The following is a 72,089-nucleotide window of genomic DNA, read 5'->3' on the forward strand; positions in this document are numbered from 1 at the left end:
ACCTCAATTCTATTATTTACAACAAATTTTACATATTATCACAGAAAACATAGAGTCCCTATACTACCATTCTACAGCATTCTTTCTTTTTACAACCAATAACAATCACACAAATCCTAAACTTACTTCATTATATCAATAACAGCGTATATGTATATAGATACCTTGTATTAAACAATTATTTTTAACTGTCTTTTAACAATCGGCATTTCCATAGAAACCAACTGCACTCCTGTTCCTGTCGAGTTGTGCATTTATTCATTCGAGACAGGCTTCAATCATGATTTTTCAAAAAGAATCAAACGAAGCTACATCATGCTTTACGTTAAACTATATATAGATGATGTCAAAAAACTAAATAAATAAAGGTTTGGTGGCGACTATCTTGATCGCAAATATTTTATCGAACTTGAAATAAAAGATGCTACAGAGACAGTGTAGTCTGCTCTTTATCTTGACCTTCACCTAGAAATAGTTCGAAACTTATATTTATTGACGTTGGTTATTCTGTAACTGAAAAAGTTCAGTATATACCAGTACCATCTTTATAGTCGAAGATCAAATCGAAGTTTCCTAACATTGGTATCATCCTTTCTGTACTGAATTAAAGTGGAAACTTAACGTAAAATTTGTCAATGTGAAAGATGTTTCGAAAAATTACAGCTATACAAAGTCAAATATAACGTGAAATAAAAAACGTATTTTTTGTCTAATAATTCTATCTTAAGAATCAGAACCAGTAGTACTGTTAATAGCATTAATTTAACATACTAAATTATACAATAATAAATTCAAACCCAGTCTCTCCAATCGATATAGAAATTGAAAGTGCACTGTACAATATATGACGGAGGATTGTGAAGACTTTATAATAAGATCCAAAGAAACCTTACATTCGGTATAATACAATTATGAATCGTCAATTCTTTTGTATTAAAATTATTATTATATTGAATGGTTACAATATAGGAGGTCTTGATTTTTTTTCTTTTGAATCTGAAAGGATTGGTTTAAAGGTCTACATTATTTCATTTTTTTATTTTTGTGTGACTATTTGATTTGAGCAATTTTATTATTAACTTGTGCTATGTTTTAAGTGTACTAAGCTTTTAACTTACATAATATGTCTTCTATGGCATCTTACTGTGCACTATTTGTTTAAAACTGTGTTTTGTTCATGACTTTTGTATGTGTGTATTTTATTTTGTTATTGAGTCGATTTGAAAAGCTCACTAGAGGTTGTGTTTATGTTTTGGATATCGACTCTAACTAAATCTTCAAAATTTGAATGTTGAATCTTGATGACAAGTTAAATGTTAGAAAAAAATACTTATTTATATAGCATTTTCTGAATTTAACATCCGATAGGTAACAGATTATTCTAATATCTGCTTTTCATACCGTAAAAACATTTGACTCGAATAATGGGACAATCGTGGTTCTAAAGCGCTATTTTTGTGTGCAGTTCATGGTTGTATTATTCTGTGGTGAGAATGTGGAAATGTACTTTTGTATTGTTTATTTGTGTATTTCTCTTTCCCGAATGATCCATTTGTACTGTACTCCTGTCATATTATATTGTCCTTGAAGTGTTATATTTAATATTGCCAATAAAGCGCGAGGTTTAGCTAGCAACAAAACCAGGTTCAACTCACCATTTTTTTCTTAAAATTTTTTGTACCAAGTCAGGAAAATGGCAGTTGTTATCTTATAGTTCGTTTCTGTGTGTTGCATTGTAGTTTGTTTTTTGTTGCACTTCAGTGTTTCTGTTGTTTCTTTTTTTCCCTCATTACATATATTTGTCCCTCAGTTTTAGTTTGTGACCCGGATTTGTATTATCTCAATCGATTTATGACTTCGAACAGCGGTATTCTACTGTTGCCGTTATTCATATAATGTCACAGTAATTCAGTACTTTTTGTTTGAATCATTGTGATTTTGCTAGTGTCCTAGTTTCTTAATAAAATACAAAAAAAGCAGTGATTTCAATCGATTGATTGATTTTTGCTTCACGGTAAATGACAAATAGTGCATGCATATTCAGGGCGAGATCTTATTAACAGTAACTCGATTAGACAGGTTCTGCAAAGGGGTTTGCTTGTAAGAAAGAAAGATAGATATAGGATTTGGACTATCACCGGCAAATAAAATGATGCCACGTTACAAGTCACCTACTGATCCCTCAAAGAGTTTTTGCAAAAATTACGTAACGTGCAGAAATCATAACAATCTAAACAATGCACTGGTTATGAAGGAGTTCCAAATTTGAAACCACCTAACTACATCATTCAGAGGTGCAAAAGTCTTATTTTATTAAAAAAACAAAACTAAAACCTATATTTTGAAAACTTGTACAACTCAAAGAAATATGTATGTAGTGTTTTGAAGAAGCAAAATATATCAAAGGGGGGGGGGGGGGGGGGGGGGCAGTTAAAAACTCAGACAAAACAAAACCAGGTCATAATACTAAAAAGGTAATATGTCAAATAATAAGACAGGATTATTTGATAACATTTTTACTTTTGTGTTTCCTTTGTTTACAAGTAAGTACATTCAGTTCATAAACATTATGTATGTGTTACTAGTCTAACATGATCTACAAAAACAGTTATAATAAAACGTCCAATCAAATATGCTATACTAAATGTATATGATATGACTCTGTAAGGAAGTTGCATGGCACTCAAAATATATTGATACGAATATAAATATACAAAGTGTATAGATTGTCAAACCAAGTTAGTTCATACATGGGAAGAGTAGTATACGCAATCACAAATAATTTCAAAGCATTACATATTACCATCGAAGAAAACTTCATACTCCAAACAAGAATTCCAAACATGTCTACACGTTACTTATAGACGGGTTGGTAGTGAAAACGAACCGGCAACCAAACCACACATAAACAAGAATAAAGGTAATAAAATTAACGATACCAATTTTCTTGCACCAGATGCGCATTTCGACAATACATGTCTCTTCAGTGATGCTCGTGGCCAAAATATTTGAAATCCAAAGCTTATATAAAAGAGGAAGAGCTATAATCTAAAAGGTCAAAAAAGTATAGCCAAATCCGTGAAAGGAATCAGAGCTTTGCATGAGGGAGATACATTCCTTAATTTATAATAATTTCTAATACTTTGTAGCAGCAAATTTTAATAACACAAAAAATCCGTATGTTCATGCCAGTACCGAAGTACTGGCTACTGGGCTGGTGATACCCTCGGGGACTGATAGTCAAGTTGAGAATTAATTTGCAAAAGAAGATTCAATAAAAAAAAAATCTGGGGGTCTACAACATGAGTAAACAAGTCTACATGCAACTTGCAACGAGTAAAAAATGAAACTTTTTAGAAAGTAAACGGGTCGACATACGATAGATTAATTGGGAAAGAAATATGATAGAAATAAGTTAAAAACATACGATTCGTATGTTTGAATCCAGTACTTACCGAAGCATTATAAAAGTATTCCTTTTCACTAAAATGATATCCTTTAACACACACACACACACAAGATGAAATGAATGAGTTAATTTTGTTTTATAAATGGGTAGATGGAAGTAATATGACTATGATAATTACTAGAACGTAATTTTTATGAAAGGTTCAAATGGAGATGTGTAGTCGTCAATGTGATTATGTATTGAGACAAGAAACAAAACATATGAATACTACACTACAGGGGCTTCAAATTCACTGAAATCCTTTTTTTTTAGAGGATACTATGGGTAAAAATAGGAAAATAATCATTTCTATTATTTCTAAATATGAAAGACATTTTAATTCCATATTGCAATTGAAAAGTCCCAAATAACTAGGATTACATGATAAAAGCATTCTGTCCGAGTGCAGATTGATAAAGCATTAGTGAAAGTTTCAATGAATTCCATTTCCATTTTTTATGTGAAATTTTGATATCTTCACAAAATAAGTTTTTATAACAGCAGACGTCTTTCAATAGATTTGAAACATTCTCTCAGATATTTTTTTTCAATGCTCTTCAGCTTGATAAAAATCTTTTTTGCCATTTTGATTCTGGTGCCACTGATGAATCTCAAGTGGACATACTTAGTTACATGTATAAGCCATCTATATATGCTGAGTTTTTGGATGCGTTGCAGTCGACAAATGATGATAGACTGTTGGACTGAATACGACGATTGATTATAAAGGTATATAATAATGTTCCTGAATGATTTTAATACTATTAACGGCATTTTAATGAATAAGGCACTGCAGTTCATTGAAATCATATGACATATATACATAGTAACTTTACAATGAAAGACATATGTAGATTTTTTGTAAAAGGCCAAGTCGAATTCTTTCAATGTAATATCAAAATAAAGCTCAGTTTCATGCAAGGATCACATAGAAGCAAAGACAAGATAGCATATACATTTTTGATTGTTAAATTATTTCTGATTAATCAGGGTGTGTATACTGATGAGAATGCAGTCCTAACTTTATTGTTTTGCAAGTTAATTTAAAAAACGATTGCATTTAGCAGTAGCTCAAATGAACAGAAGAATATAAATTATTTTGTTATTAAGTTCCTCGTCTAAAGTAGGATGAAGTAGCTGTTACAAATATTTGACGCTGGTAAATTATCAAAAAATGCTATCAAAGCATATGTATTGCCTCTTAACGGTTTAATTAATTTGCGAAAACAATGAAAAAGAACAAATATATAAATTGAAATCTCTGTACTTGACCTTAATATTTGCATGCCCCGTCTGCCCGTATGTTAGAGCTTAAAGGTGGGCGTGAATCATAAAGGGACGGTGCATATAAAAATATACTGAGTGTTCCACATACACAGGCAGTTGTAAAAATGTATAGAAACAAACGGTCCATCACCATGGCAATATACTTCCAGTCACGTGCTTCCTAAAAAGTAAAACAATATTAATGGTATTATTTATAGAAACTTGTGCTAAAAAAACATAGTCTTATCAATGCCAAAAATAGCGGCTCATTTTAAGATCTTGTCATTAATAATGACATCACTAATGTTAATGTGTTATCTGGGTTTTTTTTCGTATTGACTCACCCTGGCTTTTAAATGTTTAGGTTTTAGTTTTCATGGTAATGAAAATTGAGGAAGATCTTCGGACGCACGAAATCTATTATAGATTGTGTATATTAGATTTAGTAGCACTAGGTCGATACCGCTGATGGTGGGCTTTTAGTCACCTACGGTACCTTCAGTACAGTATTCAGTGCGTTGGTACAGACATGTTTTGTTACAAATACTTATTCAAAATACACCTTTCATAAATCGTTAAATAACTAAGAAACTAAGGTTTCAACTCGTGAGTGTTCCTAATGAAGATGCACATGCGCTTTATGAAGTGTATACTAGTATCTCATTTGGAATTTAAAAAAATGATTTTGTGTCTTTAACATAGACATACTGCGGATTGAGAAAACAGCTTGATACCGCATAAGTACATTGGCTTATCTGAAGCATGGATCTTTGACCGTGGTTTTCTAATGTCATATATATTTTATTTTATTTTAATTTAAATAATTTGGTGTTGATGGCGTTGTTAGTACATTTTTTCTGTTTTAACTCGGAGCGATTTTCTTAAGCAATAACAGGCATAACCGCCCGGTGACGAAACTATGTCGACTTCTGTATATTTTTTGTATTGTTGATTTACTGTCTCTTTGGGGTACATGTATTTCACAACGACCCTTTTTTATTTAAAGTGACTAATGAATTGAAAAATGAAGTTGGGCAACTGGAATTCGCACAAAAATTCAGGTAGCTAAAACAGCATATATCGTTTCTGCACATACATGTATGTTAGTCGGATGGTTTCATAAATGTAAATTGTATTTCCCTTGAAATTTATGTTTCCGATCAGTTTACTTACAGAATTCTCCTGATCTTCCGTCTTCAGGTGATCAGCTATTGAAATAACTCCTTCAAAAGCCTCTTTGATTTCTTTTGGATACTGTTTTAGTTCCTTGTTAGGACGAATATTTTCATATGTACTTTCTGAAGCTTGCGAAGCGGAAAGTATATCCCTGACATCACGCATTTCTATACCGTTACAAGTTCTTAAAGGCACTCTTTTACGCATATGTTCCATATCCGGTCTGCGCATTAATAAAACTCTTGGTAAAATTTCCGTAAACACACGTCTTACCCATGGACTCATTGTATGTGTTGCTGGTCGACGGAAATGGATTCCTAATGTATAAACAGTTAAAAATATAGACATAGTCACTACTATCATAGTAAAAAGTAAATATTTGCCTATTAGAGGTATTACAAATGAAGTTGGAGGATTGATGTCTGAAAGTAGCAAGAAAAACACAGTCAACGCCAGCAATATTGATATTGATAACGTGATCTTTTCTCCACTGTCTGACGGAAGATAAAATACCAAGACGGTTAAACATGATATAGACACACATGGCATGATTAAATTGAGCGAGTAAAATAAAGTACGTCTTCGAAGAGTAATATTAAATAAAAGATAAGGATACGGTGCGTTCGGACAACATGGATACAACTTTTCCTTTCGCTTAGCAGTTACATTTATAATATCCCATTCAACATTTTGATGGTAATCATGAATATCTACTCCTCCGATAATCAACTTTTCTTTTGGTTTATTTGGTGCAGTTTGTAGTATTATTGATTGAGCATCACACACATGTTGTAAGTCAAGCTCCTGTCCATCATATGTCCACGATGAGAATTTCATGAAACATTCCTGCATATCAAAGGGGAAATATTCCACGTCGATCGGACAGGAACTCTTATAGATGACAGGAGGTTCCCAGATTATCATTCCATCGAAATATACTTTGGCTTTGGTTAGCAAAGTAATAACAAAATCACCATCAGCACTGTAAGTAAAAATGTTGAAATATCATAAAGGCATTAAAAACAAACTTGCTATTTATTATGCACATTGTTCACCTTGTATTGATCTATTATATCTATTACTTTAGTATTAATATTTAAGTTAAAAATAACTTACTCCATTGCTTATTTATAATTTGGATATAAGTTAACTATATAAAAATAAGAAGATGTGGTATTATTGCCAAAGAAAAAAGTAAACTCTCAACAAAAGACAATTAACATAATAACATAAATAGACTCTCTCGTTTTGCTGTCTCTTTGACACACTCCCCATGTTCATTCTCAATGTTATCTCTCACAAGCATAAGATCCTAAATGTAAAATACTAGGTCCGTTTTTGTCATATACAATGTAGCTCTTCAACAGTTCCGGTTCTTATACATTCTTGGCTATCCATAATTTGACCGGTTGATGGTTATAAAAAGCGCTTCGGACGCATGAAATCTATAAAGTTATGTTTGTATTTATTTACAATGAACCTTGTTTGTCACTTTGGGAAAATCAAAACACAAGTCAAAAATTTCGAGTACCAATCAACATACCTGGGATTTAATAACTTTAAGATTCGCCTGTACGTTGCCATCTGAGTATATGTTTAAAGATTCAGATGATATGGTCACTACATGTATGTTACAAAAATTGCTAGTGTATACGAGATAAAACATCGACAAATCTTTGAAATTAGTTTCTATTGATTTAATAATAATATCATTATAATAAATACTTGTTATAAAGAACGATATCTGGACGCCAGAGATGGTCAGATGGCATATGCGTCATTTTAATTCCTTGGTATTCCTTGGGATCCCATTGTAATCGAGGATCTGTCCATTCCTGAAAATTAAAGATTTATAAACATCAACATGAGTGTGTGCTATATCTGTTTCGTTAAAGGCCCTCGCAACAACTCTTTCATGGGTCAATAGGTGGTTTGAATAAAATTCATGTCCCTATCCAATATACCCTTGTTTTGTTCAATAGATATCCAGAAGTTCTCAACATTCATCCCAGTCGATACATATTACATACCCTACTTTTTTTATTTATTGTTTATGTGTTCTTGTCCTGTATATCCATGACATATTTGCCACTGGATGCAAAGCGTACAACAACCAATCAACCAATTATTTTCAGGTTTTTGTTAGATCAATATACTCATGCAGGGTTTCCTTCCCGGAGCACATACGTTCTTGGTATCATTATTTCGTTTACCATATTGTTTTGTTGTCAATTTTGTTTGTTTTTTTCGATTGAGTTATTTTTTTCATTACCACCTAGGTTTTGTTCTCCTTATGTCAAGGTTTCTCCTACTGTTTCAAGTTACCATTCCAGTTGTTACCTAAAGCCTACTTGAGGATGTTAATTTCAGAAACACGTGTAACATGATTAAAATAAGTACATGTGGTAAATAAAAGATACTATCGCACAGTTATTTCTTGTTAAAAGCTATATACAGGTTATATGACGCAAGATGAATTATTTTTAAGACATGCACTACATTCGTATTTATAATATGAACAATGTATTTTAAGGGTACAGTTGGTACATTTGTATGTGTAGGTTACAAGTTCAGATTTGTTACTTTTAATCAAGTAGCATATGTAAATCATGCTTTAAGCCTACATCATATTTTCAAAGAAGATAAACAAAAGTAATAGAGATAGAGCGCAAGTACTGACACGTTTCCCGCTGTAATTGAGCGATAAACATTTTTCATCCCTTTGAATGGAAGAACAAAAGGATCACTTGCAGACTCATAAAGAAATAATGATAGAAAAAGTACTTGAATTATGGGTATTGGTATTGTAGAATAGCAACACATATAAGAAGTAATAAATCCGTATCAAAGAACGCTCTCAGTAATGAAATTAAAAAACGAATGCGAACTATTTCACATGACATTTAACCAAAAAAAACCACTTACTGTTATAACGTTAAATTATTTAAATCACTAAAGTTTTCTATACCCTCAGTCGAAGGTTACATAAGCCGTACTTTGCACAAATTTTCGTTTTGTATGCTCTTCAAAAGAGAGGCTAAAGATACCAAAGGGACGTTCAACTTCGTATTTGATTTGCCTTTCAACTGCTTCGATTCGAGTGCAACTGATGTACACAACGCTCGTATCAAATTGTAGGTATCTGGCTGCTCGTGGATCTATCTACCGGACTAAGTAAACTCTATTGACAAAGTTTTCTTGCATAAAAATATTTTTAATTACGATGACAAATTTGAAACAGTTCATTTCAAATATTAAATTGAAGACCCGATTAAATATATCCACACGCTACAACAAAATAATCTTTTGACGTTTGGATATCGACCCGCCATAACAACCAACGAGGGAACTAGTTAAAGGAATTAAGCAAGCAAGTACCTGTCTAAGCCATACACTTGTAGTCATTATCTGGTTCTTCTCATCCTACAATAAAAATATTGTAATATTTGTTTAATAAAATTAAAACACATGTATACCCAGAGTGGTTAATGGCATCAATTACAAATAACACCAACATTAAATATTAATAATATTAAGGCATTATCAGATATATATATATATAGTAAAAAGGGTGACACTAGTAATTTTTGGGGCTTTTTATAGCTTTTGTTCGTTGTGAGCCATGGCTCCATGTTGTAAGCCGTACTTTTACCTATACAAAGTGTGACTTGGATGAAGAGTTGTCTCATTGGCGCTTCTTCTTATATATTTAATAATACTTAAACATGTGTGGTGTCCATCCTCCTAAATGTGAACGACATTTCAATAAATGAAACCAAAAGCTGCTTAAAATTACACGATGATAATATTAATTGCAATCTGTCCTTTTTCAATGACTCTGTCCATTCTAGATAAATATTATTTATTTCTTTTCAAACTGTTTAAGAAAAAAATACACAGGGTGAGATTCAATGGGTTTTAGCTTCAACCTTGTTTTTATATTTATATGTTTACAAATTCTATTTCTATTTATTTTCTATGTGAACTCTTCTACATCTTCCCCTCTCTTTTTCCACGAAGTGCATTTCTTGTGCTTTACTTATTTTATTTTATTTTTTTAATTTTCAAAATTCAAAACAAATATATTTGTCAATTTTATATTTTGTCTTAATTTTACTGAAAAGGAGAATTTTGCGGTTTTCACAGTTTGTAGTTTAAATTTTTCAAAGACTATATATTCATCATATCTGTATTTCAGTTTAAAAAAATACAATCAATAATTCTTTTCTTTTTGATAATATTTTGTATTTTATTTATGTCTATTTTATTTGTGTTAATTATTTTTCTACTTATGATAAGCATGGAAATTGTACCGTTTATGCTGATCAATTCAGATAATAGGAAGAATCGTAAAATAAAGGGATATTTTTATTAGTTCTAATTGTTGTTGCTTAGCATTTCAATGATTGCGCTAAAATAAAAACATATATGGGATACTGGGCTAGTTCTGCTATTGTAGCTATATTGACAGATTGTTTACAAAGTCCAGTTATTCTACCAAATTTTTAAATGAGTTTTCTTTACTTGGCTAATATTAATCATTGCAAAAAAGATTAAACTTACTTTGCTCAGCTATCAGCTTTTATCATATGTTCCTTAAAATCTAAATATCATTATCATATTTCTATCAATTTAAGAGTTAAATATGAGAATTGGGTTAACAAGGGATTCAAAAAATTTCAATTTACAGCAAAGATGATACCACTTATTTTATCAAATGTCAGTGAAGGAGAATGCACTCATAAGCTGTGACAATCAATAAAAATAAAACGATCAATACCAGATATAATTGAACGAATACTTCTTGTATTCAACGTACGTATTCACATGAATAACTAAGAGAAAAGAGATATTTGGGGGGGGGGGGGGGGTTAATGCTTTTGGAGAAGATATGGTTTTTGGTAAACAAAAAACTTAAGCCTGGCAATAGTCATCGAATTATTAATTTGCAGTTCTAACATTTGCGACAAAATTAACGCCAACAATCACAATAACGCTATACAATGTTTAAATTGACTTCCGAACGTCTTGTATTCGACAGTAATACTTTTGTTAATTAGATAAATGGGTTTGAGTCATCATATCTGTCTCCGAAGGAAATGTAAAAAAAAAAACAATACATGCTTTTGATTTACAAATTTCTCCTACTTGGAAATAACCCTTATGTTATATGAATAGCTAATATAACTCTCTACTTGTTTTTCAGATAAATACATTATCGACAGGAGGTTATAAGCTTTAACAACAACGTTTTTACTTTGGGTGTAAGATAGTCATGGCAACAGTTTCTAAAAAAAAAAATCGGAAAGCATTGTACTGATTGACGTCTTCTTTTCGCCAATTGTCTTGTATAGCCCTTCTTTTAGTAAATAAGTTGTTTACGTATACATTGCCATCTTATTTAAATACTAAGTGGCCTGTCGTTGTTGGTTGTATGGTAAAGTCCCGAGCAATAATGTGAGATGAGGTATGCTTACAATAGTTACCAAACAAAGGTACCAGGATTATAATGTACGCGAGACGCGCGTTTCGTCTACATAAAGACTCATCAGTGACGCTCAGATCAAAATAGTTATAAAGCCAAACAAGTACAAAGTTGAAGAGTATTGAGGATCCGAAATTCCAAAAAGTTGTGCCAAATACAAACGAGACCAAACTCATCGAGAGACCAAATGACATAAAAGTTAACAACTAAAGGTCACCGTACGGCCTTCAACATGAGCTAATTTCATACCACATAGTCACGTTTACAAGGGCCAGAAATGACAAATGTAAAACAATTCAAACAAGAGAACTAACGGCCTGATTTAAGTCCAAAAACAAATGCTAGTATGATATACAGCACCAATTGACAAGCGCTGAATCACAAGCTTCTGACTTGGGACAGGCACACACAGAATGTTGAACTATTCTACGTACATCAACCCCTTCCCTAACCTGGGACAGTTGTGTAACAGTACAATTTACGTACATGTATAAAAACAGGGGAAAGGATGGTTAAAATACCAAGATCAATGCGTTTTCCAAATTTTTAATTTCCCTATTTTGTCAATTTTAACATGATAAGAACATTAAAGATGATGATGAACTTTAAAACACAAACGAAAATATCCGACTAAGATAAAAAGCCAAGGTAAAAGCAGGATGTTTAATCTCATCTTTGTTGTTTTGTTCCTCCACTACTTATGGTATTATAGATTGAAGCATTTTTACCATCAATTTCGTCGGTGATGTCTATATTTTTTCCCTTAAAAGCAGGTTAATGTTCTGTAGCAATACAGTACAATATGAAGCTTTGGCGATAATAAACTAAGTTTGTTATTAAATGACGGACGTGTCTGGATTTTAGCTTCCTTTGCAATAAAGAATCGTGACAATTATGTTCCATAAACGCTCATATCACACATCTGCATAGAAAACTACATATAGTTATTCTACCATACAGAATAAATTTGGTTAACAAACATTAATTTATTTGTATTGCTCCGTTTTACTAAAATGTATGATCACATCCAAAACAGTATGTTATAACAGAAGCATTTTAAAGACAAGTTGCAATTTAGTATAATAAATTAACATAATAACTTCAAGATATTGTTTCATGTCAAGGCGACAAAATATGTGAAATTGTACTTTTAAGGTTAAGCGCATCAAACTAACGCAGTTTCAAAAGTGTTAAATTCCAATGATATTTGCTTCTTCTGTAAATTATTAGATTTTTAATCGCGATGATATTTGCCTTTTCTTCGTGAGATTTGAATTGCGATGATATTTGTTTTTTCTTCGTCAGATTTAAATTGCGATAATATTTGCTTCTTTATTCCTTTGGTTTTTCAATTGCCATGATAATATTTGCTTCTTTCTTCATTAGATTTTACATTGTTACATATTGTGTAATTGTATTGGTGATATGTATACACTGAAGTGAGAATATGTTTGTTTAGGACATTTAAAGCAGCAATATAGAACAATAGAATAAAGAAAAACTTCTACTCCAAGGATTTATTGTATTTTAGATATCAAAGGGAAAAAAGTGCTTTAGATATTTTTGTACTGCTTCATTGTGGTATAAGGTTGTTGGCAAAAATAAATATAATTACTAAGACTATTGTTAGATCTTCATATCGTTAATTTTCGGTCATAAACATTTTCTAATGAAAGCGTTGCAGGCTTACATCTTTCTTGTTTTTTCTAGCTCTACATATGACTGAGTTAGTACTTCATTTATTGTGAGGTCAAGTTATGGATATTGGGATGTGGAAGAAATAAATTCATTATTAAATAATGAAATACATTCACTTTGTTCCAGGTACAAAAAGCATGCTATGCTGAATTGGATTGTAAATTTCCGTCCATTCATTGTGTGATATGATCTCCTCAAAATTGGAATAAGTGGTATTAATCAGGAGGTGACACGGGAGTGTTGACTTCTCAAATCAGGCTTTTTTATAATTTGTTCTCACCTCCCACTTTTTTTCCCAGATCCCATTTTTTATCTCCTATATCCCAAATCTCCGTTTTTTAACAACTACATTGTATATCTCACATGTTCACTTTTTTAATACCTATATCAAACAATCCGAAAGCGTGTCACCCCCTCATACATGTCTATCGTTTTCCTTTTACACATTTGAATTTACCGTTTAATTTTTAATCGATTTTGAGGGGAGGTACTTATGGCTTTGGATGTATAAAGACACAGCCGCGTTATGACCTCCTGAATAGGCTTGTAATGCACAAAACAAATATACTGGGCGTTAGGCAAACAACAATCAATCGATCGTTGCCCCTCTTGTGAAAGCAATTTAAAAAATGTTATAACCGGGTCGATTAAGGGTTTACAAAATGTTTGCGTCATTAATCTATCAAGTTGAACAAAACTATTTTGACTGCGACTAAATGTCTACATTTGAGTTTTGTGCGCTTGCTGGACCTTTTATTTCAAGACACAACGGAGAATGAAGACATCAAGATTGCACAGTATGATCTAATACATATTTTACATAGATCCTCACGGTTTTTGTTATATTTAGGACATTTATACCTGCTTTGTGTTCTGATGATGTTTAATCAACGCACAAAATGTATGCGTCTGCATATTGAGTATATATCTCCCTGTTGATACAATTGTTAAGGGCATATATTTCATATCATGATTTCCTTCTTGGGAGTAGCTGCTCACAAGGAAGCTATTAAACCAATAGGTCCAAGTGGTGAGGTTGAATTCACCCACTGGTATTTGTTTGGACGCTATCACGAGTTGGTTAACGGTAATATGGAACATGCATATTTCTAACACCAAGTCAACCTATGATGTTTGATACAAGTGTAGCATGAGATAGGGATATACGTCATTTAGACAGCAACTCAACGACAAAGGCAATCAATAACATCCCGAGAGCAACAACTGTCTTCAACAATGTGTTTTTTTTTAAATCTGCAAAGTCTAAATTGTCTCCGGTTTATTTTTCAAAGTGAAAGTATTGTGTGCAGGTTTTTGAGACCATACAATTCTCTTAAACAGTCCGCAATGGTATTAAATTTATTTTCATTAGAATTAATTTTAAATTGGCATACGATGCCTTGAGTAGGGGCGTATATAATATGTTTGCCTGAGTGTCTAAGGGAGGGAAGGCAACACAATGGGGTGGAAAAAGAGTGAAATATTCAATCCCTAATGTTCACTAAAGTTATATCTTTTTAACAAATTATGTGTGATGCGATATGATTGCCAACTACTTGCTTCTTTTCTATTGTAAATCGACTATAAATCAAACGCAGTGGCTGCCTATGATAAATGTTCGACTGATGATAAGTTATATACAGAATCCATCAAGCAAGATATCATTTTTTTTCATTCTGCTGTTCGTAACCATATCGATGTAGTATAATGAGCTTCTTGTATATTATTCATGCACAATGTTAGATCTATGGAACCGTCCTTCATTATACATACATATGACCTATTAATCTAACGTCAATATTTTCAATATGAATTGAATATTTCTGATTAATTTTCCATTTTTCTTTGACATATTATCTGAGTCAACGATCTGCAAATTTATTTATAAATCATATTTGCATCTTTTAGGTTTTGAAGATTGAGACAGCCGGCTTACTGTTTTCCCTGTAAATTTGTACATTGGAATGGGTACCAACAGATAATTTGGAGAAATACGCTAAAATCTATCCTTGTTAGCTATAAAATATATTAATTAACGATAGTTTTTTTAGTTAAATTACAGTAAACTGTTCTTAATTTTGTTTCCAATACGATTGGTTTCTTGAAACCGGTGCAAAGTTGCGGTAAATCATATAGAAAATCATGTTATTAAATTTCAATGAGTGTAGATCTACCATAAGATGCCTTTAGCACCTGCTTCGATTATGTTTATGCATACGCATCCTCAGAAATACAGAGGATCGGAGGACGAAAGGAGTGGCTGTATCTTCATTGTTAACGACACATCGTCGTGTAATTACTTACTAACTGCAGCAACAATGTAAAAAAAAGCATACAAAGTCATGTGATCTATGTGAATACAGATTTGGTCCTATTCCCTGTGGTAACATTTTACTGGATTCGCAAGGATGGCAAAAGAAGTAATCTGGTATCGCTCCATTTGGAGTTCATGCTATTCTACTAGTGGTTTGTTTTTTATTTATGTATTCAAAATGAATTAATGAAATATCAAATATGTTAAGCTACTGGTGCCTCTTAAACAATGTCATTCCAGTTTTAGTACATCTTGTCTAGGGGCGCATAGTTGTTATAGATCAATTATGTTATAACTGTAACACTATAGGAGATAATCTTTTGATTTAGAGTATATCAGAAGAAAGCAGGTGCTCACGAAACATCGATATCATTATTGGCAAACAATTCTGCCTTCTGTTTTACCGTGTGATGTAGTGGTTAGAGAAATGAAACGCGACAAAGAAAGGTACCAATCAGCCTTTTAAAGGTACATGTTTTTCACACACAAAATCGTTTTGTTTACACGTTTTTGTCTTGAACTTCTTACTATGTATGGTAAAAAAAGATAAAAGTTAATTGAAGACACCACTTCACAGAACATCAATCTGACGATTTAAAGACAATAGCAGTTACATAGTTCTAGAGAAACACATAGCAGATTGCACAGTACAGAGAATTAGATGATTTAGAATATAAAAACCACCTACTCTTGCTGTCCTGTGTTCAGTTTAATTACTCAATCACTTACACTTATTTAGACCAATACAATTGTTTTGCCCCGCCTTAGATGATATAGGACCATGATGATGTCTTGTCCGTCCCGTCAGGCTTAAGTTTTTATTTGGTTAATGTAGTTTATCACGTAGATGTAGTCCAATCAGCTTGAAACTTAGAGCCGCGTTCATTTTGATGTAAACTTCAAAATGATATGGGCACAACATGTTTGTGAAGTCAAAACCACCCTTAACCAGTGTATTGTGAGGATTATTTTAAAATTATATGAGACATTCCCTCTTATTTTCAGTCACCAGACGCATCAATTTTTGGAGCATCACTATGCCGTCTTTTTGAGCTTTAAGCTAAAAAACTCAATTTATTACAACATATAGACCATATAAAACTAACTGAAATCGAATCAAAGTTTGAAATTGGACTAATAGTATTAAAGGTACTTATTTTGGGACATTTTTGAGATTATAAGTATAACATATGAAAATTTCCTTTGAATTCTTGACATTTTTTTTTCTATAAATTAAATATAAAGTAACTTTGACGCTGTCAAACAAATTTTAAAAAGGACAATTTAGACATGTTTTTGAAAAGTCTACTAAGACCTGATTTTGGGATAGTCTACTAACCCAAACTAAAAGCCTAAGAAATAACATGATGTCATGATATTGTCATCTGATATACATAGAACGAGAAGTCTATTCCTAGGCCCTAGACAAGGATTTCTGATACAACCCATAGAAATGTGATGATGTCATAATATTGCCTTCTGTTATAAACTAAACCCATGGCATTGTAATTATACTAGTAATTATGCCATTGTCATGATATCATCATCTAATATCTCAAATAAATAGAAATGTGGTGATGTCATGATAATTTCTTTCGCTTTACATATAATCCATAGAAATGATAACATTTCATGATTTTGTCTTCTGATGTATATCCAACCGATAGATATGTTATGATGTCATGATATTGCCTTAAGGTATAAATCCAACTATTAGACATGCGATAATGTCATGATATTGCCCTCTGTGGTATAAATTAGACACAGACAAATTATATTTTCTTAAGACCTGAACTTTCAAAATAAAAAGCACTATAACCCAAAACAAAGTACGAAGCTACATGTAGCTCAACGATACACGTTTATATATGAAGTCCGGGTGTGAAGAATCGAACAGCTGAAGATCAATTCGAAATCGTATGAACTGAAACGAATTGGGACCTTGTGCGTAGATAAGGCATGCTTAGCAACAACCATCATACAATTCAAAAGTCATATGTGTAATCATCTTACAAAGACACTTTTAGATAAACGCTACTAAACAGCGGTAAAGTTTCTACCTACTTTTTAAAACGGTTCAATGTGTCCAAGCCAAAACAAAAGTGTTAATGTTTCCTTTGGTTATGGTAAACGCTCCACAAACATTTCAAAAAAACATATCATGATTTTAATTTTGCATGTTTTGTATTTGTTCTTAACCACAGCATGAATAACACTAATATACTCATTAACATAGCGGGATATTAATGATGCTGTCAACTATGGTCTAAAGATAATAATAATCTATACTAGAACTCAATAGGAAAAAAATTGTGATTAAATCTAATATTGAAAAAAACATATCAGGATTTTAAATTTCCATGTTTTGTATTTGTTTGAAACCACAGCATGAATACATGTAACAGTATACTCATTAACATAGCGGGATATTCTGTCAATAAGATCTAAAAATAACATACTCGTTATGATAAAAATTATGATAAATGTAAAATTTAAAAAAAAGATGTCAATGTTCTGCTTTAACCCCAAAGTTTTAACGATAACTAGTATATACTTACAATGTCGAGCAGCTGAGACAAACGTAAACCAATTTTGACTGTCAGTTTAAGAGAATCATTTCCAGTGGGTCGAATCAGTTTACTGTAAGAACGAATATGTAAAAGTTCGTGATGAAGACGATTTTCTGCATTCATGCTTACACTGTATGATAATCCAATTATTGCCAAAATAAAACATTCAGTCAACATCTTGTTTTTACATTAGTTTCCGTCATGACAGAACGGCATCGTTTTAATAGAATATATTTATAACTGTACCTTTTCCCAAACTTATTGCACAATTATTCCTCACAGAAGACAGTCAACAACATCTATCAAAAGTCACAAGAAGCTGAAATTGATTTTTCATCGCTATAACTCCTATTCGTTTAAATTACATCACACACAACTTATTTATCCGTACATACAAAAAGTACTTTACTGACGACTTATTTTTGTTGATTAGACATACATGATTATTGTTCCGTTCAAAAACTTGGCATACCACAATATAAATGTGAGGTAATCATAGCTACACACACTAATTCCTTATGATATTTCAACATAAATGTATGAAAACTTAGTGTCAGATGTTGTTATTTTTTACATGTAAATGTAAATACGGTTTGCTTGTCAGTGGCATATGTTACAACACTTATACGTTAGATAGATATAATACACTCACTATACATAAGCGAAATTAATAAACTTTCATTCATTGTGTACGATACAATACAAACTATGGTACCATGTGGTATAGAAGACAACTAATAAAACCAGTTATCCTTTTCATCTATATTTTTTAATGTTATATACGAATGTGAAGAATGTTTCAAGGTTATTTCAACGATATATACCGTTAATTCAGGGTAACGAATATCCTTATTTTATTATTGGTAAAACGGCGCTACACGTCAATTAATTGTATTGTATATAAATTGTTGTAATAATATGCAATAAATAAGTAGATCGAGATACGCTTTATTTGATTTACTAACCACATTTATCAATTGATATTTATATTCGGGTTAATTTAACCCCTGTTATGAAATCAAACTGCAAATAAAGTCAATATGTCTTCATAGAAATAAAATAGATTAGTATTGCACAGGTACAAAAAATATTGCATGGTAAAGGATTTTAGTTAGGTAATTTTAAGAAAATGGTAACAAAAAACATTCTCTTGAGAAAACATTTAGGTGGGTATATTTTGATAGTACATCTTTGATGGATATACAGGTTTCAGTAAAGAAAAACTGTTCTACATTCCAACAATAATGATGATGATGAAATAAGTTAAAACTGAACATTTTTTTTCGGATTTAATTTTATCTGTAAGAAAGAGATATGGTGCTAAAAATCAGGGCTATTAAATCACTGTTGGTATTGTCACTATCGTATTGATAGGAAGCTGAATAGTTTGTCAATTATTCATGTCAGAGTTAACCTTCGACAGAATTGACTTTAAGATGTATGCCTTTTTTAATGGTTAAGGAAATGTGCCTTTCCAAAATATTTGCTATTATTACACTTGACTATTTTTTTTTCTTCTGTATGATAGTCCTTCAAGTGAAATAGATTTGGTAGATATGTTTATTCGGGATTTTTTTTCGATATCATTATATAAGATTTGTCCGAGTTGTACAACTTGACAAAGGCTCCGAATACTCCTGTTGCCTGAGCCTGTTGCGAGCACCTGTTTCTCCAAGTATATATAAATGTTTATAATTTAAAACCAGTAACAACTGTTTCTGAGAGCGATGTTATTTGTGAAATCCGTTTTTCAAATTTACATTTGACAACAAGAGATTTCCGCAATCAATGTTAGCAATATATTTTCCATAACAATCTATAACACTGTAAAGTCAAAATTAATGTAAACTTGTTAGTATTATTTCAAATATATAAACCTTTTACTTCTATCACAGTCATTAAACTTATATGCAACAACTCTGGTGAATGCAAAGTAATATTTGAATTTCATCATATAGTTGTAATTCAAATTTCAATTTTTATGCACCCATCTTACTGACATTGTCCATACGCATATAATAGAAATAAGTTATATAAAACTGTCAGGAGAAAACAAAGCTCACTCTTGATCATGACATTTTTGAAGAAAAAAAACATCGTCTTTGAGAACAAAGGGCAATAACTTCTTTAAGATGTTGACTGACTATTTCGATCAAAGTCACTAATTTGTGTTGTTGAACATTTTTCCTGATATTTGTTCTCTCTATCTACTCATGCATGTTCCGAAAGAAAAAAAAAAGAAAAAAAAAGATAAATTACTCCTATAAGTCATTCCTTAAAACAAAATCGACAAAGATCATCATTTAAGGGAAATTACTTCTACAATTATAAGGAGTGTCTATAACCCTTGGGAAAAATGGGCGGAAGGTAAATATGACCGTCTGACCATTTCTACCCCTTTTATATGATCTATAAGGGTTTAAAAGATGAAAGACAGTACTTTCATTTTACCATTATGTTATATTTTGAGCCTTGTTGGTTGGTAGCATGATCATCGAAAAAAAAAATTAAAACAAATACATTAAGGATAAGTTTTGCAAAGTTGGTTTCATTGAGCCTAGTTGTTTCAGTAGACAAGATTTCTGTAATTGTTAACGAAAGACGTCAGCCGGCGAATGCCAGATGATGGCAAAAAAACTCACACTTATCTTTTTAACAAGTTTAATGAAAATGATTAAAAACAACCATCTCTGGAATTTCGTATCAACTGAGAAAATATACCCGTGGTGTACTCTATATATACAAAGTACATGTACAGGCGCTACTGTAATGTTTCTAGATATACATTGAAAGTTCTTGTCATTTGAATGAAGCCAAAATAAAAGAAAAGTTGCCATTACTATGACGCCTTGCACTGATCTGAGGTACATATTTCATGTTTAATCATGCAAACAAATCTTAATTGTGTTAGAAGAGAGATAATTCATAACAAATCTTTATAACGTTGTATTGATTGAACATTTTATATCTTAAAATTAGTTTGTAATCTGATTTTGTGACGAAATATGTTCAATCTTATCTCTTACTACCGCAGTACATAATGACATTAAACTGTTATGAATACATATTTTTGTCTACACAACCTATCTATCTACCATCGCTGTTAATAGCTATTCTACATTGAATTGTTATATTTTATCAAACAACTTTTTTAACTATTAATACACTAGACTAGTACATAATAAATAACAAATACGATATGCGAGCAATGCAAATTAATTATTAATTTATATATTGCCGAATAGAGAATGGAAACTGGGAATGTGTGAAACGACAACAACCCGACTCAAGAGGAAAAGAAAACAGTCAAATGCCACCAATGGGTCTTCAATACTTCGAGAAAATCCCGCACCCGGAGGCGGGCTTCAGCTGGCCCCTAAACAATAAGGTCAGTTGAATTGATGCCCATTAACTCTACGGAAGCTGGTAAGGGTTGGGGTGGAGTTTTATTTTCAAGTCGTTATAAATAACGAGTTTAAGTTAACTTATCTAACTGTTCCTTATGGAGGTGCATATGGTATACCCCTTGGAAAGTTATTTTGTTGCAAATAAGTCGGAAATATCAGCTAATTATGTGTTTTAAGCTGGAATTCAATCATCATGAGGAGTCAACTTGTCAGAATAATGAAGAAAAAGTTGCATTACACAGTCGAATTTTTAATATAATTGTAATGGTGATAGTAATAAGCAGTCGACATGTTGAGTTCAACTTGTTGAGTGATTAAGCCGACAACTTATTTATTTGATGATGAGGTAGAACCATGTGACCCTGTTGGAAAAATATAGGTCTATTTTTAAATCGATTTCCATCTGTGGTTTGTTTAATGTGCTTCGGATGATTGTCGCTATCCATTGAGTTCAAGTTCAAATTAAAGTTCGAGTTAATGTTTTGAGTAATTTGGTATATTAAAACGGCAGTCAAATATAAAAAAAAGTACTTAAAAAAGACATACGGAGATATCCACACACCACTAAGTCCGGCTGTTTTCCCCTTAGTTCTCAAATGGAATCAGTATTATAATAAATCAATAAACACCAGAGTTTAAATAACTGCACAACAAAAACATCTAAATCAGTTGCAGCAGTCTAACTCAATAGATCAATGTTACTGGCCAATATAAATTCATCAAATCCGGCGTAGATCTCGATGCTCCAGAAAAAGTAAGTTGATCCTGCTCAACGTGAGTCACATTTGTCATTGTGAAATTACAAACCCAGTGATGTGGTCTAATGCAGTAAATCATCTTCGACGAAAAGAGGACAGGATTGTTGTTACGAAAATTGAAATATATATTGTCCATTGTTTCCTAGTAACTTGGGTAGGAGTTGATTAAAAGTGTTTCATTTGTTGAAAACAAAGTACAAGTCATTGGATTTGTGTCGTGACTGCGACATTAATGTCGCGGAAGTGAGACACAACAAATCTTTATTCCGTCGTCGGTAATAGCGTCGGCGTCTTCGTCTGTTAGATCGTTATGTTTCTCGTTTGATTTTTTTTTACAAATGTCATTTTGGGATCTTTTTAAGCTTACTATGCGGTAAGGATTTTTATCAGGTAGAAAGTTAGACTTAGCAAAAACAAGATTTAGATTCCAAGTCAGAATTTGTTTTTCCGATCTATACTTGAAAATATATATCTGAAAATCAACAATCGCAACCATAAGAGCTTGAAATAGAACAAATAAACAGTGAACTACAAAAGATAAAACCACCGAAGAAGTTTCAGTTAAATACAACTAATCAAGTAGGACCAATCCAAATGCCAATTGAGATAGAACAAGAGATTATGTATACACAAACTGGGGATAATTTAGCCAAATTCAAAAAGACTTCTAAAGAGACAAAACTCAAAAAGATAATTGTGGGACATGACCAAAAGTCAACCATGGTGCATAATCTTTAAAAAGAAAACAAAATAAGTTGCAGCTCATCTGGAAATCCAAAACATACGCCTAGCAACTTACTTGGACGATTAACTGCTAGTGAATGCTCAAGAGAAAATGTTAATTTCAGACGGACAGAAAACACTCAGTTTTCCGAAAAAATTTGGATTTATAGTAAATCTTCAAAAATCTTCTCTTATCTCATCACAAGTGATCACTTGTTCAATTTCAAGAAGGAGATAGTTTCTCCAACTATGGAAAGAATTATAAAGTTAGAAATGTTAGTAATGAGCTAAAATGAAGGGACATAATACGGCAAGATATTATCTAATGTTGTTGGGTTTGATTGCTTCTTGCTTATAATTGATCCCAAATGGACGCCTTAATATGAGGCATTTCTAATCACATCGACTTCATTTTTGGAAAATCTTCTACCAAAGATCTCACTTATCAAATTCCATTTACACACCATCTTTTATCTAAAAAAATCGTTTGAATTGGTGGTTGGACAGAGCAAACACTTCCCAGAGCAAATTATTATACCAGTGTCGGCAACCGTCATAATAACAACAGATGCTTCAAAGACGGGGTTTGAAGTCACATGAATAATCAGATTTTTCAAGGTTTTTAGTCTGTTCAAGAACAAAAAACAACAAGTCAAAACACCTTTGATACAAGATATGTTGTCTAAAAAAAAATGGCAATTAAAAACAATCTTGACAAGCAGCTCATATAGCGGGAAAATTGAACATTCTTGCAGATCATTTGTCTCGAAACAAAATACACAGTGGATACTGGCCAAACAAATAGTACAATCAGTGTTTGGAATGTAGGGAGAACCACCAGTAGATTTGTTTGCCTCAGTACACAACCATAAAATACCAGTTTTTCATTCAAGTGCACTAGCAGTAGATGCTCTGGTCGATATCATGGGGGAAATGTGGGCATAAATAAACTTGATAAATTGCATGCTTATATTGGTGATTTTGAATCTGTTCAAAGTTTTGATTTTTCTACCCTGTATACCACATTGCCTCACATTCTCATTAAGAAAAAATTCACACACCTAATTAAATTGGCATTTAAAAAGTCAGAATGTGAATATATATGTTCAAACTCTTTTAGGTCATTTTTTAGTAGCAATAAACAAAAAAACTATGTCAATTGGACATGCTTTGATACTATTTATACCCTTGAACTTTTACTAGATAACATTTTTGTTCGCTTTAGGGACTCCGTATATCGTCAGGTTATCGGAATTCCAATGGGAACTAACTGTGCACCACTTATTGCGGACCTGTTTTTGTATTGCTATGAGTTACAATTTATGACAAAAATAAGCAAAGACCCATCGAAACAACATCTGATAAACAAATTTAATAATACTTTTAGATATTTATTTTGGCTCTCAATAATGACGACTTCAGTATGTATATAAAAGAAATTTATCCTGTTGAACTTACTTTAAATCAAGCTAATACTAACAATGACCACTGCCCTTTCCTCGATCTTGATATCTATATCACTAACGGAAAGCTGAATACTAAAATTTATGATAAAAGAGATAATTTTTCATTTCCTATCGTTAATTATCCATTTTTAGATGGTGACGTTCCCTTGTCACCATCTTACGGTGTTTATATATCTCAACTTGTACGATTCGCTCGTGTATGTAACAATGTTTTAGATTTTAACGAGAGAAATGTATGTATTACTGAAAAATTATTACACCAGGGTTTTCGATATCACAAATTAGTCAAAACATTTACTAAATTTTATCATCGGTATAAGGATATCATCGTAAATATAGCTCAACATGCAGACTTCTTATACGTTCAGGTATTTCACATCCAATTTTTTATGGAAATATTCTTTATAAAGCACAAAGGTGTCAGTATTCACCTCAGAAACTAAAAAAAACTTTGAATAGACTTAATAAGAAGGGATATAGTTACGATACTGTTGTCAGGTCATTAAAGATTGCATATTTTGGCGTTAATATTGATTCACTTATAGGGGCTTTGCATCGGAACTAAACTCATTTATTCAAAAACCAGTTGTTGGCATGACACGGGTTATGTTCTTCTCATATATGTTATGATGGTATGATACTTAACCCCTAACGGGAAGGATTGTGCCTGATGTTCATATGATAAAATCATAATCTTTCAGTCAGTGTAATTGAAGTCTGGAGCTGGCATGTCAGTTAACTGCTTGTAGTCTGTTGTTATTTATGTATTGTTGTCATTTTGTTTATTTTCTTTGGTTACATCTTCTGACATCAGACTCGGACTTCTCTTGAACTGAATTTTAATGTGCGTATTGTTATGCGTTTACTTTTCTACATTGGCTAGAGGTATAGGGGGAGGGTTGAGATCTCACAAACATGTTTAACCCCGCCGCATTTTTGCGCCTGTCCCAAGTCAGGAGCCTCTGGCCTTTGTTAGTCTTGTATTATTTTAATTTTAGTTTCTTGTGTACTATTTGGAAATAAATATGGCGTTCATTATCACTGAACTAGTATATGTTTGTTTAGGGGCCAGCTGAAGGACGCCTCCGGGTGCGGGAATTTCTCGCTACATTGAAGACCTATTGGCGACCTTCTGCTGTTGTGTTTTTTTCTATGGTCGGGTTGTTGTCTCTTTGACACATTCCCATTTCCATTCTCAATTTTATATGCCTTTAAACCAATATATCTTATACCCGTATCGCTATTTGTCCACCATTACTGGACATCACACAGGTTCCCGTAAAATTTTGATGTCATAATTCAAAATATCTGACGCCACAATGGAAAAGTAATTGTTGTATGACGTCAATAGTTTAAGCGAGATAGATTCTCGAGACAGCCGGGAATCGCAAAAAAGTATATTTCAAAGGTATTAAAACACATAAGTCAGTTCAGTTGTTGACTGAAAATGCGTTCTGACAGCTCCAACGTGTCAAAACAAATATTGGTACACAGGGCTTCTTCAAAAATTAGTAGCAAGTCCAATTTAACTACCAGCAAGGCAACATCTACTGTCTCCATCAAAAACAACTATTAACCATCCAAATTCAGAATATATAGTTATCAAATGTACCAGTATTATATTTTAATACGCCAGACGCGCGTTTCGTCTACATAAAACTCATCAGTGACGCTCAGACCAAAATAGTTATAAGCCAAACAAGTACAAAGTTGAAGACCTGAAATTCCAGATAGTGCCGAATTCGGGTAAGGTAATCTATTCCTGGGATAAGAAAATCATTAGTTTTTCGAAAAATTTTAAGTTTTGTCATTAGGAAATCTATTAAAATACACCGAAGTGTTGACTTCTGGGCTGGTGATACCCTGGCGATACAAATTGAAAGACTTGGTATTACTTTGTTTCATTTAAAAAATGGCGAACGTAGTTACAGGTATCTTGTCTTGGGAAGGGATAAATCCTACTTTGTAAAGAATCACTCTGATTCAAATAAAAACTTCTCTAAAACTGACATTTTCAAGATGCTTGATTTTTTGATTGACAACATATTTGTTACGTTTGAAGGACGTGGTTTTCAACAGACTGTTGGAATTCCAATGGGAACGAATTGTGCCCCTCTTCTTGCCGACCTATTTCTTTATTATTGTGAGACTGACTTCATAAAGGAACTTCTTAGGAAAAATGATAAGAAGTTAGCAATATCCCTTAACTTTACCTTCCACTATATATATGGTGTTTTCTCACTACATAATACAAAATTTGGTGACTATGTTGAACGAATCTATCCCATCGAACTAGAGATAAAGGATACTACAGATACAGTTAAGTCTGCCTCATATATTAACTTACATCTAGAAATTGACAATGAGGGTCGGTTGAAAACAAAACATTACGACAATAGAGATTATGTAAGGTTCCCAATTGTGAACTTTCCATATCTATGTATCAACATTCCAGCAGCACCTGCATACGGAGTACTAGTATATATCTCCCAATTAATACGATATTCCCGAATTTGGGTTTCATATCAAGCTTTCCTTGATAGATAGTTGCTGCTCACAAGGAAGCTATTAAACCAAGAGTTCCAAATTGTGAAGTTGAAATCATTCCTTCGTAAATTTCACGGAGCCGTCACGAGTTGGTTGAACGTTATGGAATAACCGTTTCACAGATAATATCAGATATGTTCCTTCCGTCGTAACTACAATACCTTTCCCTTTTCACGATGTGACCTAACGAATTAGACTATTTACCGGATTTGTTATAATATAAGCCACACGACGATTGCCACATGTGGAGCAGGATTTGCTTACCCTTCTGGAGCATCTGAGATCACCCCCAGTTTTTAGTGGGGTATGTGTCGCATAGTCTTTAGTTTTCTATGTTGTGTCTTCTGTAATTTTATTTGTCTTTTTATTTATTTATTATTATTTTTTATATATTTTATTTTTAGCCATGACGTTGTCAGTTTATTTTCAATTTATGAGTTTGACTATCCCTCTGGTATCTTTTGTCACTCTTTTAAATTGGCTGCTCTCCACACAAATTTCAGAAATAAGGTATTTTCAAGAGAAACTAAAAAGTTTCTTAGAGCATCGTAGAGATCGGGCACACAGCAAGACTGTGCTTGTAAATTCAAAAGATTTCATAGTTGATATAATGAACGGGGAAAATATCCCTATGCAGCTACTTTAGCAGATGTTTTATTTCATTTGTACACGTCAGGTTTACAATTTTGCACTATAGCAGGTTATAGGTAAATGCTATCTTCTTTGCTACCTCCAATATATAATGTTCCAATTTGGCGACATCTCCATATTATCATACTACTAAGAGGGATTTTCAATTCTAGACCTGCTAAAGAAAATTAAGTACAATAATGGGATTTGCAAAAAGTTTTTGGACATGTTGCAGAAGTCCCTTCTTGAAACGTTATTGGAAGCTGGTATGAAATCTTTAACTTACAAAGTTGTTTTTCTTACAGTTATCACAACGTTCAGGAGATGTTCTGACATTCAAGCACTGATGATAGGAGAGTGTTTTGTAAATGTACAAAAGGAATGACTTGTTTTTTTAAAGAACAGGTTTATCAAAACAAGATAGAACAAATCATTATGGAACTAATCATGTTGTGCCTTACTTTGAACCGTTAAAAACTTTATCATAAAAGAGCCGTTGCGATATACTTGAAACGTAAAGAAGAGAAAAGAAGATGGAGGAAAACATTTTTGTCAACAGTTAAACCTTTTAAACCAGTTACGTCACAACCAATTTCTAGGGGCTTGTGAATACGATCAAAAATGACATATAAAATACAAATTTAAAATTTAAAACTCATAGTGCAAACAATTGGACCTTCATGGGCCTTATTCAATGGTGCTAGTATGAAGAGTATTTTAGAGTCAGCTGACTTATCTTCAGATACAATATTCATTAAGTTTTATTTGAGAAATGTAGATGTTAAGGTTTCATTCTAACGTGTAGCATGTTTGTTAGGCAGACGTGATCGAATATAGGTAGATACACGGCTCAAACAAATATGATTAGATCTGATACACAAAACAAGCCTTCATTCAAATAAATCAACATACCAATCAAGAAGTACAAGGGCACGGGTTTACGTATCAAAATCCGAATCATAATGCCAACCATTGACCACCAACAAACACACAACATTATATCAACCAGAAAAATCAACATCATCAGTAAAACGAAGAAATGCCTCATTATGGCCATGGAAAGCAGCTGTACTACCAGCATTCCAAGCAAGAAGCAAATTATGATGCCAGTATATACTCAAAGCAATTTGATAATGCAAGCACCACCTTTCTACTCTAAGCCAATGCAATCTAGAATGTCAACATCAGTACATCAGAGCCCCTAATTATCTCAAGATTCATATACTCCTTTACAACCACGGTATGTTAAGAGCTCACATCAATATATAGCGCAACGTAACATTCAGCCAATGCCAGATGAACCAATTTTCAAATCCCAAGAGGTCGTGATTGAGTATCAATTTTATGGCCAACAGAATGGAGACCTTTTAACAAAAACTAGATGATGGAAACAATAGAATAGTTGCTGTAGAAATTTTATTAATCTGCCAATAAATTCATATGCATGCCAACCGAAAAAGTGAATTTAAATTCTGAATATCAAAAACCCCTAGATATTTTACAATAAATAGTTACTGTAGACAAATAAGAAGACACTCATTCAGTACTAGTCTGTGTAGATATGAATTGTATCTATTTAATGAAAGGAATAATAGCCATATGGTTCAAAATGTAAGAGGTTTATAAAGAAAAACAACATGATTTTCCATCCTGACATGAAAAGCAATTACACTTTTTATCATTATGATGACAGATCTTTGTCTCAAATAGATTATACTATATCAAATAATGACATTCTTAAAACAACAATGGTTATCCAGCAAAGTTTAACAAATTCCTTAGCACATCTACCATTTACAGCCATAACTTGATACTTAACAGCAAAAAAATAAAAAATAAGAACAATCAAAATGCTACTGCATACAAACTGCTGTTGGACAAAGAAGTCAGAAAACGATATCAATCAAAATTTAAAAAATATTAGCAAGTTCACTGAACCAAATATTCTGTAGATGAAAAACTACAAGACCTTACCTCCATTCTACATAAAACAGCTGAATTTGTTTTGCCAAATTGGAGCATGATCCAAATGACAAAACCTTCTTATAGCTAATTAAACAATCATCTGTACCAGAATTTCTTAAGAAAATGGAACAAATAGATTCAACATTTTATTGTCTAAATATACAATAGGATTGGATACAAGTTATAACAACTTCGATAATCCTCTCCATATAAGTACAATATACAAAATTTCAAGATGACAGCAGTTATATATTTCCGTACAATATGAAAAATATATACAATAGATATAGTACATCTGTATGTTTAAACAGTATAACAGTTGGATACGAGTACATTTTACGATACAGCAATATTAATCAAAGAATCTTTTTGTATGGTGTATATAACTATCTACATTTCTGAAAAGGATTGTGTTTTGTTCAACAGTAATTTCGTCTGTTCCAAATAAAATATGTTCTTTGGAGATATCAGCTAAGTGTTGAATGTTTTTAAAGAGCTGATTTCTAAAGTTTATGTAGAGTGGACATTCTAAGAAAAAATGAATCGAATCTTCTAATGGACACCCACATTCACAACTTGGGTCATTTACTAAATTAACTCTGTATAAATCAGCTTTTTAAGGACTGTGTAATTTTGTATGTAGTATATTTTCATCCTGTTTCCAATGAAATAATATTAGTTATAAATTTCCTGTTGACAAAACTTTGAATTTTTCGACAAAAATAAGGATTTTCTTATTCCAGGCATAGAAAACCTTAGCCGTATTTGGCACAACTTTTTGGAATTTTGGATCCTCAATGCTCTTCAACTTTGTACTTGTTTGGTTTACAAAATATTTCGATTTGAGCGTCACTGATGAGTCTTATGTAGACGAAACGCGCGTCTGGCGTACTAAATTATAATCCTGGTACTTTTGATAACTATTAGGTACCAAAAATGAAATATCATTTCTCCGGATGGTGTTTTTGAAATTTGGAGATGATTGTATGGATCTAATATCTAATGGTAATAAATTCCATGCTCGAATTGAAGAAGGGAAAAAAATTTAGAAAATATGTCCAATCTACATCTCGGTACTCTATAGTGAGAACGGTTTCTAGTATTATAATAATTATCATCTGTATAATTCGAAATACAATTCATAAGATATTCTGGAACATTATTGCTGTGTATTTTATGAAATAAACATAATTTACGTCTATTTCTTCTAGAACTCAAAGTTTCCCATCTAGTTTCAAAAAGTAGGGATTATATACTTGCAAATTGCGGAAGTCCAGTAATAATTCTGGCTGCCTCAAACCTCAAATAAACAAAGACAACTGTTCGCTGAATACTTTCAGGAATTAGCCACCCAACAAAACCATCCAAAATTTAAAGATCAATTAATGCAAAATAGCGAAAGAAAATAAAACATAATCAAGAAGGTCTCAAAGTCGGAAAGAAACAGGAAAATTGATGTTACAAAGGAAGAAATAAAATAAGCTATATTTAAACTCAAGAATGGCAAGAAAACAGATGAGTATTGAATAATAGCAGAACTTACTAAGCATACTCGTACTGGAGATTAAGCACTAATTAAGTTTTTAAATATGTACTTATACAAAAGGAAAAATGAATCAATTAATGTGCAGTTTGTACAGAAGGGCTATCCCCAAATATGGCCTCACTTGTTCTATCTGAAGTATGCTCTGAAAATACAAGAAAGAACACATTATTATTTTTTTACGACCCTTGATAGTTGAAACCGTTTGATGTGGTCAATCATCAAATTCTACCGGACAAAATATATTTTCATGGTATGGTTATACAATTCTAGGACATAATCCAAGACCTATATAATGATATAACATATACAGTGACATGATAGGGAGATCATAGCTTCATCTTTAGAATTGAACAAGGCGTAAGGCAAGGCGAAGTCTTATCAACACATCTCTATAAACAATTTATAAATGAACTACTTCTCAATCTGGAAAAACATGGAATAAGTAACTCGAACACCTACTCAGGATGTCTTGCCTGTGCCGACGATATCGCCTTAGGCAGCAACCATTTGATTTTCTGGGGAGGGGGGGGGGGGGCTATGGTTTTTTTTTGAAAAAAAAGTTTGTTTCCAGTTTTTGGAGAGAAAAATAATTTGTTTTTGATTCTGAGAAAAAAAATTGTTTGTTTCACCTTTATCTGCCACTATGTAATGCTAAAATTGAAAGAAAAAAATCATAGTCCCCCCCCCCCCCCCCCAGAAAATCAAATGGTTGCTGCCTTACTTTCATATGATCATGCAGCAACGCAATGAAATGTTGGACACTGTGTAAACATACGCTGGACATCATGGATTTCAAATACATCCTGTGAAGAGTTATGCCATTATTAAAAAAAAATTCCAACAAAAATCAGAGAACTTTTAAAAATAAATTATACAGTCTTTAAAGAGGGACGAAAGATACTAGAGAGACAGTCAAACTCATAAATCGAAAATAAACTGACAAAGCAATGGCTAAAAATGAAAAGGACAAACAGACAAACAATAGCACATATGACATAACATAGAAAACTAAAGAATAAACCACACGAAACCCTCCCCAAACTAGGGGTCTTAAACTTGGAGAAAACGCTATAGGCATCAAATCTGAGACCACACACCTTGAACTCTAGAGAATAACTTATGATGACAGTAAAATACATGTTGATGAAAGTAATCATTGGCAAGAACTTTATACTCACCGATCAAAGGTGGAGTCCACGGAACAAATGAATTAAACACAAGAACGTCAGTCAAAATTTACCTAATTATATGTTATACAAAGATTATTGTATGGCAATTGGGCTTTAAACTATAAATATTCAAAACAAGGACATGGTCTCAATCTGCATTTTCCCTCTGTCCCTCTGGTATCTTTCGCCTCTCTGTTTCCATCTAATCACACTAAAACACATTCAGTCCTTACAAAATAGAACAGAGCTACTTCAGCAGTATATCTCTTAGTTGGTGCTCTTCCAATAGACCACTTTCGAGTTCATCCGTCACCGGAAAAAAACTCGTCAACAATGCGCGGCTTTGTGACGTCATTTACCAGATAGAGGGGGTCGACTGTATCCCTGCACTATTAATGTTCATCAAGCGTCTTAGTGATCGTCCTTGTGCAGGATAATCTAGAAATAATAGGTGCTTTGTATGTACTTAATCACAATTCCCCAATGACAGCAGTGCTGACTGTCAATTATGAGAAATCAATTTGCCGCATTATTCGTACAAAATAGGTCTATAGTTATCCAACCACTCGCTCAACATTTGAACGGAAGTGACGACGCACCTACACGCACGAATGATGCTCACTAAAGAGTTTTTGACGGAAATGCAACGAACTTGAAAGTTGAAAGTTGTCTATTGCCGGAGAAATCCACAATAGACAGTTGAGTCTCTTCCACTCCATCGCTATTAATAATAATATCTCTATCAGGGAAATAGCTCGCAGACAACATATAAGTGAAAACAATCTAGCTTTAAAATACAAGACTACGTACCAGTTACCGTCTTCCAATAAAACAGTGAACTGCCATTTTAATAAATTTAAATTGGAAACAAATTACATGCATCAGACCATCAATCAATTCATATTGGACTTCTAAACTAGGGGATGACTGCCAATAAAAAACCTTTTCGTAAAACCTGGCATTTGAAATTATGGTAATAGGAAAAACACATAATATATGGGATACCATTACTAATTCTATTAAACAAGTTAAACAAGCCGTAACAAAAGCTCGAATGGTTACAGGAACATATACTCTACAGATCCATAAAGTAAAATTTAATCAGTCCGAGCTGGATCCAACTTGTCCTATATGCAGATTGAAAGATGAGACTCTTCTCCATGTTTTTAATAGGGGTAAATTCAGTAAATAATATACGTCATCAGGGACCGCCCATTTAGGGGAGAGCTTTCAGTATAGAATTGAAGACCTGTGCTGCAATGATTGGTAGATAAAGTTTTCAATAATATTTTTTTCATTAGATGGATCAAATCTGAGGTTAAAAAAAATAATTAAATAATGCTGAATGCATTTAATTTTTTTTAAAAACAGGATTGAAAAGTGATGGGGTCATTAAAGGAATTAAGTGCGAAACTACAGTGTTTGTAAACAAAGCCATGTGGAAGGCCCGAAAATGCCGCATGACCCTATGTTTTCATGGTTGCAAAAAATGGGGCTATATTTGTACTTTAATGAATGGAATATGAAAGCTTCTAATTTGTAAAGGTAAAAAAGTTATGAATTTAATTGAACATGTAGGTTTACATTGAAGTTAATGGGAGATTTTTTACTGAATTTACCCCTAATAAATGTTCGGCATATAATGACTTTAGACGATCACAATTTCAAATCCTGAAGAAACTCGTTCTACAAATGGAAAAACAGTTTATTAATAGACAATAAATCTGCCAACTAATATTTGACTGTCAGTGACTGGTTCAACAGAACTGTTTGCCTAATGACAAGGAATTTATTAGAACTTAAAATTTATCAATTATACCACAACTGATATCTCAATATTGTGTTTTACGTATTGAAAAAAATAATTACCTTCACTAGGAAATTACATAATATCATAATAGTGTCATCGTTAATTTAACACAATTTTATAACAGCAAATTATATTCTTAGTCAAAATTATATTCTTAGTCAAAATCCTGCTTGATTTATTAAAGTTTTTAAAGTCAAGACGATTTTTTCATTGTAAAGTATCAATAAAAAAAATACATTTTTAAGAACATCAATCGGAAATAAGATTGTTATTACTATTATAAAGAAACAACTAAATACGAACAAAAATTAATTCATTTTGATAAATGGTACAACTATTCTATTTTGTAAACATTAACAGTATTACTTTGAAAACCAGCTGCTATTAATATGTTTCTTTCTTTATCAACGTCAATAGCACAAACATTCGTTTGACTTATCAATGTCCGACTATGTGTTCCGTCGGGTGATATAACCACAATGCTGTTGTTTCCAAGTGATGCCACGTAAACGTTGGAGTATTTGTCACATGACACGGCCCATGGCGAACAGATAACAGTTTCATCTCTAAATTCCCAGACTTTCTTCCCATAAACTTTGTAGCATGTGACCGTATGATTTGTCTTATTTGTCAAATATAAGTTATTTTGATGAAATGCTACATACATGTAGTACGTACCTTTTGATTCATTACTTATATCGATTGAATTTTGGTGACTGCCATCTGTCGGCTTTAACATATGTATGTTTTTTCCAGGTTCACAATAAAATAACGTATGTTGTCCATAAGAAATTCCCGATGTAACCAAATTGTTTAATTTAATCGTCTTTTCTATCCTGTTAGATGACAAATCTATGACTTGAATTTGTTCATGTTGGATGACCGCGACACTTCTATTGTCAATAGACGTAACATCAAATGGGACTTGTAGTTGTATTTCGCCGTCTACAGATCCATCAGCATTCAGAATGATAAGTCTCTGATTAACATTATAATCAGCAAAGACCATTTTTCCTGACTGGTTTATTGTACATCCATTTATAAACGTAGTGTTGCTTCCCTTCGGTAATGTAAAGGTTTGTATCATCTGTATCTTTGTATCGTGAATAGATGTCTGAGCTGAAGGTTGAACAGTCATGATCTGAGCCTGCTTTTCTTTTTCTTTCTTGAGAAGAATACTTGGATTACTTAGTTCAGTTGATATTGTGCAAAAGGAGGAAATAGAAGATAAAATTCCAGAAACGTTACTGTCAATACTACAGTTTAGGGAAACTTGTTGTAGACTTCCATCCTCTTCCAAAGAAGTGATGTACCTCTCTGAGTTTGCTACTTCTGTTTCAATCTGTTTCCTCCCAAGAAACCTTTTTAAATCGGAGGCATAGTCAGTCATTGCTGAAATAATATTCTCCAATTCTTTCATTTCTCTGCTGCTGCAGGCGAGTTTGCTTAATATAGATTCATTTTGGCTTTTGACTTTAAATTCAGTAGATTTTAAATTTTCAAGTGCTTGCCTTTCAAGTTTATCAAGATGTGAATTTATTTGTTGGCGGACATGCTTGATTTCGCTCTGGAATTTGTTTCGCTGTTCCTGAATACTTTTAAGGTGTTCCTCGCGGTCAATCTTTATTCTATCAATGTTATTCTCTAGATCTCTTAATGTCAGTTTCATGTCTTCGAAATGACTGGACAATTCCGATGTCTTCACGACTTCTTCTAAGACTTGTAACCCTTTACATTCGCTATGGCTTGTTGATATGCAGAATGGACAACAGGGGATGTCATGATTTGGACAATAATTCTGGTACTTTCTATCATGGTCTGGACAGTGCTGACGTATACTTCGAATGTTTTGTGGTAATCTTATATAATTTTTTATGGAGATAACACCATGTCCTCGTGAAATCTTGGACGAGTTATGGAATAGAAGGCAGGTACGACATAGACCTTCATCACATTCAGGGCACCAATGTTCTGCATCCTTAGTGATATGCTGGGAATCACACACGCCGCATGTAAATGTAATGAATGTTGCCATGGTTAAAATTCCTGAAATAAATAACAATTCGCATATCATTCTTGTGAGATTCAGTTAAAAGACAAGCTTAACTTTTTTATGTGTAATAGGCATTTTCTATATGTATATGTATATACTTATAAACGTAATCACCGCAATTTCATCAGATTTTCTGAATAAAAATCACGTTAATATTCATTTGCAAAACAGTGACATCTGATACCCTGATACATTCAAAATTAGCCTTCTATTTGATATGATAGTACGAGGTACATTTTGACGATTTTGGATGTATCAAAAGCATCGACACCAGATCGTATAAACCCACAACTTCTAAAGGAAGCATATGAAATTTTGAAATACCCTTTGTGCAGATTATTTAACTTGTCTTTATCAGTTGGCAAATTTTCTTCCGACTGGAAATATTTTAATGTTACCCCTGTATTTAAAAAGGACTCGCCAAGTGACCTCTATCATACATGTATACTTTACGTTTAAAACATTAATGTAATTTTCAAGGCTTGGTAAGGATACCTATCACAGGTATCGTATTTGATCAAGTAACGGGACCTTGACGTCAGAAAATATGAGGTTAACTGGGTTATTAACTAGAATAAGAACAAGAAGTGAAGAACTGTGTTCTGTAATATAAGTTGGGTCGGAAATAAGTTGATGTAGATTAATAAAGGCAACAGTAGTATACCGCTGTTCAAACTCATAAATCCATGGACAAAAAACAAAATCGGGGTAACAAACTAAAACTGAGGGAAACGCATAAATATAAGAGGATAACAACGACACAACACTACAATGTAACTAACACACACAGAAACGGACCAAGCATCAGACAAAATCCCACGAGAATAACAAATATAACATCAAACCAAATACATGAATTTGGGATAGACAAGTACCGTGACACGTCTTATCGCAATGTCAATATACACTCAAAAATAAGAGAAAACAATCGACACAACGTTAAATTGTAACACACACAGAAACGAACTATAATATAACAATGGCCATATTCCTGACTTGGTACAGGACATTTTTAAAGGAAAAAATGGTGGGTTGAACCTGGTTTTGTGGCATGCCAAACCTCGCACTTTAATGGCAATGTTAAATAAAACATAGAAATGACAACATAATATTACAGGACTACAATACAAATAAATAGGAAAACGTATTAGACAAAGAAACACATGATTAATGAATAACAAAAAGCATCAGGTTTAAAATTTAATACGCCAAAAACGCGCCTCGTCCACACCAGACTCACCAGTGACGCCCAGATATAAAAGATCGAAAGCGAAAAAAAGTACAAAGTTGTACAGCGCTGAAGATCAAAAGTTGAAAAAGGTTGTGTCAAATACGGCTAAGTGTTTATGCTTGGGATAAGAACATCCTTATTATTTAAAACAATTAATGCTATTGCAAACAGTAAATTTTATCAAATGAATATAACAGATATACATAATGAAACTGAAGTATTAACTCATTACATAAAACAAACATGAATACATAATGAATGACCAACACAAAATAGACACACCCGACTCATTCCAGGCCTCAACGCAGTAAATTATGAAAATGACGTCACATACGATGGTGAAAAGGAAATAAAAATTACGTGACATTTGATGGTGAAAAGGCATTAAAAATTACGTCACATTTGAATATATGAAATTTCTGAAACAGCAGAAAAATTACGTCACATATGAAAAACTATATCTCAAAAGTAAGATAGAATTAGGATTGATTAAAGATATTGCATTTAAACACAATGCATATTTCAATACTTATTAATAGCAATTAACTATAATATATATATGTGTGTAGTTTGTTGTGAATCCAACTTCAAACGTAAATTATCGTACAGATTATGTTGACCAAAATTAAATCTAATAAATGACGGCGGTGATTAATTTTTGTTTCCATAACACATAAATATAATACAAAAGACGTCAACACATTTGACAAAATCCGATGAGAATTACAAATATAACATTAAACATTTAAACTAAATACATGAATTTGGGATAGACAAGTACCGTAACACGTCTTATAGTGATGCGAATTCACACTCAGCAAAACAGTCACAATCGGGAATAAGTCACGTTTGGTAATTAAACGATTAGACGACATAATGACAAACCACAATCTACCATGTGATAAAAATGTCCTTAGCTAGTTTGGTTAAACACGCATCGTATGGATCCACCAATTCGTGATGGTGTCCATAAAATTTACGGAGTGTCAATTTTAATCTGTCCTCCTCATAACTTTGTTGGAGAAGTTTCTGCGTAAGTAGCACACTCCTGTATATGAAGTCCGTAAAGTGTGAACAAGCACGTGAATAACGTATCAATTGTGATATGTAAACACCATACGAAGGGGCAGTTGGTATGTTACTGCTGAGAAATGGGAAATTGATAATTGGGAAGTTGAAATCGTCCCGTTTGTCATAGATTTTCGTGTGAAGTCGTCCATCTACGTCAATATTGAGGAAAAGATCAAGGTATGAAGCAGTCCTTCTAGTATCAGTAGTATCCTTAATTTCAAGTTCACTGGGATATATGAGATGTAAGTATTGGCTGAAGTATGGGTTATTCAATGATAGAACATCATCAATATATCGGAAAGTAAAATTAAAGAATTTCGCAAGGTGCTTTTTCTTTTTGTCTTTTAGAAGGTTTTGAATGAATTCTGCTTCATACGAGTACAAAAACAAATCAGCCAGCAGGGGTGCACAAGTAGTACCCATTTGAATACCGATTGTCTGTTGAAATATAAATCCTCCAAACTCAACAAATATATTGTCGATCAAAAAGTCCAGCATTTTGATAATATCATCTTCAGTATATTTTCTGGAAGATTCAGTGTAATTCTTCACAAAAGATGAATTATTGTAACCCAAAACAAGAAATTTGTATCTACGATTCCCATTTTTATAGAAAAAGCTCTGTTTTATGAGATGGTGATGTCGATCTTTCAACTGAGCATGGGGAATAGTAGTATATAGCGTAGAAAAATCAAAAGTTTTTATGTTGCTGCAAAATTGAAAAGATTGTGATCGAAGGCTATGTCGTAGATCTTTGGAATTTTTGAGAATCCACATCTGGTTAACACCACTGGTAGAATATATCTCCTCACAATATTTTTGAAGCCCATCTTTAACTGTAGAAAGAATAGTAGTCAGTACTTTAGAAAGATGTTTAGTCGAACATTTTGAAGAACCAGCTATGTATCGTTCTTTATATGGAGTTTTGTGTAATTTAGGTATCCAGTATAATGAGGGCAAGTTTTCTTCGTTTTCTTTGATGTTTATACCAAAAGAAAGAAGGACAGATTTATGATTTCGTAAAATTTCGTCCTTGGTGAATGATGTTAAAGAATAATGTAGGATTACCAGTAGTTTTATCAATTCCAAGCTCTGTAGTGAGACATTGCAAATAATGTTTTTTACATATGAAGACAATATTATTGGAGGCTTTATCTGCTGGAACAACGACATATTTGTCATGCAAAGAGGATAAAGCATCCACAACCTCCGGATCTTGAAAGGGTTAGAAATTGTGCTTTAATCATGCTAATTCTATCATTAGTGGTGTTCTTTAACTGGTTGGTGTTAACATCGCCTGTAACTATGATATCTTAATTACACGATAAGGCAAGGTCGATAGACTGTTCTATGTTATCCCATACGTGTGGACTACTGTTAGGTTGGACATAAAAGGTCCCATACATATATTTTTTGGTCTTGAATCTAACTTCGATCGATATACACTTAACATCACAGAATATTTAGTATCTCCTTTCGGTGCAATTCAAATTATTTTTAACATCAAATTATTTTTAACATATACTATAACACCTCCCCTTGCCTTCCCCACTCGATCTCTTCGGAATAGTGTTTTATAACCCGACAATAAAATGGCTTCATTGCTTAGTTGTGGTGAAATCTGACTTCTGGTTAATATATTTTCTAAATATATTGGTAGAATAAAATCCTTTTCATCAAAAAAGAAAAAAAATAGTAGTATCATAGTGTTCAAATGATTCGAACAAAAATATATGTGGAAGAAGTACAACATGATTGATGCCACTATTGAGCGGACATAAATAGATTATCCTTCGATGGAAATATGTTAAATCCAATTTCTTGGTCGGGAGATTGCTGGCAAATCTTTAAATTAGTTTTTTGTAAGTAATAAACATAGTACTTTTACTGTTGTTAGTCCTTTTTCTTTTTTCATTGTTTTGGTCTTTGATTTATCTTTTTAACGCATCATTGGTATTTCCTCACATTACATAAACAAGGATATTACGTAGTTGACGTTTTTGGTTTTATATTATTGTGTGTATCATTTTCAAATTAATCTATTTTATGATTTTTCATGTATAATGTCGATAACTGTCATTGCTTTATTCACACAGGAAATCAAATATCGTATGTTAAAACTTTTAGACCACATAAACTACAATACTAATCTTGTAAGTGTAAGTATGTATTAATATGATTAAAAATAGTTGACATTTACCTGAGATAACGCCATGTTTTCAACCAGGAAGAACAAAGTTTGCTTCTGACGATTAAACGATACCAGACGCATGACATATTTAATTTTTAAATGGCGGGAACAGGTGTGATTTTTGAAAACTTATATAAATTGCCGAAAACGTTTGTAAAAGCATCTTTTTTAAATTTTAAATAAAAATTGACATTAAATCTTGTCCCCATTATTTAATCGAATGTCTACTTCAAGTTACATTTCTTGTCAGTGGATGCAATCTAAGTAAACAAAAATCGTATTCGCTAGGAGAGAGTCGGAAGATACCTAAGGGATAATCAAATTTGTGAGACAATCTACAAAACACAACATAGAAACATAAAAAAACACTGAATGTGAACACGAATAACCTAAACAGTCGTTTATTCTATCCTCTGTGGAATAATTCAAATCCACTTATGAAGAAGAAAAAGTTCTTTGTACACATGTCTTGACTCTAAACACTTTTAAATGTGTTTTAAAACTAAAGTGCTTAAAAATAAAACACTAATTTATAAATATGCTTAATACAGTCCTTATCACACTTCTAAACACATGTCCCAGTAAACATTTTTAGAACGACATGTTTCGACCAAAACGTGTAATGATATAGATCACAACATTCACGGTGGGTAAGGTTGTTCTGCGAGAGAACGTTCTGTGCTGGTGATTCGGTCCTGACGGGTGCTGGTGGGTCCTGATTCTGTGCTGGTGGGTTTGTTTACATTGTAACTGTTTTGTTGCCTAATTTTTCTCTGATACGTCATCAGTACCATGCAAAGCATACTACAACAATATTTTATTGCAAAAGTCGTGCAGGTTCGTTAAACGAAATTGTCCTGGCGCTGTGCTGGTGATTAGATAATAGGTCCTAGTTCTGTGCTCCGATGTCTCGATTCTGTGCCTTTATATTTTAGTCAAAAGTGGCAAATATTTAAGATCATTGATGCTTTAAACTGTAATTGACTAATTAACTGTTATCTGTTGACATTATTGTGAATCTGTTTACTGCAATTATGAAAAAAGAACACATAATTTTTTAATTGACTGTTGATCACCATAAGCGACGAAGCAGCGCATCTATTTTGGATAGGCAAATATCCACTTCTTGATATGGGACGAGCTCTAAGGTCCCACGGCCCCGTCTTTTCTGGCAAAACAGCCGTTGGACGTCAGAGTAATTTCGGACTAAATTTGGAATGATTTTAAATCCACTTATATAAAAAAAGAGTTGTATACATGTCTTGAATTTAAACACAGTGACTGTTAAATGTTAACATTAAAGTGATCAGAAATAAAACAATTTTGTCTGTGCTTAATACAATCCTTAACCGTTCAAACACTTTGTCCCCCATAACATGTTTAGAACGACATATTTTGATAAAAACGTGTCATATAGTGCACAAAATGTGTGTCTCTTAAATATTTTGTTACTCTTTAAACGGGCAACTTGAAAAAGGTAATTATTAATCATGTCAGTACCGAAGGACTGGCCACTCATCTGATTAGATATTGTGATGACAACGCAACAGCAATAAAACAAATACCCAATGAAATATCTACTGATCTGACTGTTTGTTGATTGCTATCTGGACTTGATAATACGGTCTCGAGTTGAACATGATGTTTCTTCAAATAGATCTAGACTTTACCTGTAGCTTTATGTGAAAATTTGTACTAAACTGCCCCAAAATCATACAGACAATACTAACTTCAATGTTCAAGATGTAAAACCGTAACACAAACGTTTTTGTTTTAAAATGTTGATGCTCTTGTTAATTAAGGCGCCTAAAACTATTGTCTCGGGAACATCAAACCTTTAGCCCAATAGGCATGCTTACCTAAATTTACAAGTATGACAAAACGCTTCCAAATTTTCGAACATCAATGCTCAACGTACTTTATTTGGCCTTTTGTTATTCATTGATGAGTCTTATATTTGTAGACAAAATGCGTGTCTGGCTTACAAAAGTTTTATCCTGGTATCCATGATGAGTTTTTATGCAGAAGTGGACACTAAAAAACGACTGGCATGAACGGTGAGATACTGGTATCTATGATGGGTTTATATGTATACAGATTATACAAATATGACGTCGAAATATTTTACGTTTTTAATTTTTTTGGTAATTTGGAAATTTGGTTGTGGCAGTTGAAAGTCTAATCCCTGTAAATCTCCCTATTGAAAACGTTTTTTATGGATAATAAAAATATTGGGTTCAGTATCATATCTTCCATGCGAAGTAGAGAAACGATTTACTACATATAATCTGAGACATGGCTGTAAACCAGAAATCTACTTAGTAATACACAATGATTGTGTTTCAGTATATTTTGATACTTTAACCGATAGGTTTAAAATAACAGTAATATAGGGGACTAACAATCCTCCTTATTAAACTTTCTGAGTTCCTTACCAGTTTAAGATATTTTTGATAGTTTTTGAGGGAAAATTTGAAAACTTTTTTAATGAATTTTTCATAAACAAAGGATTTACACAAATTTTGACGCATCTTATAAATGCAGTTTACAATTATAGTTTTTATAAAATCAAAATCTGTTATGTAATAAAAGGGGTTTGTTGTTTATTTGGTGATGAATTATGGCACATTTCTAAAGGATATCACTATGGTTATAGATAAAATACAACGCCTAATATTTTTTCAAATATACTATTATAGAAGAAAAAAACCTAGGTATAAGTTACTAGCAATCCATATTTCATTTCAAGCATGCAGCACCATACATTTTTTCTGACTCATGTATCACCATTTTATTGATGGCTGCATGATTTTTACATGGAGCCCTACTTAAATGAAGAGTAAAATTATTGAATATGGTTGTTTTAAGTATTTGATTCTGTATAAAGTGCGGAGCTTGCAATAATCTTTTCGCAGTTATAATTCTATTATTTGGTGGTAGTTATCTCTCTTGCCATATAAAATCACGCCAGTTTACAGAAAAAAAGTATACAAACTTATAAAATAAAAATAAAGGTAAAAGCAATTGCAACCTCATCAAATAAGATAAAATTGGGCAGAACAAACATCCACAATAACCACCAACAGTCGGATCACCAAAAACAAAGACAACCAATAGCAACCAACTTCTCCAAAATATAGTCCAACAAATATATCAGTGTATGTTCACTTGTGTTTAATATATGTCTTCCGATTGAGATAAGCCGTTTCAATTGATATTTCATAGTGTGTGTTTCTACATGTATGTTGTGGTGTTACACTATTGTTTCAGATAAGGGTGAAGGTCGGTGCCTATTAAAGCATTTAAACCCGCTACGATTGTTTGGTCATCGTTTGGAGTAAAAACAAACATTTATCCTGTTTGAAGCTACAACACAAAATAAAGACTGGCGTGCATAGCTCATTTGTCAGTATGATAACCACTGACTGGAAACAAGCAGACGTAGTTATTGTGCTGGATGATTACACCAAATCGTTGGAAATTTTGTTAATGCTAACGAAGAAAAAAAAATTCTCCTCTGTCTTCCCTTCTTTTTGTTTGTGTCTATCAGGATTTTATAAAAAAAAAAATGACAGATTAAACAAATCCTGTGGGGAATATTTCATGCATATCCAGGACGAGAATGTCAAGCTACTGAAAAATATTTGTTGCATCTTTAATGTGACTGATGTCAGATTACCTCAGTCTGAGGATATTAACTGCTTTCTTTTCAGACTGTTCCTTTTAACTCTAAAAAATGCACAGAATAGTTCATATTCAAACTGCTTAAAATACAGTTGTACAACACATTATTTCTGACACTATATTTTTAAAATAAATATAAGAAATTTAATCTAGCGATCAATTTTTATAGTTTTTACTAGAAACTACAATTACGCAATCAAATTTATGAAATCACTAACTGAGCAGGTAAAAATAAAATACAACTTACATTAGATTTCGGAGAAAATGAAAGTATGGCAGTTGTACGTTATTGAACTGGTGCTTATATTTTTTGAAACATGTTTGTACTTATTTAACAAAAAAGAACGATGTTTTATCTATCCCTCAAAACAATATGTATTTACTAATATTTGCCCAATAAAGAACAATATTTTAAAATGAGAATTTTCATTCGCTTATAAGGGTGCCTACTAATAGGTTTGACCACGCCACATTCTGTCCTACAATTCAGTGGTTGTCGTTTATTGCTGTATAATATCATACTAGCATTTGAATTTCGTTCTTATTTTTTTTTATACATCAGGTTGTTAATTTTCTCATTTGATTTGTTTTGCGCTTGTAATTTCCGGGCATTTTACAACTGACAATGCTGTTTGGGTTACGCTCTTTGTTGGAAGCCGTAGGTTGACCTATTATTGTTTATTTTTATGCCTGGTCTGGTGGAGAGTTGTTTCATTGGCAATTATACCACATCTCCTTATATTAACGATTACTCGTCTTAGCTCTATTGAAGTTCTAAATGTGTTCGTTCTAACATCAAAGGCGTTTGTAGGAACAGAAAAATGGTCAATCATGCATGAGGTCTTTCTCAATGTGGGCAGTTCGGATAGAAAAAGAAAAATGAATGAAAGTTATTAGTATTACATTCTAGCAATGGTAATTTATTGTAGACCAATACAAATATTCTGAATGGTCAGTCAAAAAAAGACTCAAAATAGTAAGAATAAATAAAGTAAAAAAGAAAAACTAAATATCCTTTTTTTCACACGAAAACAATGCCACATTGGATCTGTTGGACTTTGTTCTAATGCCACTTGTATTCGGTTGAAATTTTTAGATGTGTAAACTAATGACTATGATATGGTATACGACAGCAATACAACACAGTGAAACATAGTATTCCTTAAGTACAACATAGTTTGGAATGCCAGTGTAAACAATCATGACATGCCCTTGATATTTTGAATGTAATTCAAGTAACGGTAATCATTAAATTGTCCAAGGTTGTTTAGAGACCAGAGAAAACTTAGAAGTGTCGAAATATCAAATCTCCTAAATGTATTGATGCCAATTCATGACTAAAGAATTCAACACTATGTTAGGTTCGTGTTCAATTGTTCATATATACATTTTCGTCACTCTAAATTCTTCAAAATATTTTTCAAAAGTTTTATTCTTTGTTCAGTTTTCGACAATGAAACTTTGTCAAGATTATTTTATAAAGCTGTAAAAATTTTCAATTTGCCAATTTATTTTAATTCGTTAAGTGAGTTTTTTACTTTTAAGGTTGCAACTTCTTCGTGTTAAGTTGACCACACTCCGTTTTATCTAAATCCGATGACATTTTTGGCATTTTGCGGCCTTGATCGGTCTTATTTGGTCATGCCAGAAACACGTTTGAGCACTCGAAAATATGTTTGCATTGAGTTTGTGATACTTAAATATCAACATGATATACTACAACAACATTCTATAAATTTGAACCAGCAGTGACAATAGATTTTTTTACAATATTCCCTTTGATCAAGTCTTTATGCTTATTGGACAATGTGTTGTCTAATGGACGTACCAGGAAGATATTATAATAAGGTTATTCAACTTGTGCCATTAAATGTAAACAAACAAAAAACAAAACAAAAAACGGCGTGAATTATCTTAAAGAAGTACAATTCAACTTTATAGTACAAACTATCAATAGATGTGTTCATTCTATGTAAAGAACTGTTTATTCTTTTTAGCGATTTGTTAAATCTATACATGTATTAAGAAGTGTTAGTTCATTTATGTTGAATGAGTATCTCTGCTCTTGTCTTGGTGGAAGTAGATATGATGTTCGTGATGTGATATAGTAATATTTGTCAACAAAGTGTTGACTCATTTGTTTGTTTTTATTCATAATTTTTTGTACATTCTCTTAATATAAATAATCAATATTAAAATGTATTGATAAGAAAAGTTATAATCGAATCTTAACGAGGACTAGCTACATGTCAACGCATTATTTCGCTGTACTTTTTCCTACACTGTAAACTAAGAAATTGTTGTGTGCATTTATTATAACCATTTTGAACAATGTACAAAATTGTGAGATAAATTGTTGCGAACCCAACCATTATCCCCCTACAATACATTTAGCATTGAAGAAAGTTTAAATATACATATTTATTTGAATCATCCTAACTTAAGTAGTTTCTTTTCCAAAACCTGTGTGAGACCGGATCTCTTTCCTCTTTTTTGGGAAGACATGTTATACAAATTGTGTTCTCTAAAATCTCGCATAACTTGATGACAGCTTTCATATTAATGTTGTTAAATGACCCTTTCCTTTCCTTTCATTTTGAAATGATGATAGTGACAAAATTAAATTTTGTTGTTGAGATGACCTCAAAAAGTCCATGGAAAATAGACCGTAAAGTCTGCTTTGGCAGAGTCCAACAAAAGGCGACTTTCACCAAAAACAAATGGCAAAATAGGCATTATATATTTTTAATTCAACGTTCCATTTATCACTTTTCTCCTTCTAGATTTGAAAATAAGATTTAGTCTTGTTTTAACTTGTTTATTGTTAACATTAAAGCATTAAGAAAATTATATTGAAATTGTTTTCTTGACTATAAGGCATTTAGTTTCTTCATTCAATGCTATTTCAATCTAATGTCAGCAACAATATTTTTCCAATTTCTCTTTTTAAGAATGCAAAGCAGACCACATGTATTTCAGAACCAAAAGTTTTCATATCTTATTCCTCTTAAAATTTGAAATTATAGTTTATGAATTTATTCATCAAATTCGATCAGTTCAGCACTTTTAACAATTCATATACATGTATGATTTTATTCAAGCTGTTGTCTTGCAAGCGATAATAGCATGTAGGTGTGAACATGCGAAGGACACGTACATGTAGCTATATGATAATTGATTTATGTTTGAAAAAAAACTTAACTTAGCAACATATTTCGTCTATTTACTATCCTATGATGATGACAAATATCGATTTTCTTATAATTATAATTTATTAAAACAGTTCATCAGTTCGTAACTAATAAAATTCACAAAGCTATGCTGTTATTTATGTTCCTTTTGCTTATGTAAAATCAGGCAGAAATGCATATTTTAAGTCATCATTATTATGATATTTATAAAAAATTGTATCAACCAAGTAATGAATGGCTATAATTTCACAATTTAAAGTACTGTAACAGTTAAAATGTTTAAAATGTATATTGGCAGTGAATGTTTGTGTCTGCGCCATTCTCCCGACGGTCGTCATATGAGTATATTTTGTGTCTGAGCCAAGCTCCGAAACGTTTATCATTTATTTAATTTATTTCTGACTTGTCCACGAAAATAAGACCTTGATTGTATCTCCATTTTGACGAATAAAGATATCATATACACAATGTTTACCTCTACCTATTTGCTACAAATGACACTAGCACCAGTCGGTACCCCATATGACATAGTTACAGTATGCTTAACCTTTCTTGTTTATTAGTTTTTCACATTTTGTTTAAAGGCTGCTAAAGGCTTTTTCTATAATTTGCTTTTCAATGTAATTTTATCACATGAATAGTTCTTATGTAGATATATCAAGAAACGTGCTTCAAAGGCATATATTGTCTTAGTCGTTCTGGGCACAACTTTCCTAAAGTGTCGCGTTTTAATGCTTTTACTTTTATTTTATTTAACCGTCTCTTATGCGTCTTTTGAAGACAAAGCGCGCGGCTGGCGTATCATACTATAACCCTGGGGTTTTTTTTCGTTTGTGAGTTTTTCCAATGATTAATAGTGCTTGAATGCATGATGAATCGAGAAAAAAAGAATACAATATGACGAATAGGGATAACTATATTTACCCGCATTACTATGATGATTGTATGGATATGATATTGGAGTTGCAATGATTTAGATTTGGAGGTGGTTTGGGTTGCATGATTATCTGACTACAATGATTACCTGTTGCTGCACAAATAGCAGGAAGCTGAAAGAAAAACGGGTTAACAATACCTACCTGTATGAGATAAAAAAAAAATGTTTTGAAGTTTAACAAAAGCAGTTGGTATACGGGTTAAACTTTTTCGAATCGCCAACACTTCCAATTCGATTTTATCTATATCAGCATCTTTGCATTAGGTTTCACTTTACAATGTTAAAATGTAGCTTTTGAACTTTACACGTGTTCAGCTGACAAAAGATGTAAAAAAAAACTTCCTTTTACGTTATAGTTGGTTATCTGCGTGAGCTGTCATCAGCTGTTACACACTGTCTGAGTATAAAGATATCTATCTTACAACTCGACTGACCACAATACCAACAGGTCTAACATGAAGTGTGTAGCAATCCTATTGGTATTGGTCATCTGCTTGGCTGAAGGTGGTAGGACCAGTAACCGATGTCATCCAAGTAAGTGTATTTAACAACATTTAGTTACCATTCGACAATAATTTACAATTGAGATTTCTATTTTATCATACAGGACAAATTTCTCAAATTTGATTATGATTTCAGTTTCTTTATCATTCATATTCCTATATTCCAAAAATATTACAATACAGTTAACCGATTTAAAATAAGCAGCTGTTTCATTTCAATCAACTTTTTTTAAATTTCATTTATACATTTGAACATGAGTTTGTTTCTTTTGTATTTTCTTTTTATAATATAATTTCCATTCTCCATTATCAATTTTATTCACCCTTTCTGTATGTAATTCATTATCAGTGTTTCCTACGAAATGAACTCCCATCTTTTAATACTCATCTTTTTAGAGTGCGGTTTAGAGAAAGACAAAGGAACGTGTTGTAGACGAAGATATTGTTATCCAAAAACTCAATATTACTATGACCATGGAAAAGGGAGATGTCGCCGGTTTAAATTCAAGGGGTGTAACGGTAACAAAAACCAATTTGCCACCAGATGGAAATGTATGAAAGCATGCCGAGGTATTGTTATATTTATTCTTCTTTTCCAACCAACCGAATAAGGTTCAATTTCAGTTTACATTTTTAAAGGGCATGGAGGGTCGGACGTCTTCCAAGAGGAAGGGGTTCATTTATACTACCTTTATTTCGTACAAGGTAAAAGAAAACTGTCAATCTTTCCTTTAGTTTTAGCTTTTTAAAATTCTTGTGTTTGCCGACAGTTTTTTAATAAATTATTGGTAAGGGCTATTTGATTACTGATGTGTGTTGTATATAAACATAAAGAATATCGACGACGATTGCCCATTTGACAAGAAACAAAAATAAAAATGGAAACTAAACGTCGCTGTACGGCCTATAACAAAGACAAAGCCCATATCGCATGTATATGTACATTTATTTTGCCCACTAGTCGAGTTAAAAAAGAGATTGCGAATTTTTTAAATCACATTTACCCATCTATTCATGGGCATGCTCTTAGTCAGTAGTTGTCTTATGTTGAGAATATGATGTTGTTGGTAGATGTTCATATTTAATTCAACCGATGACAAAATGTATAGCTACCTCGCTAAATGTATTGTTGAAAACTGTATGTTGACCTCTTGGCGTCGCTTGGAAGTTTTTTGTCGTTTGATTGCTCAATCATTTATGTATATCCCACATATCCTTTTTTGCGATTTAAGGTGGTAGCAAACACATTGACTAAAATTAATTTGGCTTGTTTAAGATTTTGAGAAAATATTTTCTTTGACCTTTTGACAAAAATATAGTTTTTAAAAGTTTGAATCACACACTTCTTCGGAATAATTTCATGGTATATATATAGCAGTTTGACCAATTCTAATTTTGATCATTTAGGAACTAAATATTACCTTAAAATAGAATGTGATTAAAACGTTCAGCTGATTTTTTAAGAGTTATCTCCCTGTAGTGTTATGTACCACCTTAATCAGTCGTCTATTATGAACGAATATACGAAGTATTTTGATATTTTCGCCTCAATAATTTTGTATTATTTTAGATTTTTCTCACTCAAATATTGATTTACTGACATTGCACTTAAATTTTCCAATATATGATCATTATATGTTTATTAAAACATGAATTAGGGTCAACTTTATCTAACTTAATAACAAAAATATTGTTTTATTTAGGATGTGATTTCAAATATGGCTACGGCTATGGTGATCAAAAGGGAAAAGGAGAAGTTCATGGTTATGGCTATTCAAAAGAAAAGGGCTATGGATATCAAAAGGGAAAAGGCGAAGGATATGGCCATGGTTATGGCTATGGATATCATAAAGGAAAAGACGGGGGTAATGGTTATGGTTATAACAAAGAAAAAGGAAAGGGATACGGCTATGGATATGAAAAGGGAACAGGTAAAGCTCATGGTTACGGCTATAGTAAAGGAAAAGTAGAGGGATACGGCTATGGCTATGGATATCAAAATGGAAAAGGCGAAGGACATGGCTATGGATATCAAAAAGGAAAAGGTGAAGTTCATAGTTATGGCTACGAAAAATTAAACAACACTAAACATGGTTATGGTTATTTGTATCAAAAAGGGAAAGAGGAAGGTCATGGTTATGGCTATGGATATCAAAAAGGAAAAGTCGAAGGACCTGGCTATGGATATCAAAAGGAAAAGGGTCAAGGTCATGGTTATAACTATAGTTATTTATATCAAAAGGGGAATGGCAAATATCATGGTAATGGCTATGGCAAAGGAAAAGGACATATGTATGTCAAAGGAAAAGGGCATATGTATGTCAAAGGAAAAGGACATATGTATGTCAAAGGAAAAGGACACGGCATGGGAAAAGGACATGTGTATGTCAAAGGAAAAGGACACGGCATGGGGAAAGGAAATGTGTATGTCAAAGGAAAGAGACATGGCTTTTACAAAAGAAAAGGACACGCATTGAGCAAAGGAAATGGGCATTTTTATCGCAAAGGAAAACGTCCTTTTAATCGTAAAGGAAAAAATCAGTTCTATCGCAAACGAAAAGGTCATTTCAATCGCAGACGACAAGGACGTTTTTATCGTAAAGGAAATGGACGTTTTAGTCGCCGTGGCTAAGACCTAAAACTTTTAAAAGGAAAATACATCAATATAGCTATGAAAAAAATAACATACAAATTATACATATAAGTATTGAAAAGAAAATGATTAATCTAACAAGACCCTCGAAGTATATTTGAATTATTTGGAAATTATTGCAATATAGTAACCACTATATCTTATTCTGCTGGTCCAACAAACCAGTTGAGCTTTTGATATCACAACGTACTTTTGATGGTTGTTTTGGTGTTATAGAATTAAAATTATTTAAAAAATACTGAGAGATTGTTATTTACTGTACCCTAATAAATTTAAATAAATTGCATTAAGTAGCAGAAACTTGAACGGTTTTAACGTTGACGTTAAAACACTCATTCTAAAAAAAAACTCGATGCTTTCAAGAAAAGAAAAACAATAAATTGATACGAACATTTATTAATAAATACATGAATAAAAGTAATATAATTTGATATAGATAAATATAGATGCAAAAGCAGTAACAGATTGTATATCTCTATATTTAACTATAATATCTTATCATGTGTTCATGTAAAGTAATTTTTTTTCTAAATCATATTAAAACTGTACATTTTATTGATTAGTACAGTGTCTATTTCTAAGCATCAATGTTTTCTTTTAGAATTATATCATTTCTATTGAAAGGTTATTAAATTTTTCCGCGAGTTAACATTATGAAAATATTTGAAAAAAATGCATAAATTGGTTTGTTTATATCCGGGGAACACATACTAACATGTCTTGCATGACATAACAAGATATTTCATGAAACAGTCAAGAGAAACCATTGAAAATGTGCGAACACTGCAACAATTCAAAGACAGTAGACAAACTTCATGTGTACTTTGAAATGATCGCTTCAAGCAATTTATAAAAATGGCTAATGAAATCAATCATTCGACAAACAAATCAATCATCAACAGTGTTATTTTAATGCCTAAACTTCGATAGTAGAGGAGCTTTATGTTTTCGGTCTATGCATCCGTTCGTACGCTCGTATGTCCCGCTTAAGGTTTAAACTTTTGTCAAGGTAGTTTTTGATGAACTTGAAGTCCAATCAACTTGAAACTTAGTACACATATCCCCTTTAATATGATCTTTCTAATTTTAATGCCAAATGAAAGTGTGATCCATAAATTCAACATCCACTAAACATAGAAAATAAAAGTGCAAGAGGGGCATTCAAGTACTATGAACATATTTTTGTTTATCAAATGTTTCATTCTGGTCGTTTCTAGAACGAAGCAATAGTCCATATAATTTTAAAATCTTATCGTTATCGACAGGGTTAGCCACACAGTCGACAAATGGTTTGGGTTTAATGCAATGTTGATTGGAATATTTGTTTTAGATGCTAAACATTTCGTGTTGTTAATCTTTAGTCTTCTATGTTGAGTCTAGTGTAGTATTAGTTGTCTGTTTGTCTTATTCCTTTTTAGGCATGGTGTTGTCAGTTTACAGTTTACCTGTGAGTGTTAATGTCCATCTGGTATCTTTCGCCGCTCTTCTAGATATTCACATAAGGATGTATAGGTGTGTGGTGTAGATGTGTAAATTTTTGAAGTGTTAGGGGTTCAAACATTAACATTAAACGTTAGGGGGAAAATCATAACAAAATTTGTTTTTGTTATTTTTATGCATAGGTTCCGCGTTCAAATACTGTATAAATTTTGAATTGACAATTTAATGTCTATAAAGACGTCTGTCATACTTGAGTTGGTTAAATGAATGTTTCATAACGCTCACTATTGGCTTTAAAATTGTCTTCAATTTGTGAAATCAGCAATCACCGACGCTACCATTTGAATAGCTGCTGGTTGTGTTGTTAAACAGGAGAGGGTATTGAAACAACCTACACAATGTTTTGTATCACCTCTTTATCGTCTGTACGTAATTATTTCGGATCTGTTTTCGTCCTTTTAATCTGTTATTATGTATTTAAGAGTCTATAACATTCTTGCATAAAAGTCGCCTTTTATGTCAAAGTTTTAAACTATCCGATAAGGGGATAGATGTACATTAGCTGTTTCTTTTATGATTGTTTCCCCCAAAAGTTTACAAATTAGACTCAACATGTGAAATTATAAAAAGACAAACGCACCTTATATGTATAGGGCTTCATTTTGTTTTTGTATTTGTTGTCCGTGAAGAAAATTTTCGATTGTTAGCTGTATTTGGCAAAACTTTTACGAACTTTTGGTCCTCAATGCTCTTCAACTTCGTACTCTATTTGGCCTTTTAAAAATCTTTTGATTCGAGCGTCACTGATGAGTCTTTTGTAGACAAAACGCGCGTCTGGCGTAAATATAAAATTTCAATCCTGGTATCTATGATGAGTTTATTTGTTACATTTCTGTAGGTAAACATCTGGTGTTCTTGCCGGTTATATGGTTTGTTAACGAATTAATAGAGAATTTACGGTCACCGTAGGTTAATACCTTTGGTAATGTCTTAAAGTTCTACCATAGTCAACTACCTGATAGTTTGTTTCGCCTTATCACAGACTACAATTACGATCATTCAAAGTTAAATTTATTAAGCGAAAAGTACAAATGTTACAAGAGGTAAAGGAACAGATAATTCCACCGGAGTACCTTCAGTTGGGTAGGATGTGTGTTGCTGAACTTTTAGTTTGCTATGCATTGTTTAAACAAATAATGTTTTCTACTTTTCGTCAATGTTTAATCTTTCTTTTATTTTTGGCTAGTAATTTCACTTTTGTTTAAAAGGACTAGTTTTTCGATGAGTGGTCTGCATCTTCTTTATTTCAGAAATTAATTATGAGTACAGTCGCTATGAACATTGTTCTCTATCCGGGTTTTGTTTTCTCCTTTTGAGGGGTAGTGTATTTGTTTAATATATGTTTTCTTTTCACCTACTTTCATTTACGAAATAGTAATATCGTATGGATCAGAGAAAGTACATTGAAAAGGATGAAAATAAGTTAAAATGATAAGGGACATAAACTAAATAAAATTAAAAATACAAAAAATGGGAAAAGAAAACGAAGAAATTGTTCATGATAATTGAATATAAACCTTTCTGTCAATTTGAAGACGGTTTCGTTTGTCAATTCTTCGCCGATGTTTTTTAAGGAAAAAAGGACAATTACTAGTGAATATGTGATTTCAATGATCAATTACAGCACACACAATAGTAAAAACAATAGACGAAAACAATTGATTTTGTAATCTATAATATTTAAAATCTCATGTTAATTACATCAGCGCTTTGCACCATTAGTTCGTCTGTCCCACGTTGTTACTCAAAGTGATAATCTTATGACACATATCTAACGGCACAAAGTTAAAGATCTGATTTTAATTTGTTTTTAATTATTTTTGACAATGAAAGTTCAGACTTTTTAAACGTGACGGATGATGAAATGGAGATCAAGAGAATGATTTACAAACCACTCGTTTTTGTCATTCAAAAGTTCGTTATATGTAGATACCTTATGGGGATGGAAGACTGTTTACAAAGGTCATTGATGTAGGTTTATTGTCTTTCTTTATAACAACTCAAGTTTAAAAGAAGAAAGAAACAAACCGAAGAAAAGCATTTACAGGAAATAATATAAGAAACAAAAATGTCGCAAAGAACGAAATATTTATCTTACGTACACAACTTCAAAATATCATTTAAAGCAAATGAAACGAAAAAGTAAAATTAAAATCATAAATACTGAACTCCGAGGAAAATTCAAAACGGAAAGTCCCTAATCAAATGGCAAAAATCAAACGACAAAACACATAAAACGAATGAACAATAACTGTCATATTCCGGACTTTGCACAGGCATTTTCAAATGTAGACAATGACCACTATGATCAAATGACTATGTATATCAATTTATCTTACCATGCCTTCTTTTACGTCTCATGCCCGTCTGATTCGATGATTAAGCAACTTGATTATATTGTGTATTGTTTTCGGCAATTAACATTGCGAATTCAATTTTTTCCCTTTGAAATTGATTATCTTTATTTGTAAACTAGATAAAAAAAAAACAGATTTAAATAAAGGCAATAGTAGTATACCCTTTTCAATTGTCACAATTTGATTGAGCGAAAGCATTTATCCGAATTACAAAGTAGAACCGTAGAAAACATTTCAACTATACATAAGAGGAAAACAACGGGATATCAATATCACCTACACCAAAACCAAACGGCAACAAACATGGAACCATTTGATAATAACCTCATCTCTTTCTCAAACAGGACAAATATGTTCGAAAAAAGAAAAAAAAACTGTAAATTATAATCCTGGGGCCTGGTTTTCGAAAGTATCTTACGACTAAGACATGTCGTGTGATGGTCTTAGGACATGTCATAGTCGTAAGATATGTTTTCGAAAGTGTCCCAAGTGAAGATTTGGCATAACTTTTGTCGTAAACTTAAGACCCCTCGCGACATGACTTATGATGGTCTTATGATTGTGAACTAAAAGTATAATTTTTTGTCATGTATTATTTTATGTTAATTGCAATTAAAATATTTGTTGTGTTTCTCAGTTAGCTAAATAGTAAAGATTTTATTTTTCTCAACTACGTGAATTAAAATTTGAATCTCCTGGGACATACGTTTTTGGAATTCTTTTCTAACTCATGGTTTTGTATAAGAAATATACATATTATTTCGTTCCCAGATATTTAATAGTACTATATTAACGTATGTGCACGGGCATTTCGTTAAGCGGGTTCTCGATGTACCGAATCTAAAAAGTATTCACAGTTAAATAACAATGCATGTATGATAATCCACGAAAGCGAAGTTCAAGATTTATTGTCCAAGATTTATTATATATTACATACTAAATTTAAACAAAATTATCAACTCATATTCAATTCCTTTTTGTAAAAACATTCATGTTCATTATAATGAAAAAATAAAATATTCGTAAATACTAAGAATGGTTATAATTAATATGTTCATACTTTTCATCTTCATTTTTATATTTGTAACACTCAGAGACGTGTCTTCCCGCTCAAACGTGTCCGATTCCCCCAAACGTGTCTACTTTGACGTCACTAAACTGCAAAAAATGTCTAGTTGTAAAACAGCGTCAAAGTTTGTCATTTGTATAAACGCCCAAACGTGTCCATTAAAAAAAAAACCCACCCAAACGTGTCCAATCCCCAAAATGTGTCCATAATTTTTTTTACTGGAATTATCATTCGTGTCAATATCATTTATACGTGAAGATAATAAATCAGACACCTCGTGAAGGGAGAATGTCACATTTTCTGAGCGTTTTTCTTACTGAAGTCATAAAAAAGTTTTTACTAACTCTTAATTTTTTTGATTAAAATCCCAACTAGTTTTAATCCCTAATAACCGTTAGAATTAAGGTCTTATTTTAAATTTCCGATATGATAAAAGAAACTATCTATATTTTAGATAAGAAGATAGATGTGGTATGATTTCAAATGACGAGGAAATTAACAGCTACTAGTATAGGTAATCGTATGACATTCAACAATGAGCAAAGCCGTTTCCGCATATTCAGCTATAAAAGGCCCCGAAATGACAAATGTATTTTATTGCTAACATGATATCTTTCAAATAATTCTTTAAATATTTGGCACTTGACTTTATGTCTCTTGTTCGTGTGTCTTTATTGATGTTCGAAACTTAAAATTTATTGAAAAACCTGATTCCCAGTTTATGATCTAAACTATCAGAACTGTTGAAAGAAAGGAAGACAATTCTGCTGGATTAAGATAAAATGCATCAACGGAGTTTACTAGTACAAAGTAATTTACATATTAAACGATTAATTCAACAGTACAATAATTATGTTCGATCTAAATGAGCATGCAATACTTGCAACTGGACAATAATCAATTTCAGTCAAAAGTCAATTCATATGTTACGGATTGAATTTGCAATATTTTTTACTGGCATTGAACAAACTAATGCTAATAAATGCCCACTTCATCAACTTTGTCCCCCATCACATAATTACATAACGTTATTGATTTGGGACATGCATGTATTAGCGCTAAAAGACGTGAGGCGTTCTGGCGTGTAATAATGGACACGTTTTGGCGAATATCAATTATCGGACACGTTTGGGGTTATGAAATCGGACACGTTTGGGAAATATTGAATATTACGGACACGTTTGGGGAGAATACACACGTTTGGGGGAATCGGACACGTTTGGGAGTGTTACATATTTATCACTTTTTAATCATTATTTAAAATAATCAAATGTTCACTTATGACAGTCATAAGAGCATCATAGCAATGACTCTCTTAAGACACTTTGATTTACATCCTATGACATATTATATGATAGTCATAAGATGATCATAAACTATGTTCTAAGATATATCTTATGACATATCTTATGATACTTTCGAAAACCAGGCCCCTGGTACCTTTGATAACTATTTACACCACTGAGTCGATGCTGGAAGACGTTTCGTCCCGAGTCTATCACTAGCCTAGTAGTTAGCACTTCGGTGTTGACATGAATATCAATTATATGGTCATTTTTATTAATTTCCTGTTATAAAACTTTGAATTTTTCGAAAAACTAAGGATTTTCTTATCCAAGGAATAGATTGCCTTAGCCGTATTTGGCACAATATTTTTGAATTTTAGGTCCCCAATGCTGTTCAACTTTGTACTTGTTTGACTATTTTGATCTTAGCGTTTCTGGTGAGTTTTGTGTAGACGAAACGCGCGTCTGGCGTATTAAATTATAAACCTGGCACCTTTTATATAACTATATACATGTCATGCGTTAAGTACACTTTTATTTATCTTCATAATGAATTCTCAAAGCAGAATGTCTAAATGTAACAATAACAAAATCAACTGGAAGCAATGGTATATATATTGATTTTATTATTCAATTTTGGTCGATAAAGAACTGACATCAAGCATCACGTTAATTATCAAAGCGCTGAGCCATAAAGTAAAAGTTAAAATCGGCTATGAATTAAAGATTTATTAAATGTTAAATGAGCAGATAGAGATAATACAAACCCAGATGGAACAGTTTCAAAAGTCTTTCGGATACAGAACTACTTAGAATGTTTCAAAATGCGCCTGTCCCAAGTCAGGAGCCTCTGGCCTTTGTTAATCTTGTTTTATTTTTAATTTTAGTTTCTTGTATACAATTTGGAGTTTAGTATGGCGTTCATTATCACTGAACTAGTATATATATTTGTTTAGGGGCCAGCTGAAGGACGCCTCTGGGTTCGGGAATTTCTCGCTGCATTGAAGACCTGTTGGTGACCTTCTGATGTTGTCTGTTCTGTGGTCGGGTTGTTGTCTCTTTGACACATTCCTCATTTCCATTCTCAATTTTATAAGGTGTATTTTAATCAATCTCAAACAACCTTGTAGTGTGTGGGATTTATATAATTTATGTCTGAATATGTTGTTTTTGTTGATGAATATGTTAAGTGTGTTTCAAATTGTTTAAAGTTATAAGGATGACATATAGATAACTCCTGTTTGACATATATGGTAAACGTGTTTTCCAACAAAAAAATGTAAGTGCAAATGGGTTTATTCTTGTTTCTTCTTCTTTTAAATGTCCTTAGTCTAGTACATATTATATGTAAATAAATATCAAACTGAAACAATGTGCTTTATACTGTCCATAAAAAAATGCAAGTACAGTAACTTGTGAATGCTTATCAAAAATTTAAAATGATCCATCATGACTTTGCTGTAATTTATCTTGTAAAAATATACGATACAAAATGAAGACTACTTAGCGATTGTTGTTCAATCCTGAAATAAAGTTCAACCGCTATTCAATACAATAAAAGTTTTGTGTTATTTTTTGGTGTGTTTCTCTGTAATTAATGTTCTTTTTTATTTATTTGTATTGTATTCCTGTTGTCACTTTAGTGTTATATTTAACATTTCCATTAAAGTGAGAGTTTTGGCTATCCACAAAACCAGGTTAGACGCAGCATTTGTTTCTTAAAATGTCTTGTACCAAGTGAGGAAAACCCGGGTATGTTTTTTCTCATTTGATTTATGAATTTCGAACAGCGGTATACTACTGTATTTGAAGCAATGAAAACACATTTTTATTTTGGCATTGCACATTTAATAGTCTTCTAGAACTGTTTCTGACGTGTCTTTATGAAATCATAGTTATTTTCACCTGGAAGTGTGAAGTAAGAAACGTAATTTTTGAAATAAAGAATGTCAAAATTTTAGTGAAGTGAGATATAACAACTAAACTTGAAAAAACTCGACCAGAGAAATGAGAAGTGTCAATTTGGACGAAGGACAATAGAAATTAAAAAAAATGCCCTTTAAATATTGTGCTAAAACGGACTCATCGTTATCAGGCATTTTTTCGATCTTTCATCCTACAGTTTGCGACTATTAAACTCCTCTAAAAACCACCCTGGGAGATTTTTTTTTTTTTTTTTTCCATTTTTTCGTCAAAATATATAACAAGAACGTTTGTTATGTAAATGTTTACGTCAAATAGCAGAACTCCTATGATGTAAATTAACATCAAACAATAACCTTGATGTACATAATATTTTTATAATTTATGTTTGAATATGTGTCTTTTTATAAATATGTTAGATTTTTCTCAAATTGTTTTTAAAATTAATATGCAATATAAATCATTCTTGTCATACATAGTTTTTGCTAAATACATTTCTAATTTCATTGCACTTTTTCTTGAACAAATAATACTCGACTAACATTTACCAAAAAAAATCATTTTTAATGTCCCTTCGTATCATACGACTATCTAGTACCATCATACCATACAAAAGTATACCATCTGTTCTATCTTTTTCAATACCCCATTTTCCAATAGCATCCTTCACCCCATGATCTACTTTTCAGAACATATGTACCGTTGTTTTGTAATTAACTATCAAATATTCGTATATATATATTTGTATATGTTCTATGTTAAAAAGAATGTATATATATAAAAAGAAGATGTGGTATGATTGCCAATGAGACAACTCTCCACAAGAGACTTACATGACTCAGAAATTAACAACTATAGGTCACCGTACTGCCTTCAACAATGATCAAAGCCCATATCGCATAGTCAGCTATAAGAGGCCCCGAAATGACAATGTAAAACAATTCAAACAAGAACACTAATGGCCTTATTTACTAGTATATATATAATGAACGCAACACAAATATGTAACACAAACAAACGACAACCACTGAATTACAGGCTCCTGACTTGGAACAGGCACATACATACATAATGTGGCGGGATTGAACATGTTAAACATATAGTCAATATCAGATGCAAAATCACAATCAATACAAGAAGGTTTGAAGAAAACAATCAACGCAAGATACGTGTCTTTAAGGGGAAATGTAAGGAGATAAACTCTGATATGTATTTTAATTACAAAATTAGAAAATATATTTTATTGGTTGCTTGACCTGCATTGTGCAAAGACAAAAAAAGCAAAAACTTATATAAATTTTATAATGTGCTCCGAAATGGTCAGCAGAAACTGCTCAACCACATCATCGTGTTGGAAATGTAAGTATAAACTCTGTATTAAGTCTAATTCAATAGATCACATTCGGAGAAAACGAGGACGGGATAGTGGTACAATGATTGAAAGATATCAGTGGTCACGTCATCTGTGAAACTATCAATATTTTTAATTTTCTTTGTAGAGTTTGTCCTTCCTTCCTTCCTTCGTTTTTTTTTCCTCTCATTTAGAGTTCTCCATATGTAGGTGCGTTGGAATATAAATGATAACCGACATGCTCAATGCACGTGATATACAGCATTGTTGATAATAAATTGCAAACAATTTTTGTTTTTTATTTTCGTTCTACCTTAAAAAAAAAATATTTAAAAATATGCGTTTTCAGCAAAATTTCATAATAAAATATATTTTAATTTGCAAAGCAACAGCAAAAAGAGTGAACAACGACATACAAGTATTGTATAAGTTTATATGTCAAAATAAATTGAACATATTAAACTGTGTCACTTAGAAAAAGTGAAATTTCTTTGTCTGTCTGGTAATCAGTCAATGTACTTAAGGTTTATAGTTGTGATGTCATAAAAACCTCTAAAGTAATTCATAATCCAGTAGAAAATGCTGTTGTCGAACCCAATACTTACTGATATAACAATGGAAATATATTGTAAATCATGTTGATAAATGATGTTTTAATGCGTGGTTATTTTCAAAGTGTTTTTTAACATCATTTAAGGAATAAAAAAAATGATAAACAGTTTGTATTTTTTGTTAATTTTTTTACTGTTTGACGAATTAACCATATTAATCTCCATCTTGCGGTTCATCCTAAGGTATATAAACCACTCATAACACTGTATCTGTACAATTCGACACATCAAAAGGTAGGTTAGCTATCCTGTATTCTGCTTAAACACCTTTGGTTTACTCTCAATTTCGTTTAACATTAAGGAGGGGTAAGAGTTATACGTTTCAAGTAGAAAATAATCCTTTTGGGGCCTTTAATTATAACTCTTTTTTCGGAGTAACATTTCGTGACAATTTCTCGTATTTTTTCATTTAATGTTGGGGGTAGATGATGTCATCATTTGATTTTTCGTTATGGATGATAATGATTGGTGACTGCTTAAGAGCTTCAATCTTATTATTTTAATCTTGGAAGATTACTAAGACTTTTATATCAAACTTGTTGTTTTTACCCGCCCCATTCTTTATGTGCCTGTGAAGAGCCTGTAATTCATTTTGTAATAGGTAATGTCCGTTTTATTTGTTTTTCGTAAATTTTATTGTTATGAATAAAGACATTTGTTTTCTCGAAAGAATTATTTCAAATTCTTGTCCAATCCATTTTATACTTGACTGAATGGTAAAGGTGGAACAGTTTCTTATAACTGTTAATATCTTTGCACTAACACTCTATTCGAGCTGCATGACAGCCGCCATGCTTACCGTAACCTCAATGCGAATTGACAGATGAGCCAATAATTGACTTTAAGCACTCTGCTCTTTCTAAAATTATATTAGTAGTCTTTTTAAAATCTTTAAAAAAGATGATAATTTGATTTGCACATTTTACTTGTTTAAATTGACATATTTATGATATTTTTAGGGAAAAATGAAGCTCACTATTGCTCTCGTTGTACTATTATCAGCCGTATGCATTAATGCCCATGCACCATGTTATGGTAAGGGCTGTGGATATGGACGTGGAGGCTATGATGGCGGATATTATGGCGGATATGGTGGATTAGGAGGTTTGGGCGGTTATGGTGGATTAGGAGGTTTGGGCTATGGTGGATTAGGCGGTTTAGTCAGCTATGGCGGTTATGGCGGAGGATTTGATGGTTATGGTGGAGGATATGGTTATGGTAAAGGGTATGGCGGAGGATATGGTGGATTAGGAGGTTTCGGCGGCTATGGTGGATTAGGAGGTTTGGGCTATGGTGGATTAGGTGGTTTAGTCAGCTATGGCGGTTATGGATTAGGTAGATATGGTAGTGGATATGGATTAGGTGGATATGGCGGAGGATATAGTGCAGGATATGGTGGTGGAAAGAAATACTAAGATCTTCTTTTCTCGAAATGACAAAACGGACATGAAATTATGTTGTAATCCTTATACATATTTCTGTAGATATTATACTGCAATAAAGATATAACCCGCAAAATGGTATAGTGCTTACTGATCTTTACTATTACATAAAATTAGCAAACACCCTGCATTTTAAACATTTTTGTATATGATGAAGTTTTATCTGCACTAGAACACACTCGCGAAATCGCGGGCATATACAGCTTGTGAACTGTTTTAGGATGACTTTTTGTAAAAGATATTTTGTATGGAGAATTTCATAACTTGAAAGGTATCAAAAGCCCTCTCCCTTTTTCCAAAGTCCGATATTTGTTTCCTTTCTGTTTAGTTTAATTATTTTCGTGTTTCTGACCTCAGACTAAAATTATTCTTCTCCTTTGCTACAATGTATCTTTTGGTAAAAGTCAAATTAAATTAAAATTTTGCACCGCTTCAAACATGAAATAAACGTAACTGCTTATATATAGACCATTATTAGTCTAATAAAATATGCTTCTAGAACAATCCATCAGTGCTTTCTTATTAAATGCAAATGGTAGGATATGTATCTTGTATAAATGACTAAGATCGACTAAGGCTAATTGGAGGGGTGGTCGGAGGGGTTCTCAGATCCCGAAATCCCGGGCTTAAAACATGAAATCCCGAGATGCAAAATTTAAAGAAATTGTTTGGCTCTACAACTATTTTTATCTGAGCGTCACTGATGAGTCTTATGTAGACGAAACGCGCGTCTGTCGTATACAATTATAATCCTGGTACCTTTGATAACTATTTACACCACTGGGTCGATGCCACTGCTGGTGGACGTTTCGTCCCCAAGGGTATCACCAGCCCAGTAGTCAGCATTTCGGTGTCGACATGAATATCAATTATATGTTTTTTTTATAAATTTTCTGTTAGAAAACTTTTGATTTTTCCAAAAACTAAGGATTTTCTTATCCCAGGAACAGATTACCTTAGCCGTATTTGGTAAAACATTTTTGAATTTTGGGTCCTCAATGCTTTTCAACTTTGTACTTGTTTGGCTTTACAACTATGTTGATCTGAGCGTCACTTGTGAGTCTTATGTAGACGAAACGCACGTCTGGCGTATACAATTATAATCTTGGTACCTTTGATAATTATAGATATATTGTATTTACATTCGTATTTTTTAGTTTAACTTTTGTGAGTAAATATATGAAACTTTTAAGAACAGGGTCGACCTTTTTACAATAAAATATACAAAGGAAAATAAGTAAAACACACAAAAAACAAATTGAAATGAAAAATTGATCAAAGGAAAACAAATAAAAAAATTATAGTTCCTAATGAAATTTGAATTATTTAAGATAGGTATCATAGTTATATATTATTGTTTAGAAGTTTAATATGATTTTCACCTTAGTCTCATCTGCGATATCGAGATAACAAATATGAAGAAAGGTCCCCTTTTTGAATGGTTCCTCGCTAAAATCCTACTTTTGATTTTGAATGTTTATGCTTTATCAATTAGAAATCACAATAACAAAAAGAAATTAAGCAAAAATATATTTGCTTTTAAGATTGAATGTTAGCCAATAAAGGACTAAAATCAAGCAGTGATAAACTGTTTAGTAAAAGTATAAAACGATCTTTATTTGAAGAATGATTAATATTCAAAGTAAAATAAGCACGTATAGATGAATAAAAACGATGTAACCACTGTAAGAGTTATTCCTTATACAGAAGAAGACTAAATAATAAACTGTTTATTAATAAAACTTAGAATTAAACATCCTCAGGACTTTTTTCCCTTGGGAAAGATTACCTGAACTGTAAAAACATTTCGGGTGTTTTGGTTGTTATTAATCTCAAACTTTGTTCTTGCTGGTGAGTCTTTGGTATCCGAAACGCACATCTGGGATCGAAATTCATATAGTGACATCTATGTCAAAGAATGTCTCGTCATTTTTCTTTAAAATTTCACCTGAAGGTACCAATACCTTGTTGATGATTTAATCAGTATCCACTTCACAAATAATACACGATGGTCTTGAAGTATAGATTCTGGGTACTGACGTTATTTATCATTTTGATAACGTGTAATACTATTCTTTTATTTGTCTTTATGAATATTATTATAACTGTTTGGTCTGATTTATTTACTTGATATCCATTTGACTTGGCTATGTACTTGTATACCTCCTGTCATTGTGTTCTATTATACATATGACGTGGATCTGTACTCATACATCCCGTTGTTGTGCTATTGTAAAACATTTGTATTTTTTTGTCTTTCAGTTTTGCTTATATGCTTGGTCTATATGCCAATTTGTGCTTCTTTGTAACATATTTGTTTGTTTTTATTGTGATTAAGATTATAACACAATGTTGACTGATTTACCCCTATTCGTAACATTTTTACTTTGTATGTCTGTTTGTTTTGTTCACACATCGTTGTCAATATAATAGAATGTGATGCGACGATCATACAAGTGACAGTTTAAGCTAGCTTTAAAACCAGTTTTATATATCATTTTCTACATAACGAAATGCTTGTATCAATTCAGGAATATGACAATTGTAATCTATTCATTTGATCTGTTTGAGATTATAACTTTTTCTTTTGATTAGGGAATTTCCTTTTTGAATTTTCCTCGGGATTTAGTATTTCCGTGATTTTACTTTTTATATGACAGTTCCTAAGTTTCAAGTAAAGCTACCTCGCTATTCTTTTGCTTCTTTGCTACAACATACCTTATCGGTATTAAGAATTCTTTGACACCTGAACCGATATTTTATAAATCTCAAATTTGAACTTTTTACAACAATTTGGAAGTGAGAAATAATATATCGAAACTGAAACAAGTCGACTAGAGAAATAGGAAACGTCAATTTGGACGTAGGAAATTAAAAATTTACAAAAAAATCAATTGCGTATATTGCGTAAAATCTGACATTATCAGGCCTTTTTACGACACTTTACCGTTTGCTACTCTATACTTCTTAAACTTGGAAATGTGACATCAGATTGGTTTCCTATTCTTATTTCGTCAAAATTTATAACACGAACGTTTCTTATGTAAAACATTTACGTCACATAGCAAAAACTCCGATGATGTAATTAAGCATCCAACAATAACCTTGATCTACATAAGTTTCTAATAATTTATGTTTGAAGATGTGGTTTTTGATGAATATGTTAATTTTTTCTCAAATTGTTTCAAGCATTAATATGCAAAATCATTCTTGCCATATATATTTTTTGCTAAATAAATTTCTTATTTCATCGCACTTTTTCTTGAACAAATTCTTTGACACCTGGACCGATATTTTATGACATAAGACATCTTGACGTTATAAAACAATTATTTTTTTTACAGACGCTCGTTTCGTCTACATGAGACTCATCAGTGACGGTCAGATCAAATTAATTATAAAGACAAACAAATACAAAGAGCATTGAGGACCCAAAATTCCGAGAGAAAAAAAATGTGCAAAATACGGCTAAGGTAATCTTTACCTGGAATAAGAAAATTGTTAGCTTTTCTAAAAAAAAATCAAAGTTTTGTTTACAGGAAAGTTTTGACGTTTGTAATGTACAATAATGACCAACAAACAAATAGTGATAAGGTGTATTTTAATCAATCACCAACAACCTTGCAGTGTGTGGGATTTATGTAACTTATGTTTGAATATTTTGTTTTTGTTGATGAATATGTTAAATGTGTTCCAAATTGATTAAAGCAATAAGAATAACAAATAAATCACTCCTGTTTGACATATATGAGAAACGTGTTTTTCCAAAAAATATCTGTAAGTGCAAATAGTTTTATTCTTCTTTTTCTTCTTCTTTTAAGTGTTAGACTAGTACATGTTATATAGTAATAGATGTGGAAGTGAAATGGTGTGCTATATATTGTCGACAGAAAATAACGAGTTCAGTAACTTGTGAATGATTATCAAAATTTTGAAAAGATCCATCATGACTATGGTGTAATTTACCTTGAAGAGATATCTGATATATGATTAAGACTATTTAGCAACTGTCGGTGCAATTCTTAAATAAAGTTTAACCGCTATTTATTACAATAAAAGTTTAGTATTACTTTTTCCAACGGAAAAGGTATGAAAGTAAGGCTATGTTGGTTTTTTTTACTTTCTTTTTATGACGTCAAAAAATTGCGGATGTGATAAATGACGGACCGGACTCATATCTATAAAATGTATTTCAAACAAACAAGTAAAAAGTAGAATCACAGAAATACTGAATTCCGAGGAAAATTCAAAAAGGAAAGTCCGTAATTAAATGGCAACATCAAAAGCTCAAACATATCAAACGAATGGATAACAACTGTCATATTCCTTGATATGTGAATAGTTTATATCAATCATATTTTGATTTGTTGGTAGTTTTTTTCATGAATACATATGTTTTGTCCATATTTTCTTAAAATCCAGAACTGTAATAACTTACAGACTCGTCGTAGGATAATCATTGATCTATACTTTTATCAGATTGTTTTATATTTTTCTTATTTCTATATTTTGACTTCTAATATATATCTATTACGCGTCATTTCTTATAAAAAAAAACGGAATTGATTATTCTGACTTTGTGTATACAGTAGACATGTTAACACATCCTTGCATAATCAATTGACAGTATATATATATATATGGTTGTTAAAATTATTGTTTTAGTCAAAAGTAAAATCTCAAAAATACTGAAGATCGAGGAAAATTCAAAACGAAAGGTCCCTAATCAAATGCAAAAAAATGATAGAACACATCAAACGAATGGACAGCATCTGTCATATTCCTGAATTGATACAGGCATTTCAAATGTAAAAATATGGTGCATTGAACCTGGTTCTTCAGCGCTAAACCTCTCACTAGTATGCCATCCGTATCAAATTTCATTATATTTACAACGATGCGTGAACAAAACAGACATAATAGGTAAAATAGTCAAATATGGGTACAGTATTAATCACTGTGTCACAATCTCAACACAAACTAATATTTAACAAAAAAGCACTAAAAGCATCTATAAAATTTATAACCACATGCATTGATTGCTTCGCGTGTTTGATGTCATTAAATGTAAACGTCACATATGAAGAAATATAAAATATTATTACCGTTCAGTGTTTTTTTTTAAACAAAAATATAATTTCACATATGGAATTGTGGTATACAGGGTTAAAACAATCAAAAGTATGTTAAAACTAATTTCAGAAACAGACCGAGATTCAAAATCATCCAGAAGTTTTTTTTATAATTTTTAAGAATCCACATATGGTTAATACTGCTTCTCGAGTAAAACAGTTTTGTCGTTCAAAGTATTTTCAACTTTATAGAACAATACAAATAGTGACATATAATAAAACAGTAACACATTGGCGGGATCTTTAGAAGTACAGAGTCGCTTCATATGAACCAAAGAAACACAAAAAGTGGCACCTACAAAACACACCAGCAAAAATGAAAGATAGTACAAACACAATGACGGGATGTATAAGTACTGAGCCACGTCAAATGATTATCACAGAACACAGACCAAACAGTAAAAGTAATATTATTGTATAGCAATATAATATTTCCCACAGAAAGTAACCAAAAGTTAGCGTACAATAAATTCTAATATTCTAATATATTTTACAAGACATTACCTCTTTTGCATATTCTGTCTTCTTAACAATAAAAATCTGTATTGGAATAGGAAAATCTTTAAGAGCAGAAATGAGACAATTATAACAAAATGTATTAAACTGATCAGGCGGAGCTTCCGTTTCAATTTTGAAGTGATCAGTCTATTTGAAGAAGTGTGATAAAGATGATAGCCGTTGCCGTATTACGGATTTCTTATCACCTATCAGTGTTATCATAACAGTATAAAATAACTACATATTATGCAGATTTACAAGAAAATCAACGGCCGTGTCTCATTATCTATTTTGTGAAAACACCTATAGATTTTACATATTTTAACCAGATCAATGACCATAACAGAGAGACGAAAGATACCAGAGGGACAGTCAAACGCATAGAATAAAAATAAAATGACAAACCCATGGCTAAAAAAAGACAAACAAACAAATAATAGTACAGAAGACACAGCATAGAAATCTTAAGACTAAGCAACACGAATATTACCAAAATCTGGGGGAGGGGGTGATTTTCGGAAGGCTAAGCAGATCCTGCTCCACATGTGGCACCCGTCGTGTTGCTTATGTTTTTACAACTCCGGTAAATAGTCTAATTCGGTAGGTCACATTCGTGAAAAGAGAAGGGTATTTGTAGTAACGACATAAGGAACATATCCGATATCATCTTTGAAACGGTTATTCCAAAACGGTCAACCAACTCGTGATGTCGTCCGTAAAATTTGCGAAGGAATGATTTCAAATTCACCATTTATAACTCTTAGTTTAATGGATTCCTTGTGAGCAGCATCCTGTTTCAAGGAAATCATAAAAGGTAATACAAGCCCGAGATTATCGTATTAATTGGGAGATATATACTCCGTCTGCAGGCGATTCTGGAATGTTGCTAGATAGAAATGGAAAATTCACAATTAGGAAGATGAAATCATCTCTTTTATCGTAAAGTTTTGTTTTCAACCCACCCTCATTGACACTTCATTGATGAGTTTATCCCAAAACACCTGTTTATAGATGAACTGATCTTTAATAAGCGAACTGGCTAAACTCCTCCCCGTCAAGTGAAATAAACAAGTATTATCAAATACATTAAAAAGTTTAATGATTTCTTTTTAAAGTAGCTTCTTTTTCAAGAAATTTCAGTGAAAGAGATAGAAAGAAGGGAAAACCAACATAATTGTTTGTTATTAAATTGCTTATTCCCATTTAACCAAATATCATATTGCATTGAGTAACTAGGAAGATTTTGATGTATCTTTAAATGACTGCCATCTTTTATTGATTAAGTTCTTGCTTATTTCACAGCAAATCTTAAAAACCCATACAGTTAGAAAATACCACCATTTACAAAAAGATAACTTATTTTACATGTTCTATATCGTTGTGTTGCTAATGTAAATATGAACCCTGTAATAATAAGTCTAATTCATTAGATCATATTCGGAAAAGTTCATTTTCTCCGAATATGATCTAATGAATTAGACTTACAGAAGACGAGATTGTGGTACAATGATTAAACCATATCAGTTGTCACGTCATCGGTGAAGCAAATATTCCATAACGACCAACTCGCGATGCTACATACTAGCAAACGTTATAGATACGACGGTAGAAGTCGTTTGATTTAGTGTTCCTACTTTTTTTTTTTAAATTCAAGTGGTTTTATTCTAATTGTCGGGGAAGGTATCATCACAAAGTTTCTAATTTCTATGTTTATCGATTTTGATTCAAGCAACAATTTAGTTACATCGAACTTCAGTTGCGTTGATTGATAAAGTCTCGTGTTTGATTTTGTCATTTTTTTTTAACATTCTCCCTTTTAAAATTACCTCAGAAGTTTGCTACTAGTATACTTTTTTGTATTGATGTTTATTCTTACCAATTGAAATATATATTTATTTGCATAATACAACCCCAGATGACAAGCTCGCAATTAAAAGACACCAAATTTACAGTTCTAAAACTTAAAAATAAAACCCATTCTTTATAACAAAACCCACTGTAAAAATGAGGATACAAGTTGATAAAGGAACCTAGTATAAGAATGGGTTATATTTTAAATGGAATATTAGCAACAATTGATCTTAACTAATGCAGTGTTCAATTATTTCTGGTATCAACAAAAATTGGCAAATGTACACCCAAATGTGTATGTCTCAAATGAAGCGACATTCTGCTTTAAAAAAAAAATCAGTTAGAGCATAATAAAAAATTGCTATCTTTAATACTCTGTTTAATTTGAAAAAAAATTTGCGACAGAACAAAATATGCCAAAATATTAAAAAAAAAAAAAAGAATAAACAGCAGACTCAAAACAAGATGGGCGAAAAATCCAGAGAGACATTCAAACTCATAGATCGAAAATAAAATGACAACGCAAAGGCTAAAAACAGAAAAGGACAAACAGATTTTTTTTAATTATAGTACACATTAAGAATCAACATAGAAAACTGAATATTAAGAAACACGAACTGTGACGTGGAACAAAGCAAGTGAAGGTCATCGTAGATACTTGATCAATGACCCATGCAGGAAAGCCAGCTATAAATTATGACAATATATGAAACACGTCAAATAAAAATACCTGCATGACAAAAAAAAAAAACCAATGTAATAGATTGCAGTCAACGACACGTACTCGTTGTAAATTACTTTTTTTATGTGTAAATAAATTTCAGACTTGTATTCCTATGCTTCTATATAATGTATAAAAAAGAAAGAAAAAAAGAATAGAACCAATCAACCGTTCAAATGGTCTTTATAATAGAGGTTATTTAATTTAAATGTATAGTTACAATCGGTTTAAACTTTAAGGTCATAAAATTGTTCATCATATTTGGATGGATTCCCTATTCGTTACCTATTCCCTATTCCCTATTCGTTACCTATTCCCTATTCCATATTCGTTACCTATTCGTTACCTATTCCCTATTCCCTATTCGTTACCTATTCGTTACCTATTCCCTATTCCCTATTCGTTACCTATTCGTTACCTATTCGTTACCTTTTTCGAACACATTGTTACCACCAGAGACATGGACACAATTGAAAATCCTTTTCTAAAAGGTGCAACGTACAACAAACGTATTAAATAAAGGCAACAGAAGTATACCGCTGTTCAAAACTCATAAATCCATGGACAAAAAACAAAATCGGGGTAACAAACTAAAACCGAGGGAAACGCATTAAATATAAGAGGAGAACAACGACATAACACTAAAATGTAACACACATAGACAAAATCCCACGAGAATAACAAATATAACATATATATATAATATCAAAACCAAATACATGATAGATAGATAGAATTTGGGATAGACAAGTACCGTGACATGTCTTAGCGCAATGTGAATTTACACTCAAAAATAAGAGAAAACAAACGACACAACGTCATAATGTAATACACACAGAAACGAACTATAATATAA

The 72,089-nt window shown here is 32.1% G+C and overlaps 4 protein-coding genes across 4 annotated transcripts; 2 read left to right on the forward strand and 2 right to left on the reverse strand.

Moving 5' to 3' along the window:
• Window positions 1-4,185: 4,185 nt before the first annotated feature.
• LOC139520613 (acetylcholine receptor subunit alpha-like) lies at window positions 4,186-18,834 on the reverse strand. The gene is made up of 5 exons (XM_071313432.1): window positions 17,946-18,834; window positions 9,269-9,313; window positions 7,616-7,725; window positions 5,888-6,872; window positions 4,186-4,895 (listed from the first exon to the last, which is right to left on the reverse strand). The coding sequence occupies exons 1-5, from the start codon at window positions 18,132-18,134 to the stop codon at window positions 4,722-4,724; spliced, it is 1,503 nt and encodes a 500-aa protein (XP_071169533.1). The 5' UTR covers window positions 18,135-18,834; the 3' UTR covers window positions 4,186-4,721.
• A 15,097-nt stretch (window positions 18,835-33,931) lies between these two features.
• Window positions 33,932-40,610, reverse strand: LOC139520614 (uncharacterized). The gene is made up of 2 exons (XM_071313433.1): window positions 40,534-40,610; window positions 33,932-36,024 (listed from the first exon to the last, which is right to left on the reverse strand). Exon 2 carries the CDS (start codon window positions 36,011-36,013, stop codon window positions 34,313-34,315), a length of 1,701 nt encoding a protein of 566 aa, XP_071169534.1. The 5' UTR covers window positions 36,014-36,024; window positions 40,534-40,610; the 3' UTR covers window positions 33,932-34,312.
• An 8,075-nt stretch (window positions 40,611-48,685) lies between these two features.
• On the forward strand, window positions 48,686-51,495 carry LOC139520616 (uncharacterized). The gene is made up of 3 exons (XM_071313434.1): window positions 48,686-48,870; window positions 49,236-49,409; window positions 50,543-51,495. The coding sequence occupies exons 1-3, from the start codon at window positions 48,792-48,794 to the stop codon at window positions 51,469-51,471; spliced, it is 1,182 nt and encodes a 393-aa protein (XP_071169535.1). The 5' UTR covers window positions 48,686-48,791; the 3' UTR covers window positions 51,472-51,495.
• Window positions 51,496-61,773: 10,278 nt separating this feature from the next.
• LOC139520617 (uncharacterized) lies at window positions 61,774-63,110 on the forward strand. The gene is made up of 2 exons (XM_071313435.1): window positions 61,774-61,823; window positions 62,549-63,110. Exon 2 carries the CDS (start codon window positions 62,555-62,557, stop codon window positions 63,002-63,004), a length of 450 nt encoding a protein of 149 aa, XP_071169536.1. The 5' UTR covers window positions 61,774-61,823; window positions 62,549-62,554; the 3' UTR covers window positions 63,005-63,110.
• The last annotated feature ends 8,979 nt before the right edge of the window (window positions 63,111-72,089 follow it).

Source organism: Mytilus edulis, chromosome 4 (assembly GCF_963676685.1).
Source record: "Mytilus edulis chromosome 4, xbMytEdul2.2, whole genome shotgun sequence".
Taxonomy (NCBI): Eukaryota; Metazoa; Mollusca; class Bivalvia; order Mytilida; family Mytilidae; genus Mytilus; species Mytilus edulis.

What these genes read in the sequence shown, in the direction of transcription:
- LOC139520616 (XM_071313434.1), top strand. Translation starts at nt 48,792, where the DNA reads ATGAAGTGTGTAGCAATCCTATTGGTATTGGTCATCTGCTTGGCTGAA. An exon ending in CAGTAACCGATGTCATCCAA is followed by an intron (nt 48,871 to 49,235) that starts GTAAGTGTATTT and finishes TCATCTTTTTAG; the next exon opens with AGTGCGGTTTAGAGAAAGAC. An exon ending in ATGTATGAAAGCATGCCGAG is followed by an intron (nt 49,410 to 50,542) that starts GTATTGTTATAT and finishes TGTTTTATTTAG; the next exon opens with GATGTGATTTCAAATATGGC.
- LOC139520614 (XM_071313433.1), bottom strand. Translation starts at nt 36,013, where the DNA reads ATGGCAACATTCATTACATTTACATGCGGCGTGTGTGATTCCCAGCAT.
- LOC139520617 (XM_071313435.1), top strand. Translation starts at nt 62,555, where the DNA reads ATGAAGCTCACTATTGCTCTCGTTGTACTATTATCAGCCGTATGCATT.
- LOC139520613 (XM_071313432.1), bottom strand. Translation starts at nt 18,134, where the DNA reads ATGTTGACTGAATGTTTTATTTTGGCAATAATTGGATTATCATACAGT. An exon ending in GATATCGTTCTTTATAACAA is followed by an intron (nt 6,873 to 7,615) that starts GTATTTATTATA and finishes TTTTACTTACAG; the next exon opens with TGCTGATGGTGATTTTGTTA. An exon ending in CGGAAGATCAGGAGAATTCT is followed by an intron (nt 4,896 to 5,887) that starts GTAAGTAAACTG and finishes TTTACTTTTTAG; the next exon opens with GAAGCACGTGACTGGAAGTA.